This window comes from Schistosoma mansoni, chromosome W, assembly GCF_000237925.1.
Source record: "Schistosoma mansoni strain Puerto Rico chromosome W, complete genome".
Lineage (NCBI taxonomy): Eukaryota > Metazoa > Platyhelminthes > Trematoda > Strigeidida > Schistosomatidae > Schistosoma > Schistosoma mansoni.
Window position 1 is genome coordinate 34514917 of NC_031502.1, and position 72089 is coordinate 34587005.

The following is a 72089-nucleotide window of genomic DNA, read 5'->3' on the forward strand; positions in this document are numbered from 1 at the left end:
GCCGTCACAATATTGAATCAAGTAATTTAGTTTAGCTCTAAATTCAATATTCTCATTTCCGATGCATTCCTCGAAATTTCTAATAAAATTCCAGTAATTTATCGGTGTACCGTTTAATCTTAAGATTTCCCTTTTCGGTAAATACAGACTTTTTGATGATACATCTTCGCTGTTGCTTACTGATCGACCGAAACCCTCACTTCTCTAGAGGCGTAACTTTTCTAGCTCAATTTCTTTTCTAACTGAGCTAAGCGTATTTTAGCTAATTCTAACTTTAACAAGGGATCCATTTGGCAGTTATTTCTTCCAAATTGGTCATCATTATAAGTTTCTGAATAGTGATGAGACAATTCAGGAATCTGATCCGTTTTATGATTCTCCATAGACATTCAACAGTGCACAATGTGTGAATTTTTGATGAGTTACTGGCCGAAACTTTGTAAGATTTAATTTGTCCTACAGATATAATACTAAAACTGTGAACGCGATACTGGCGATCCCAGAGTCTATGTGAAAGCAATAGTCAGAACAAGGACAACTTGGCTTTAAACTTTATCTGTTTCTAAACATAAAAACAGTTAGGTCAGTAACATTCCGACCAGTATTGCGTGTCTTATCAAACTGAATAAAATTTAAAAGTCACATTAATATAATAGGATAATAATGTCTTTCGATTGGTAGGTCACATGCAACAGGAATAGTTTACAGACACATCAGACCAGATTGATGTGGTGGGAGCATAAGCAACGTTTTGAATGGTTAGTTGTGGACATAATTGACACATACCCCAAGAATACCAAGGCCCATCGCTGAAGACGATTTGCAGAATGGGCTGGGATGCCAGATGTTGACCCGAATATTGTGAGCAGAGGCTTGTGATCTGTGAGAAGTGTAAATCTCTGACCGTACAGAAAATTGTGGAAACGGCGAACAGCAAACACAATTGCAATAGCCTGTTTCTCTATCTGGCTATATTTCTTTTCTGCCGGGCTTTATGTGCGGAATGCATGCATAAGAGCTTTCTCTGACACGTCTGGAAACTGATGTGAAATAACAGCACCTAGGCCATACGCTGAAGCGTCTGCAGCTACGATGATCGGTATGCATGGGTCGCAGTGCGTTAGCAACAATTCCGAGCTAATTGTTGACTTGATTTTACAAAACCCCGCATCACCCTCTTTAGTTCAGTTCCAGTCGCTGTTCTTTTTCAGCAGACGATTTAATGGAGCGCAAATATCATGCATCGAAGGAGCGAACGCTGCGTAATAGGTAATAAGTCCTATGAAGGAACGTAGTGTCGAGACATTAGTCGGAGTGGGCATCAGTTCGATAGCTCGAATGTTCTGAGGATCCGGTCTGTGGCCGTCGGCGTCAAACTTCACTGACTGCAATAAAAACTGGCATTTCTCTGGGCGTAACGGAAACCCATTGTCACTAATGCGTTGAAGTACCAATATCGTGCGTTCATGTAGCTGTTCTAATGTCGTCACAACAACTAAAATGTCATCGTGATAAACCGTGATCCCCGAGATACCTGATAGGATAGTATCCATTAGTTGTTGGAAGATAGATGGGGCAGTCTTGACTCCAAAAGGCAGACGGTTATACTGAAACAAACCACAATGAGTATTGATAGTAAGCAGCTCTCTTGATGCTTCATCTACTTCCAGTTGCAAGTAGGCATCAGCTAGATCCAGTTCTGCGAAAAACGTCCCCATTCAGCATGGTAAAGAAATCTGCGGGAACTGGCAGAGGATAATGATGCTGTTTCAGAGCTGCATTAAGACCTGTAGAGAAATCAGCACATATACGTATAGTGCCGTTCGCCTTCTTGATAACAACTATCGCTGCTGCCCAAGCACAGTAAGTAACGGGCGTAATAACTCCTTGTTCCTGAAGGCGATTCAATTCTTCATCTGCTGTTCGTGAGGTTGCATAAGGTACAAATCTTTTGGGACGGAAAACAGGTTTAGCCCCAAATTTAAGTATTGCTTTCATGGAAGAACAACGTCCCAATCCAAGTTGGAGAATAGATGAAAACTGCTTCATTAGCTTCTTTGTATATGATTCAGGGTAATGTTGTTGTGACACCAGGTGGCATATGGTATTTAGTGGGATATCAGCTAACTTTAGCTGGTCGAACCAATCTAAACCAAGTAAATTTAGATCGACTGGCGTTATATGACATGCCCCAGTAAACGACGAATCTCGGAAAGTAACTTTACACTACAATTGTCGTAACAAGTGAAGGTAATTACCACATGCAGTACGAGGCTTTTGTGTTGTTCGCCGCAGGCTTGGGCTGCCCATTTTGATCCAACTTTTACGTGAGAGAATGGTGACGTTTGATGCCGTATCTATCTGCGATCTAAACGAATGTCCATTAATATTAGGGGTAATGAATTTCCTCTCACCTGGTGATGAGCTTTAACAAGAAGATACTAGGCTCAATAAAGTGGTAGAGGATTTAGAAACAGACTTAGTGGTACTTCTGGATCTGTTTAGCTTCCTTTTAAAACAAAACCCCCCCTTTGTGACCGACGACCTTACACTTCCTGCATCGATGTTGCCCAATTGGGCAGTTTCATACATAGTACTATGCACCACAGTGCCAGCAAGGAGTGGAGGAATTTGTTTTAGTCTTTCGGACTGAACTGAAGTGAGATGGACTGGATGTAGCGGGAGCACATTTTCGTAGTTAGTTGTCTGTTGGACTACTAGTACTTCAGATCGACTAGACACACCACTCTGAATCATAGTCGTGTCTCGTTGCAGATTAATGAGGCGTTGGTATTCATTAGCTATGTCACTAAGGGTGAGCTAAAGATCTTGACATAGTAGCCGTGTTCTTATGTCATTGAAATTTTGGGGCTGGAGGCTGCAAATAAGGAGGAGGACTTTAAAGTGGTTTTCAGACAAAGACTCCAACCAGAAGCTTTCCTATTCAAAGTTGACGGTGCCCACATGCTTAAAAAAGCATCTCCGTTCACAATTAGCTTCAAACATAGATAACGAGTATTAAACAATGATGAGTTGTCGCCGAAATGTTGGCCTAATGTCTGGAATGTGTCTGAGAAAGAGCGATCACATGGGGTCAAAAGCAGGATCAAATTACAGTACTCGTTCAGCTCACTTGCACCCAACTTTTGAAGTAGTAGCCGAACCTTCCGAGCATCATCTTGATTAGCAAAATCGAATCCAAATAGTCTTCATAACGCCGGAACCACATATCAAATGTAACGTTGGAATCAGGATCATAATGAAACTCAGCAATGATACTTGCGATGCGATCTTCTGATGGTGCTGTGGTTGCATAAGATGTGCTAATCTGTGTGGGAGGCGAAATCATGATATCTGTCAACATCCGCATTAGTTTCAGTTGCTGCTCAAGTAGTGATTCAAGTTTAGACGGATCTATTTTTCCCGAATCACCGTCCAGATAACAATAGTGAATGGCAACTTTGGGATCTATTTATGATCCAATACTATGAATATATTTTTTATCATATAATTGCTCATAACTAAACTATTCATATTCATGTCCCCCATATTATGAGCTTGATTTTGAGGCTGTGTGTGTTATATATCACCAAACAATTATATAATTCTTTACCATTGATACAGAGAAACAATATATATTGAATATAAATGTGGTTACATATAAAGTGTGATAAATAGGAGAAATATGTGATCATTATTTTGTCGTCACAAAAAAGCACTGAATATACATGTCACAATAGTGGTTCCATACAGGAACTCACTAAGTTATCAAAAAAATAAACGGTGTGCGATGTTAGAATATTTTGATGAGTCTGATTTAAGTTTATTAGCTTTCTATAATGATTAGAAGTATTCCAATTAGTGTACTAACTAGGAATTTTCGAAATAGTACAACTTACAACAAGCAGAACTAGATGAATACATTACCCTAACCAGCGGGTAGTTAAGTTCAAAGGAATCATTAGTTCGTAAAATAGCACAGTGCTCCATCGACTGGATCATACAGTACTGTGGCAGTAAATAAATCCTCAAAAGCAATGGCTCTTTAGGTGTTCGATATTGTATGCTGACCACATTAGTTCTAATGGATTCATCGAGCTGAAGGCGCTCGGTCATGTATCCGCAGCAGATCACGAGTGGGAATTCTGTGCTCAACTTCTCCTGTGATCACTAGACAGTTTAGATCAGTCATTTCTCGATATATTGATGATCTATCAAACCTCCTCGCTTCTGACTTTTGATTTCAGTGGGTGGGCACGGTTCAACTATCTAAGGTGTTGCTGGTAAAGTGTTGTCAAACTACAATACCTGTGGCATCCTCAATACATTGGACGATAGAGTTATGATGGCTGTCAGGAAGTATGATGAGAACACCACATCTCAAACCAAACAAACCAACCGTTCATTAAGATGTTCATCAATCACTGTCCAACATGGCATTTCTCTAGTCAATATGTCAAAGAGATCGTCAGTATGCAGTCGTTGGTCCGGCTGGTAAAGAGGGTATGAGTATTTGACGAGAAATCTATCACCCAGTTAGCTAATGCTATGACTGAGTGGACAAACGGGTGCTCGTTAGGAATGAATTACAAGAACAGTGTTGTACCGATTATTCTCATGACTCATGGCTACACAATTAATGGGGCCTCTTTGTTTGAAGTTACTAGTCATAAAGGTTTAGGAACCATAGTGAGAAATGATGTCATCACAACGGGTAACTAAGAGACAGCTCTTGTTAAAGGCTTCCGCATCTCGTTAGGAAGCCGGAGAATGGATGGATATGTTTTCGGAAAGCCAAGGCCCACATATATGAAGCAACGCTTGACATATAGGGTGATTATATTTCACACTTATTTATTACATCTAAGGCTGAACATTTCAGGTAACATTTCCAGAAAGTTCAAAAACTATACGCAAATCCAGAGTACGTAGCATAAGTTCCTTCCGTTATTCGGGTTGTCAGTACCTTAAAACGTGAGGATTATCGGACACAACTTGAAATTCCAATTATAACACTAAAATCTAACAAATAGCAAGGATTTTCTTCAGTTCCCATTGGTATTTCTAAGGGATGGACGATTCTTTTATAATTCTACTAATAGTGTGGACCGATGTAGTTCGCACACACATACTTAACATTGAGGACTGAACGTCATATGTGAGGGTATTCCAGGTATATACGTCACTGATTGGATGGCGTTGTATTCTGACAGTTACATCAAAAGTAAGCTTTGTTATTCTTAATTTTTCCTTTTGATTTGCAAACAAACACAACTGTTCTCTAATCCCTAGTCATTTTTTTCAGAGGATGCCTTGTCATCTCTTGAAGACTTGTGTGTCAGATGCGTGTGCAAGAATTTGAATGTTTTAACGTATTTAAGTAGTGAAAACTGTGAAGTTAAACGAAAATGGAGGTTCCCTTATCCAGATTTTCGGTTGGTTGCACGTCCTTCGCAAAAGATCTTGCTCCAGCTTTGCAAACGAAATGCCCTAGATGACGACCGAATGAGTCTTTTTAATGCTGAGAGTGTCGACCTTATGTCTCCAGTTATAAAGGAAGCTAATGTCAGCCCATCATCCTTAAAAGTACTCAAGGACTTTCGTCTGTATAGCCTTTCTGCCATGAATCTAACCAAAGTGAATCTAAATACCATCATAAGTTGTCTTGGTGAATGGACTGTTCAGAACCTAATGTGTCTCAATATATCTGGGACCTCTATTCTATGTGAGACTCATTTACCTATACTAGTTGCGCTCGGAAGGTTCAAGAATCTTAGCGTTCTTAATGCAAGTAGAACTGAACTAAGTACACAGTGTTTACAAATTATTGCTGATGACCTTTTAAATCTTCGTTATCTAAACATTTCCCGAACACGAGTAACAGATATTACTCCCCTACTAAATATTCGTGATCGTCTTAATGGTTTGATAATGCATCGCTTGCAGTTGGAAAGGACAGAGGATATCGCAAAGTTGCTGTGTACTGTAGTGGAACTCAACCAACTGCGCATACTTGATGTATCTGACAAACCGCGAAATTCTGTTGGCAGATACGAGGTTGTCGATAAATTTTGTTCATCAGAGGCCTTGCCATTCCTAGAGCATATTGATTTGTCAGGAAACCAATTTGGGCTGAAACTTAGTGATGCAAGGTACACTAATTTGTGACTTAGTTACTACTGTTTTTTAGAGCCTTGCTCGAAAGCCATCCTAGACTTACGTTCGCTGGGTTCGCATCCTGGCTTTCAAGCCATGAACATGAGTTGGAAGGAATATACAGACTTTCTCATCAGTATCCCCACATAACAGTAAGTTGAGTATCTGTCTAGTTCTAACATTTTCTATCCGTCTTTATACCATAACTTTTGGGTTAATTTATTTTTTGTGTGGATCGTTTGAATCTTCTCATTGATATTTAGGACTGCAATTTATCAGTTTCTTATTGGCATATGTGCATCCTGTGCGAATTGCCTCGACATTGCCTAAATCACAAGCATCATAAACATAAACGAATGATCGTTAGCTGTGGAATCCAAATGCCCTGGTACGGCCGAGAGTGGGGAGAGTCTACTCTCCCTCTCGAAATGCTCGCACATGGCCAGCGAATATATAGCCTCTGCCAGGGAAGTCCTACTCACTGCCTTCTCGTGGCGGGGGTGTTGTTTACGAAAGTGAGAGGACGAAAAGCGAATGTCCGGCGCTTTAACCGGGTTGGTGGACACGGAGGGTCCACCTAGGGGAGTTGGAAAACCCTGATTCCAAACCAATGGTGCACATGGGCTCCAGTATCCTGATGGAACGAATGGCGGACGAACCTGTCATTGGTCAACGGCTACCATGGGGCTGCATCTCCTCACGATGCTCCATTGCCTTGTGGATCAGACCTTTTGGTCAAAGACTCGGGGTGTGGCCCCCTAAGAAAACCACCTGCTTCGGCTTGGGCACCCGGGCAGTATCACAGCCCACACACACAAATAGTGTGGCGCATATGTACCTGGTGCCCTTTTGTACCAATATATATGTGTTTAAATAAATAAATAAATATGTGGAATCCAGGACGCGCGTTTCACCCTATTGGAATGAACATCAACTCTGGGACACAGGTACATCAAGCTGACGAGTTCCAGGCGGGACGAAACGAGCGGCCTAGATTCCACTTTTAGCCACCATCCATCTTTGCTTATTTTGGGTTAATGCTCTGGTGTTTATGTAAATTCGAAAAACGGAGATGCACATCTTGCTGACAAATCAATTCTTATCTAGGCAAAACGAGCGAGTAGGTGTACTCCAGGACTATTAATGAAAAATGAACTGCAAACTTTCATCATGAGATCGTTCCTTTTATATATTTTATTACGGATCGGATATCCTGCTGACAAACTACAGTTGGCCAGAAACCAACCAACTAAACACCATTTAATAGTTTATAAATATGTGATAGAGCAATAAAATGTGAATAACTAATCATCACATAGTTTTTGATTTATTTTAAAGCTAGCTTATTATAAGCCGTAAATAATTTTCTGTGAGGGTTGACGAAATAAATGTTTTGTAGTTGTGTATTTGTTGTCCCATATATGTGGATACAATTACGTTGGTAGGTATTAATTATGTCTTAGGCCAGCTAATCAAGATGTCGAGATCAGCTATAAGTGTCCGTTATTTCGTTTAAGGCTAAATTATTATGTTAGAAACCAAGAAATGTATCAATAGAAAGACAGGGAAAATGAGATATTTATTAGAAAAAGTAAATAAGCCGCAAAGACATTTTCATGGACTTACTGACTTATTTCGCTATTCGTGGATAAAACAAGAGGACCAAAATATCATCTCAACTGTCGTGCACTTCGATCCACGTTTTGATATATCTCAAGTTATCACTTTTAGTGAACAAAGACTGTTTAGTGAGCCATGGCTCAGGGATGCGACGTTATCGTTTATTTTATGAGATTGCAAAGAGTAATCAATTTTCCGCTATTGCTGATCACCCTCAGCATCCTAAATGTTTTGGTAAGTGCTAATGTTTGAATTAGCATAACCGAATTTAATTCACTGAACGACGTCGAATACGATTTTAGTTATTGGATGCAGGTACTATGAGAATATAGTCTTATCAGTTGTCAGTCGTACCCTGAATATGTTAACTGTATAGTGTCTTTGACCATAGCGCTAAGTTGTGCTAGGCTAAATCTACTAGAAATCATAGGTTTTCTTAAAGCTTACATCCTGTTCACGTTTTACAGGAAACGTGGGTCTGGGGCTTCTTATTGACTTGCTTAAAATGTGTAAAATACTTTTTAAACCATGGTTGCTTTTTGCAAAGTTGTTTGATTCATCAAACCATACTGTTCAGTAACTCATTGAATGGAATTATGGTTAATTGTAGATGTTGGGAGATAGAGGGGATCAACTCTTGTTAAATACTTTGACGCGTAATAAAGATAGAGCGTTTTATCTTCAACATGCTCTTCATAGTATTTTTGAAGCAACTAACAATCGAGAATCCGTCAAACCAGATCTTCTGCAAGTAAGTATCATATTTGTGTGCTTATTATTTTCTGCCAAGGTAAACTTTTCATTTTTATAAAATGGGAAGTTTGTTAAATATTGTGTCTCGCGGTAGGGGTGTTGTTTACGAAATTGAGAGGACGAAAAGTGAATGTCAGGCGCTTTAACCGGGTTGGTGTATACGGAACATCCACTTAGGGGATTTGGAAAAGTCTGATTCCCAACCACTGGTGCACATGAGCTCCAGAATCCTGAGGGAACAAAAGGTATATGAACCTATTGCTGGTCACCGGCTACCATGGAACTGCATCTCCTTACGTTGTTCCACTGTCTTGCGAGTTAAACCTCTAGGTCAAAGGCTTGGGGTGGGGCTCCTTAAGAAAACCATTTGCCTTGGTCTGGGCACCCGTGCAATATCACAGCCCTTACACAAATCTAATGAGATGACAATTACGTCACGAAATACTATGCTCGCTTCATTTAGAATTCAGACAATTAACATTCACTTGATAACACATTATTACTGGCGTCCCTCTGCATCTCAAGCCTGGACTCAGATTGATCGGATCATGATCAGCTACCGCTGGTGTGGTTGTGTACAAGACTGCCGCTACTTTTGGGGTACCTATCTGGACTCTCATCATGCTCTTGTTTGCGCCAATCTTACTTTACTTTTCAGTGGCCAACAAATTTATCGTCCTAAACGGATTAATGTCAGTACATTGATTGCAGCTTCTATCGGAACTAGATGTCAAACCGAGCTAGGTTTAAGACTAGCTGCCATCCCACCGAAAAGTATAGACGAGCATTGGTTGCAGTTACATGACGCCATGAAAATGGTTAGTAAAGTCGCTTACGGCTACGCAAAACGTCCTACTTATGAGCATTGGGTTTCTTTAGGCTCTTTACAACTCATCGAGACCCGTCGGTCTACTCCGGGTGACCACGAGTTTGACCACAAACGAAGACTGTTACGTAATGGAACTGGACAAGGCTTGCGTAAGGACCGAGAAGCTTGGTGGTCAGAGCGTGCTAATGAGTTGGGAGCAGCAGCTTCATCTGATAACTCCCGAAAGCTTTTTCAATTCATCCGAGTCACTGGCAAGAAAAGGTCTGGTGTGAGTTAAACAATCTGTGAGGATGACGGGATGATAATCAGTAAAAACTGCCGATATCTCGGACGATGGACAGAGTTCTTCGAAGGGCAGTTCAACTGGCCTGCTGCTCCGGCAACATCGATCAGACTGTCCTTCTCCTTTCATGACCTGTAAAGACTGATCCACCAGATGAAGCGGAGTTCCGCGAGAAACTTCAACTCCTGAGGCATGACACATTACCAGGTCCAGATGACTTACCTCCGGCCCGTTTTGAAGATGGTGGTATCTTTTTGGTTAAGGAAATGACTACGTTGTTTACAAAAGTTTGGGAGCTAGAGATTGCGTCCAAAATATTGGCTTCTGTCATACTTCGTAGGTTGTTTAAAACCCAGGAAAGATTGACTTGCGAGGAGCAGGCTGGTTTCCGTTCTGGTCGAGAATGTATTGATCATATCTTCACCTTCCACCAAATGTTAGAACACCGTCATACTTATCACATGCCAACAATCGTAGCGTTTCTTGACATCAGGACTGCCTTCGATCCGTTGGACCGGACTGCTCTCTGAGATTTTCTTTTAAAGAAGGGTGTGCCTGAGAAGTTTATTAACATCTTAAACGCCCTATATACAAACACCTCAGGTAGAGCGAGAGCATACAACCACCTTTCTTCACCGTTCCATTCGAGCAGTGGGGATAAACAGGGTCGCCCAATCTCACCATTCCTCTTCAACTTTGCCATCAATGACATTCTGGAAACGGCTCTGATGGATGTAAGTAATGGCGGTGTGGATCTGTTGCCTGGAGAAAGACTTCTCGACCTTGAGTATGCGGATGATGGTGTCTTACTGTGCGATAATGCCCAACCCATGCAATCCGCACTTCATCAGTTCGGTCAGTCACAACGTAGAACTTCGTACGTACATACATCAGTTCCAGTTGCCATATCACATTAGCACAGAGATGTAGTTGTCGAATCAAATCCCATAGTGGCAGACGTAGTAAAAGTATAAGCAGTAATCCGAAAGATTAGGATTGCAAACTTCAGTCTTTTATTCTTTCCGAGATTCATTAATCTGTGTAAACTAACACTTTATATCATTATAAGTGTGTATTTCAAGTCATAACTTTGTTTCATTAGTTAAATATCTGCTTACTTTCTCAGTCACAGTAATTTCTTCACACATGTCAGGAGGACTAACTAATTATCTGTCTTAGATGTAGAATTTTAGACAAGGGGACCGAATTAGTTGTTGTTATTATTGGGAATTTTTCGATATGTAGTTTTGACTGATTCAAGTAATCGGCAGAAAAACTTCCACTTGGTCAAAACAAGATGTCACATTCGCCATGTATAAGGCTACTGACTTAGCTTAGTTTTTTTTGTTGAATAACATCAGCTTTCTGAGTAAGGTCTGTGACAAGTAGAAATCAGTGACTGAATTCAGTAGTTATAGGTGCAGTCATCTATTTAGCTTTACGTCACATACAGATTATTTTATACTCAAACCAGTAAACTGTGGTCCCAAGTTTTAAATGGTTATATGTCCAACGTGTCAGTTTTTTTGTTGAGACAGTTATTTCAATATGTTTTTCTTTTTGTTGTTAATATTACTTTATGAATGTTTTTATTCACATGTTAGATATCCTTGTATTGTAGTATGGCTTTAGAAGTGGCTAAATATCTTCCTTACTTTTCAGGCTGTTTTGCGCGTAATGAGGTTACATTTACGCAGAATGGAAATGATATTGGCAGGAACTGCTGTGATTTACAACTTAACTCGGGGTGAACAAAGCAATCAGTTACCTATTGATCTACTAAATCGTGCAGTACGTATGACTTTAACGGCGATGGAAAAGTTTCCAGACAATAGACAGTTGCAAAAGAATTGCTTTTTAACGTTGTGCAGTGACACTGTACTTTATCGTGCTGTAAGTAAAAAAATATGTCCATCTGTGCTGCAGCGATTGTAGTTTTGCTGTTTAATGAATTAATATGTAAGCTATTATATGTTGTTTTAGTTGTTCAGTTTTCAACTGAATTTAGCATGTTGACTAATTATTCCATGCATAATAAAGAAAATGTCAGTGATAAAATCTCGTAACTAGTAATTTGAGTTCCATTTTTTGCCTATAGTTCGAGGTGTTATTGATTTTATGTGCATAAAAATTGGTTTGTCTAACAACAAGCTGCTTGTATAATTCTTTATGCTTTTCCAGTATGAATTAGCATTTTTGGAGTCGCCTTTTGATTGGACTTTTATACTGTTTAAATTTGACAATTGAGTAATCACAAGGTAATGATTAGTACGGGCATCTTGAAATTACTCATTAGCTAACAGTAATTTTGTAGTTCGTGTCTTGTAGACTGGTGTTACATAATCTACTATTATATCTTGTAGTAAAGCTTTACAAATGGATTCGAACTTCTGAACATAAATTTGCTAACCGTTCACTAAAAGAAAGTTTGTAGGAACCTTGATCCATATATACGAATACCGAAAATGACGCTTTGAAAACAGTTAGTTTTTAAAAGCATAGATGAATTGTATAACCATGGATAGTGAACTCCAGGTACCGTTAGTGAACAGTTATGCGTTACACGAATATGATTCAAATGCAAAAAATATTGAAGTGCTTCTAACCCGTAGATCCCTCGAAAAAACATTCTAGTACGACTCATTTCTTAATTTATCCATATTTTTTGCAAATACTCCTGTGGTTTAGTTATGGCGGTCACCCATTACCGATAAAAGTTTAGGAGAGACGGTATTAAACCCTAGAGACTAGCGAACTCGCCTTCATTCATCTACTTTGCCAAGTGAAATCTTTAGCTGTTTAGCAAAGTAGCGAGTTCCGTTACCTATAATCTTGTGGACTTTTCAAGACAATCGTATTTTGTTTACAATTATTTCATTTTTACCAATAGCCTTATCGTACATTATTCCATGTGATGTCGGATGTAAATAAATATCCGTCACAATAAACATCTAGTGACATACGATCTAATATATATATGATGTAAATATGTAATATCTGTTAATGTAGGGTGGTCGCAGAATGAAATACTATTAAAAGTTTGGTTTCTTATCGCCATACTAAGAAGCCTTATGCTGGTAACCCACATTTTCTCCTCTTCTTTCAGGCGAACCTGTAGCTACTCTATTTGTTTATAGGTTGCATTTGTATATTTCTGTTTGTTAGGATATTCCTAAAAATACCCCAAAAATTATTCTGTTAAGTCTAATTCTATCTTGAACGTGAAATGGTATGTTTTCAGACTTTTCACATATCGTTTCCTATTGGTCAATATTTATGGTCGTCCTAACTGTATGAATTTGGATTGTCTGTAAATTATATTCATTCTTCTGACCCTATAAACAATGTCCATCTAACGATTTGTGTCCTAATATATTGGAGGTTGGGGAACAGTTTTGCGGTCGTACTGGAATATCTGGGGTTGGTCAGCCGGTAGAATTTCGAGTAACCACGTCGCGGTCCACAATACTTTTTACTACTATACTTAAATAAAAATTACATATATTTGATTGTATTCATTTTAGACCTTCAATTGTATACAATGTTGTGAACTGGTTTTTAACAACTTGCTGTCGTTTGATGATATTCATATGAAGCGTATGGGTGTAGCTATTATTTCTATACTGGCTGCGGAAGTAAGTTGTTTTTTTTATATCAATATTTAAAATTTTTCATTGTTCCACATTTAGCAGTATAATCGACCTAAAAGAATTTTTGTCACATGTAGGCCTATTAATTTACACTTAATACAACCAATATATCAAATGCTTGTCAAAAATGGTTAATTTTGTAACGTTTATCTATTTTGGGTTCGACATTAAAAAATTATTATTCACATATTACGAAAATGTACATACAAATTATAAGTGTTCGTCTAGTGTTTTTAACAAAGAAAACCGATGATTTGAGAAATGATTCCGGACTTTCTAAATAAGTAACGTATCAGATCTTATTTACAAATGACATAAATAAAATTAAGATAATCATTTGTTCAGACGGTATACTAACAAAACATTGACTGTTGACATTACATGAAAAAAGTCTAACACCCACTTAATAAGCACAATAACCGATTTACATGATTGCATACACAGAGAAGTAAATCTTTTCGTCATAATTATAAACTGCTCAACTACATAGAATTTACAATGTACAGGTATAAACAATTAATGCTTGTCATGGATTGGCAAAATAACGCAATTACGATCGTGCGTTTATTTGCGACACCCTTTTTAAACCTATACTAAACAAATCTTTTGTATTAAGAATTACAGTTTGCAAAATAATCAAATTATAAACGTTATTTGCTTCTTTCTCAGAAATTATTGTTAAGATAGCGTAAAAGTTGCTTCATTTACCGATCCTTTACGGTTAACGTAATTTATACATGCCCTATTCGTTATTTTATCATGATGATTTATTGATATGTTTACACGCAAATAACGTTTATCAAAAATAGCAAACTATGTATTAAAATAACTTATGGGGATACTTAGATGAAAATTTGTTTAATAATTGTGTATTAAACATTTGGCTACCTTTCAACTTCAATAATCTCTATTATCAACTATTAAAAACATCTGTCAGTTCTTCACAAATTATCTATCAATTATCTACATATTATTGCTCTTGTCACGATAACTAACAACTTCAGTCCCATTTCTACTTGATTGAAAAAAACACTTATCCCGGTATACATTCACTGACAGGAGTATAGCAGGGGTAATGAAATGGAGTTTGTGTCTTTTTTTTCCGAAGTTAAAATTTTTATCAAAACTCGGATGCAACATTCAGACATAGTTAATTATTGTAAATAAAATTCTAATGTAAAAATGCAAATTCTCACATCTAATCAAAGCACTTTATGCTATTTCGATTTGAACTAATCAGATTATAAAGATGCACAGTTTACGGACAGTTAAAAAAATTATTACAGATGACAAAATGTTTGTTCATTATCACTTGAGCACACACTTTCAAAAACAAGTTCACCAATTCCTAAATTTCTTTATCCCATAACTTGTTTATACTGTGGCCAATTGTTTTTACTGTCAGTGTTTTACATTGATTCGTTTCATTGTTATCAACTCATCGTGCTGAAGAAAACTACTGTTATATCCTCAAACCAATTTTCCAAGTCTGTGTATATATTTACCGTAAATGTCATTTTCATTATGATTTCAGCATAAATTTTGTCATCAGAAATCATGTGAAAAGTGTTTCATAGTTTAGTACTAGAATCGCTATAGATTTTGTTTATGAAGTGATATGAAAAAATTGATAAAATGATCACTATCTGTTCGATAATGGATTTATAACGGCGATCAGGTTGTTTTCAAGGATGTTCATACGTAATATATAAAACCAATTTTTCAATCTCAATATTACAAAAATTAAGCTGATGTACGCAGCACCCACAATTATTCGGGCGCTGTTAGTATGACGTACTTATCGCTTAAGGACCAAGCTGCGAAATAGAGTGCTAGTTTATCTATCACTGGATTAAATGATAATTTTATTTGAAAGTAAATCTGTTTTCGACTAGTCGTTTTCATCTAATATACCTAATTAACTGACTTATACAGTTGAAGTTCAATGAAACGAACTTTTCTGTCTCTACTACTAGCTGGCGTTAAAATACCATATTGACAATGCTGAAACATCTGTACAAATATAAATGTTAACAAAATTTGTCGTCGTTTTTTGGTAAACGAGCACTGTGGTATCAGAAAGGTTACCAACTAATATTCGTTAATCAAAATGTTGATCTCGCTACATAGTTGTTTATCGCTTTCAAATTTAAAGCAATAAGTGCTACCTAGCGGGGATGAGAATATCGACACACTGCACATGTGACCAATAAGTACCAGGTAGGATGAAACGAAGAGATTGTAATCTTGATTACTATCGATCGACAATTTAACGTTTTTTCCTTTCATTAGATTTTACCCCTTCAAATAAAATAGCTAACTAGATGGTAGAATGTTTTTATTGAAACTCACCTTGTAAAATTCACAATAGTAGATGTATTGATCCTACAACCATATTCAGTTTTCTTTATTTAGGCCATTATCTATATGTAGCGTGTAAGAAATATATTGTTGGTTATATCACAATAGGTAAGTTTGGATTTTTGTATTAGTGACTCTTAATCAAGTGTCCAAACTATAGAGTTCCTGTTCAAGTAACCAAGATTGTTGATTTTTTGTTTAATCGAATGGATGCTGCTATGACAGCTAGTTCATACAAAAAGCTAAAATATATTTATTTATAATGCGGAAAACATTTCTAGATTTCAACATCTGGTCTATCAGACTTGGCAAAAGATCCTAGAAGAATTGAATGTTTTCTGAGTTATGTTGCTGAGAAATGCCTCCTAGTGTCAGATGTCCCAGATCTTGGTTCAGCCTTACGAAGTTATATGCCACAGTTACGCCTACGCACTGAAGGAGCACCAATCTTTGATACTACATTAAGATTCACTTTATCCGCTCTATGGAATCTCACTGATGAATGTCCAGAAGCTTGTTTAAGATTTGTTCGTCAGGGTGGTCTAATCATATATGAAAAAGTTCTTAAAGTAAGTTGATATTCTATGCTTATTTTATTTCCTATGGGTTATGATTACATCTCAACAAGTAGTAGTCACCAGTTCGACTAGAGAAGTCGCAGGTTGTTGATGTAGCTTATTTGAATGAAAGTTTCTTGAAATTAAATCCGCTACTCGACGATACTTTCGTGGTGAATTATGATTGTAGTAGTAGTTGTGCTGTATTATTATTATTATTATTATTATTATTATTATTATTAGTAGTAGTAGTAGTAGTAGTATTAGTAGTAGACAATTATTATGAAAGCTTTTGAGTGACATCCGTACCTTACCAATGTGTGATGTTATTTCAAGAACTGGTTACGAACCTCAACCTACCTTGATGTTGATTGTTTTTATATTTTTTATTTGGTTTCTTTCATGTTTAACATTGATTGGATTACAACTGGATCATTTCAATCTATCACATTATACATTTGTCTCTATTATTACACCTCTTTTACTTTTACTCGAATTTCTCCTTTAGGACAGTCAATGTTTGAGTATTGAATGTACGTTCATTATATTTCTGTTTAAAGTCACTTTCATAACACACTATAGACAATGTAATGTTCAAGAGTTGGACATCTAATCGAACACTTTCCCTACTCTACCTTAGATTAATGTTTTTTAGAATGCCACAGAGTTCGTTAACCAGATATATGTTCATTTACTTGATTTTGATGGAGTTTTGTTGTGGAGCTTTCATCGTTATTCTGAACATCATCAGCACATACTTCAGGTAGAAGTGAAGTGTTCGAATTTCTCCACATATGGCACACAGCTTGTCCTGTAGACTTCGATCGTGATTGGTCATTGTTGACCTTTAACCTATCATTGTTTTCTTTATTTTGATTGTATCTCCCATGGATTTGATTTTTGATCCTATATTTGTCCATAATTTTTATGATTGGTTGGTAAATTGGATCGATTTCAATATGTTTGTTGATTGCTGCTTGACCTGAGTGCCAAGCTTCTAAAAATTCTCTGGTGTTTTCAGAGTTGCCTCTATTCAAGATCTAAACACTTTTTCAGTCGAATGTGTGTCCACAGTTGTCCACATACATTGATATATGTGAGGATATGTCATGGCGCTTGACCGCTAATTGATGTTCATGTAGGCGAAGATGAAGAGGGCGTCCGCTTTGTCCGATGTAGTGTTTTTCGCAGTTCGAACAATTCATTTTGTCGATGATGTTCTATCTCGTTTACTTGATCTTGAACTATATTTTCTATCTGAGGCCTAGAGATATTGTTTAACTGATCAAACCAAAGTAAATGAAATATAATCCACACTTCTAATCTATTGGTTGAAATTAATTTTCTTTTAATCACTCAGGCACCTATGAATTACTTAGGGTGTTACATCTATTATCATTATTATTTACTACTTCCATCAATTCTGATCGTTTGTCAAAAAGTACATTGTTCAAACATCAGCAATATATATACAACTGAGCCTATGGTAATCCTGTTTCGGGAGAATTGAAGTCTTATTGTGGCGTGCGCTACTGATGTCAACAGACATAAGTAGTTTGTATCATCAATCGAAGGTGAAATACCTGGCGGTAGAAGGTTAAGAAGATCAAAGAAAAGGAAACGAGAGCAGAGAATGATTGGTATGAAAACGAGAGAACAATGAAGTCTGAGACGACTGATAGACATTTTGCAGAAGGAACAGTCAAGTTTGAGACAATTGATTAACATTTTGCAAATGAAGTATTTACTGTATGGTTCTCAGATTTTACTAAGACGTTCTATAATCTCGTATTCAAATACATTCGATTGTCCCCGCTTTTATTCTCATTCACTACAATTATGCGTTTAATGCTTGTATTCAAATACAACATTCGGTTATAGTTCATCGACCAGTTCATTTCAAGCTTTTTTTTATGAATGTTAACGTTGGGATTTGTATTTATGAATAAGTTACTGCAATATTTATATTTTTTCATTATAAACGTTTCACCTTTTTGCATTATACAATTCATTTGTATCCGTGTTTTTGTATCGTTTTGTTTACCGCAGCGATTTGCTGACCAAAGTGAAGAGACTAAAAATCATGTCTATACAAAGTGTCTGGGTCTACTTGTAAGTTTTAGTTCAGTTGATTATGCTGTTCGTTGTTTATTTCATTTCTAGTCAGTATTGATAATTGTTCATAAATCCCTGTTCTAGTTCAATTAATCAACACTAAATATAGTTCAAGTTATTTGGTCGATTTGTATAACAATATTCACTATTCGGCGGATGATTACTAAACAGTTTTTTCATTTTAATCTAAATGATTTGTTTGGATACCTTTTGGGATTGTAATAAAATGTAAATCTTACTCTTAAATTTATCTATCAGTCTCCAGTACTTCTGGAGGTATGCTGGCGGTTATCACTTTTCGATCGCCCGGACCCTGAGAGAATACTTCATCTTGAGGTATTTGAAGAGGAAACTAGATCAGTATTGATCTTGGGGACTTGGCAGCGTGACCACAGAACTCAAGAAGCAACTACTTGAGCCTTTTCACGTGGTGTCTTTACGAGTGTTTCCGGATGTCTTGTCTCCGTACTTTAAAGGCCTTACTGCCGGCGAAGGAAATTCATAGCTCAAGACAAGTGTTCTATATCCAGGGTCGACTTCACCATCAACCTGAAGTTGGTAATTTGAGTTTTACTGCTCTCCAATAGGCCTGTTTCGGATCAAAGGACTTAAAAGAACAAGTATTCTAGAGAATATAGCTGGATTATATCCTAAATAAATGCAAATCCAACTACCACATCAAGGTAGTTGCCAAAATCATGAAATGTATCTACGTTGCTTTATATCAGGAAAATCAAACTACATGTATCTCAGAAATTCCAGTAAAACCATCAGCTTAAACAAGACTTTACGTGGCGTGTCAGTCCTAAGATTGGTCATGGACTTTATAGTTTTATGTTTTTATCTATTCTGCCAAACTAGGTTGGAGAGTTGATTGACTTTTCAGGAAAGAGAAAAGCTCGAGTGAAGATTTGCGAGACTGCTTCACTCAAGGAAGCAAATATTACATCACTTAAGCTGGCTAATTTGCACTGTGCACAGTATTTTTGCAGTTAGGTTTAATGATACAATAAAAAAAGACATCCAATGGTGTTAATGTCTAACTTAGACCAATCCACCGGCTCAGTGGTCTATCGGTTACGTGCTCGCGCGCGAGACTGGTAGGTCCTGGGTTCGAATCTCACGAGGCGGGATCGTGGATGCACACTGCTGAGGAGTCCCACAATAGGACGTAACGGCCTTCCAGTGCTTCCAGGTTTTCCATGGTGGTCTAGCTTAAATTGACTCATGATTTCAGCCATATATAAAAATACAATTAGTCATTGAAATAACTTCATATTATTAACACGTTGAAAATTTTCATTATCATCAGTGTTACGTCCATGTTCTTGGTGTTTCCAAACAAACGTTTGATAATCCAAATGATATATCTTCAGAATAACCTGCAATTGGATGTCACAAAAAGGTTTCATCTAGTTGTATATAACCTTTATTTGTAGCCTTACATTGTCTTAATTATTTCTACCACTCCATCTGTACCATATTTTGAGGAACACGTATTTTAATCTTTTATGTAAAATACTTTGGTAGTCAGACTTAAAAGTTTCGTGAATCGTTCATCCAACTTGTGATGTCACTGTTATGTCTGGATAAAAAGGATTACGCATTGGGGTTTTTGGTTATCTCATAGTAAGTTTTATTCATAGAATGATTGAGATTCTTCTATTACGGAAATAAACAAATGGTAACTATAGTAGATTGGACGTTTGATATTCAACAATAATTCAGGGTTAGTGATCTACACGTTCATGCGAGACGGTGAAGACGAGACTTTCAAGATAGCTTTATATTCCGAATAGAAGGCGAAAATTGCAAAGAAAAAACACTGTTTATATAATAAACAAGTCATAACCTTGGAACACGCCAAGTTAACGCACTAAAAGAGATAACAGCCAGTCAAATAATAACAATGGCCATTGTGGAAACACGAGTTAGAAAGATGTCATTGAGATTATCCTTTAAAAAAAGGAACTGATATGTAATAAAAAAAGCTAGATAATTTGGGCTCTCCTTGACAGTAATAAAACAATAGAAACTTAAATTTATTATTCCTTAAGTGTAATATGAAATTGAACTGAAGTCCATGGTTCTAACATCCTGATCATTTTACATGGAGTACCAATTTTTATTTTGGGACAATTTTCAAGTACTTGTTAATTTGTAGGGTTTTAATGTTTTTGCACATGAATAGTTTTTATTTTGATTACAGTTAGCACCTAATAGCCTCCAATAAAAGTCCTCGTGCATTTCGTATTGTATTCTTTTCTTGTAGAATAATGTAGCAGAAGTCGAGCAAACACGTGAATCTTTACTAAAAGAAAGTCTGATGAACTTCTTTTTGTAAGTTTTAGCTTGTTTTTCATCAGTATTTTGTGTGGAATAATGCCATTTTCTGAGTTGGAAAATCATCATATATACCTCATCCCTATTTTATATGTGTAAACTTTTGAAATGAACTTTCTTTTCGGGTTTTAGTCTTTTCACAGCTTATACAGCTGGACGAAATCATTATGTGATAATAAATAGTTGTTTTCTAAAAGTTACAGCTACAATAAATATTTCATTTTATACTTAGAGTTATTCGAATTTATAAATGGGAAAATTGTATACAATCTTATTTAATTGATACTACATTATGGTGTGTTCACATGAATTAACAGAATATTTTATTGGGAAATCAGCAAATAATCATCGACTCACAAATTCTGTATTTACGATCTAGAAACTGGCAAATTAAGTTAGAATATATGGTGTAGAAAATGTATGTCGTCAATATTACTTCAATTAAAGTTTATTTGTATTATCAATAGATAATCAAAAGTGAAAAAAAGATAGTCAAGTATATCATAAAATTGCTTTTCGTTTTGAAGGCTACCATTGATTTCATAGCTTGTTAATATTTTGTGCAAATTCCACTGGAAGCTGGTAAGTAAATTAGTTTTACACAGAACTGGTTTGAAATCAGAATTTTCCAACTTCCGTGTGTAAATCTGCTGTTTCTACTGACTTTCGAGTATCCACTTTCAACCTGTCACTTCTATAGAACAAAGACAGTAATTTGGATTTCACTGGAGTTTTCACCCTTATTATCACCATATTTTGAGATTGAGAGTTGACTTATCCCCTCGAACGCATAGGACAATATATGAATTGGTGTTGCAGAAAGGATTGTTAAGTTAACTTAGCATTAATCAACACATGGCTGTTTCAGGAGTGTGAGACACCGTCAAAATAGCTTCATACATAAATCAGTAACAATACTTTTATGTTTTCGTATTGTGTTATTTTGCAACATTAAAAGTGAGATTCATCTCAGTTGTGTTTTAGTCTGAACCATGTCCTTCAAATATGTTGGTCATCATTATAATCATATGGTTTTCTCTCTTATGTATTCACAACACTTATTGTGGTCTGAGATTATGCACAATATTTTCAGTGTTCACTAAATGTGTCGTATTCAGCACTTTTGGCCGTTTTCCGTTTATTTGGTGAAAATCGATAGAGAAAATTACACTACAATGCGGGACTAAACATATTCAAGTGTAATTTTGATTAAAGACTTCATTTCAAACGACTTAATTATACACAACCGTCTGATATGAGCATATCCAATGGACCTCGTTCCGAAATAGTGGACGAAAGACATAAATGCAATAAAAGTTGAGGCTTAGAATTAATTCCTTAGTAAAAAATTAAACTTTAATATCCTGCACTCACCTATTAAATAAACGGGAAAATTACCAAAAGTTATATGTAAAACAACGAATATCTTGTTATTTGTGCTTCACTTCCCGATGTCTGATTATATCAAGCTATCTTGAATTGAAAAGATGATGTTCTTTCATTGTTCATCATATCGCAGTAATTATAATTATATTTGACTTATTAATTCCTGTCAAAGGGAAGACATATGAAACTCTTCAGCTGTCAAATGATTCGAAGTTGTTATTTGATTGATATCAGATATATGAATTCATCTATAGAGTTTATGTATTTTCGAGGACTTCCCACAAGATATAATATCATTTAAAGGAAACTTGTAAACCCTGTTTTTTTTCGAATAAACATTATCACGTTTTACTATCATAGAGATCCCTATCAAGCTATTCTTATTATTACCCATTGTTATTATCATTGAGCTGGTCCCCAGTTAACGATGTTGAAAACCAAAAAGCGTTCATTCCAATTAAATGTCGCATTTTTGATTTGTAATTACGATAATAATTCCATTTGCTATTTCATTTACTAATTAATGTCTTTTTTTAACGATATGTTTCTGTCTTTTCTTAAATGCAGCAAAATGCTTAGACATCCTTGTATCCAGATAAGTTATTTTGCTGCTGGTATTATTGCGCATCTGTCATGTTTAAAAGATGAGATATGGTTGCGTAATATTCAGTCAAGTCGTGAGAGTTATGTAAAATTATTGGTAAGGTTTGTTTTTTTCTTCAATTTTCTGATTGTTTCCTTGTATAGGCGGGATTTATTACTGAAATTTAGAATGTTCTGTTTCCATCTTAATACATGAAATAGAATAGATGTTAAATTATGATAATTCACGCCATTGTAACTTATTTGTGTTTATGGATACAGGTGTATGAATCGATCCAATTTAATGATTCAACCAATAGCGTGTAATTAAAACAATCTTAAAGAATGTTGGTTACTACGGTCTCTTTGGTATATAGACAAAGAGAAACTACCCACAGGTTATTATTAGTTACATTTTTCTGTCCTCAAACAGTTATATTTATTTCCTTAGAAATTCCTCAATCAGTTGAAAAAGCTATAAGAAATCTGAAGCGAGGGAGAGCAGCAGACCCTGACAGGTTTATCCCTAAAATTTTCAAGGATGGAGGTCCAGTACTAGCAGCGAGATTGACTGAGGTCTTAGGTAGAATCTGGGAACTGGACGTAATTCCATCTGACTGGTCTCAATCACTGATTGTGCCAGTCTATAAGAAAGGACAAAATTCCTTTTGTGACAATCACAGAGGAATCAGTTTGACTTATATGGTGTTTAAAATATTAGCTTCAATAATACTTCGACGCTTAACCAAAGCTCATGAAGAGCAGACTAGAGAAAACCAGGCTGGTTTCCGACCTGGACGTGGTTGTATAGATCAGATATTCACTCTACGTCAGGTCCTAGAATATAGACACACATTCAGACGTCCCACAATCGTAGTATTTCTTGACCTTAAGGCGGCATTTGACTCCGTTGATCGTGAGGTTCTGTGTCAGTGTTTGTCACTGAAAGGAGTACCAGAGAAGTACATTAACCGTATAAACGCTCTCTACTCGAAGACAACTGGTTGAGTTAGAGCTTATGGCGAACTGTCATCAAAATTGATTACCTCAAGTGGTGTTCATCAGAAATGTCCACTCTCTCCATTCTTGTTCAACTTTATCGTAGACGTGCATTAGAAATAACACATTCCTCATCCGAATTTAGAGGAGTTGAACTTCTACCAGGAGATTCGATTGTAGACTTAGAAAACGCCGATGACATGGGTCTATTTGACGAAGATGCTGAATAAATGTAGAATCTTCAGACCACTATAAGCAAAAATGCAGGCAAGTTCGGGATGCGATTCTCCCCCTCGAATTGCAAAATGTTACTTCAGGGTTGGGTTGCTGATAAGTCTTGTCGATTGAACGCTATATTCGTTTTCCTAAGCTATTCTGGTAACCCACAGGCTAGAACTACTCAGCGAATTGAACACCAGAGAGAAGACGCAGGTATGAGAGAAAAATACATTACTCCAAGGTTCGTTCTTGTACAGAAAATCATGGGTATTTATAGATGTTAGCGTCTGTTAAATCAACATCATATTTCAGCCAATCCGTTAACGACATATTATGCTATCGACCAATAGTAGCACGCCACGTTGGAATTCTAGAATGTTCCATCATACTCTGATTGGCTAGGGCTCTTCGGCTCCTTTTGGGCCTCTGGAGGCTCCGTTGAAGTTCTCCGGAAGCCGACTCAACACCTCCCCCGAATAAGATTTCTTTCTAGGATCAACTTGTAGTTTGACAACTGGGTTGCGACGTCGTCCCATTATTCTTGTCGTCTTCCTTGTCCAAGGCTTCTTTTCAGTGTTCTTGGGCATTTGTGGCATTGGTGCATCTAGGATTAAATCTAACGGAAAAATCGGCCGGTTACTTCGAGTCTGCATCGTTCTTTTGTCTTTATGGATTTGATTTGTGTGTCGTATACATGTCCCAAAAGTTCCTCGAACTCTGTACAGAACTCTTCAAGATCAAGTATCAGTCTACTACCGCCTTCGGACAAGCTGACGCATTGTCAAGATTAATAGGCTCCCAATCAAAAACCCGAGAAGAGACTCTTGTAGCAAATATAAAAGCCGAGGAAGAAATTCATCGTGTATTGGATGACGCAATCAATGGACTCCCAGTAACCTTTGAAACTATCAAGAAGATCACTGAAAGTGATAAGATACTGAGCACAGTCAAATGCTATCTCTCGACCAAATGGCCAAACAATCGCCTTGACGGAGAACTTTTGCAATATTTTCGTCGATGGGACTCACTAATGGCTGTTGACTCGTGTATTATGTTCGGTGATCGAATTGTTATTCCGAAGTTATTACGTCACAAGGTTCTCAAGCAGTTTCACAGTGGCCATCCTGGAATCAATAAAATGAAATCGTTGGCCCGTAGTTATGCTTATTGGCCGTCAATCGACAGATATCGAGAATAAATGCCGTAACTGTCCATCATGCATTCAAGCCGCTAAAAATCCTTTGAAATGCAAACCTCAGTATTGGCCTACGCCTGTAGGACCCTGGGAAAGAATTCATGCAGATTTTGCTGGTCCAATCCAAGGAAAAATGTTTCTAATTATCGTAGATGCATTTACTAAATGGCCGGAAGTATATACCATGCCGAATTGTACAACCTCAGAAACAATCTACAAGCTGTCTACCCTGTTTAGCTGTTTCGGAGTACCAGAGACCTTAGTAACAGACAACGGCTCGCAATTCGCCGCAGAATCGTTCAAGCATTTCTGTAAAGCGAACGGAATAACTCATCTTCGTTCTCCACCCTATCATCCACAATCAAACGGACAAGCAGAACGCTTCGTGGACACCTTTAAACGAGCATTACTGAAGGGGGGAGGCGAAGGGCCGACTGAGCAGGTGATCACGAAATTTTTAACATCCTACAGATCCACTTCGAATCCGAATGTTTCGGATGGCAAGTCTCCTGCGGAAGCCATGTTCGGAAGACGTGTCCGAACCGTCTTCAATGCCATGTTGCCATCCAAATTAGTTGATGAGCGCAGACACAATCCAAGTATTCGGAACTTCAATGTCGGCGACAAAGTTTACATTAAATCCTACATCGGGAAGAACCGATGGGAGCCGGGAGAAGTCGTACAAAAATTGGGAAGAGTTCTGTACAGAGTTCGAGGAACGTTTGGGATATGTATACGACACACAAATCAAATCCTTAAAGACAAAAGAACGATGCTGAATCGAAGTAATCCGCCGATTTTTCCGTTAGATTTAATCTTAGACGCACAAATGCCAAAGAACACTGAAAGGACACTGAAAAGAAGCCTTGGACAAGGAAGACGACAAGAATAATGGGACGACGTCGCAACCCAGTTGTCAAACTACAAGTTGATCCTAGAAAGAAATCTTATTCGGGGAAGGTGTTGAGTCGGCTTCCGGAGAACTTCAACGGAGCCTCCAGAGGCCCAAAAGGAGCCGAAGAGCCCTAGCCAATCAGAGTACGATGGAACATTCTAGAATTCCAACGTGGCGTGCTACTATTGGTCGATAGCATAATATGTCGTTAACGGATTGGCTGAAATATGATGTTGATTTAACAGACGCTAACATCTATAAATACCCATGATTTTCTGTACAAGAACGAACCTTGGAGTAATGTATTTTTCTCTCATACCTGCGTCTTCTCTCTGGTGTTCAATTCGCTGAGTAGTTCTAGCCTGTGGGTTACCAGAATAGCTTAGGAAAACGAATATAGCGTTCAATCGACAAGACTTGTCACTCCCGATTACCAATCTTCTATATTCTTAATGTCCCTATCTTTTTCCTTTTTTCAAATTTATTTCGCTTGATTATACTTTTTGAATAACATCTTGAAACCCTAATCTTTTGGATTACGTCTTTTACTTTTACTACGTCTGCCACTGTGGGATTTGAGTCGACAACTGTATCTCTGTGCTAATGTGATATGGCAACTCGAACTGATGTACATACTTACGAAGTTGTACGTTGTTACTGTCTGGCTGCCTCTGTCAGTCAAGCGCAATGGAGGGCCAGATATATGTGTACATCGGTTCAAGTTTTCATACCCCAGTAGCTCAGGGAGATGAAATTGCTTGGATACATTCCAGAGTATTAGTGGTGATAGAAAAGACTGGGCATGAAAGGTACGATTTGAAAAAATATAAATCACTAAAATAAGGAAAATTATAAAGGATTCGGAAACTTAAAATCGTAAAGAAAACGAGTGGTTATACCTGCGTCAATTGGAACTATGTCACCCAAGGTCTCCAACCACTGGTTACGACAGCCTCGTGCACCATAACCAGATAAGCTGGACTTGTTAACAGGACTCCTTTCCATTGCTAATGACTTTATGGACTTGTACTATGTTTTGTTTTAGCCTCCCGCTTAGCTACTGATAGTTTACATATCTTTGTATGGTTTTAACTGAATTGTTGTAATTGTCTGATGTTTAGTCTTTTTTTAGATTTACATCTCACATGCTTTTCTCTTCCTCTTTCTAAAGCAGTTGTTTTCCTCTATGAAAAGATTATCGTACTTATTCGTAGTGTACACATTACTTTTTTCTGGAATTTAATTTTGATTTTAATTTATTTATTCCAGGGTCAAGCTGTTTGTAATTGGCAACCGCCACATTCTGAAATGGTCGCCTATCGCTCTTTTGAACCGTTCGGTTTGCTAGTTTTGCATCCAGAAAGTCGTTTAGAGATACATTTATGGGCTGTTTGGGCTATACATCATATATTAACCAGAAAAGGTTTGTTTTATCATCCTTTAATGTCTTTTCATTTTTTTATTCGTAAAATTAAATTTGACTTTTAATTTCTTATGGATCAATATCTTAGTGTTTGTAGCACAATTAGCTTTCAGTCAGTAGGTTTTATGTTTAAAATCGTTTGACACTTTCAATTTGGGCAGCCAGGTGCCAACAATAACCCTCACAAACAAAATGAAAAACGAGTAGATAAACCAGTAATTGGTAAATGACGTAAATGTGGCATCAATTCAAGAAGTTAATGATTTCTGGACTAAACCGTATTAATGGGTACTGACTACTTGGTTGAGGTCTGTGCGATCGGTGTTTGGATATGGGTTACATAAATAAGATTCATTCTCTCTGTCTTGTTTTAGATACTGAGCTCCAAAATTATCTTGTACTTCTTATTCCATATATTCTCTCTTTATTCTAGAATCCTACTTCCCATATCTAATCTTTCCTATTACAAATGATACTGTTAGTACTTCCACTATCCTGGGATTCGCCTTAATAATTTCATCTCACCGTGCTGATGTGTGGAAACTTGAACTGATGAATATTTCAGCCAGCTTCTACGTTGCCTGTGATAAGTTTTCATTCGAGAATGCTGTTAGACCGTTCATATATATATATATATATATATATATATATATATACCACAGGGTTGACCATAAGTTTTCATGACTTATCGTATTTTCGTATCCTTTTTGCTACTCGAATGCTTGTAATGCATTTTTTCATAAATGAAACGGAATGCTTTACTAGATTTCAGTTCAGTCGATTTCGCTGATTTATTGTTAACAAAGGTTGGATAATTTTGTGGTACTACTGTAGTGAACAGAACACGACTGGGGACAATCGAATGTATTTAAGCAAAGATTACAGACTATCTCAATAAATTCTGATTACCAAACAATGAACAGTCAATTTGCAAATTAACAACCAATTGTTTCAATCTTCACTGTTTCTTCTCTTATTCCATTGCTCATGCATTTTCCAGACGTTTGCGTTTCATTTCAGTTCTTTCCTCATCGGTCTTCTGCCAAAATACATTCTATGTCTGACCCACACCATATACTACTTATATAGATATAAGTAGACCACACCACACTACTAACCATGTTTTTTTTGCTTGTGTTTGAAAATTCAAATATCAAATGTCTGTTCCATAGTTTTCTATTTACGTTTGAATCGTTCTTTATATATTTTGTCATCAAATACATCAGTTTTGTTTTTGTTCTCCTTTTTCCCCTAGAAATGCGTTATGTACCGGTCTTGTGTGAATGTCAACCACTGTTATCATTTCTAAGACTAGTTGTTTCTTTTGATGAAGGAGTTCTATGCGCCCATAATTTACAACGACAATTATTTGATCAAGAGACGCGTAGTATAAATAATGATTATCGTGATAATAACAATGATAATGTCGAGAATAATAACAATTATTGTGTGAAAAACAGTGATCCGATAAGATCTTTAACTACTTCGTGTAATGTTATTCGTCCTCAACCTTCCAGTGTATATTCTCCTTCAACAGATTCTGATATTTCCTCAGAAGTACCTGCTTTGTGTGAAGCACCTGCCGGTGATTGTTTCATGTCAGAAAGTGTGCAGATACAATCTTTAAGACAATCGTCAACAGTTACACATGTTGAACCTGTGGGACAAAGTGCAGAAGGTATTGCAGCATTTGTAGGACCTGATGAATCTCAACTTGCTTGTGCTAGACTTATTCGTAAAATGGCTTCAGAAATACTTGCGTCTGTTGATCGAACTTTACCAACATTACAGTCTACTTCTGTTCATAATTATAACAATAACAGACATTGTGATCCGTCTGAATCTCATTCTTAGAAACAAATGTGATATCATTTAGCGTTAGAGATCGGCTAACATTTTAATTTTCCACACTGAGGTTGGTTTGACCATTATCATTGTGTCTTTGATTCTTTTGACAAATCCATTAAATTATGTAACTAATCCATTAATCTATCCTCGTATTTTCCACATGTCTAATCTTCAATATATCAATATCCATCACTGCTCTTGAAGTTCAGTGCACATTGTTGACAATATGAACCAGTATGATTTAATACCCTTAATATTACATATATATATTACGTCTTTAAAGTGATTTCATCATAAGGAAGAAATCATCTATTTCACACCTTGATTGTCTTTCATGTAATTAAATTTCCCCTGCTTATTGTTATTATTCTTATCCATTTTATCATTGTTGTTTCTTTTCCTCTCCTTATAACATTTCCTCATTTCTTCGCACAACATTTATTGTTTATTTTTCTTTAAATGAACTATATTTTTGAACCTTAATCTCATTTTTTGTTTTTTCTTGTAATGATTTAAATTGCATTTAAAGAAAATTTTGTTTTCAATTTCTGTTTATTTTATATCTATACAGATTGGTTGAATGGAATATATAATTAACCTTGGTAGATTAGTTGACCTATACACATATAGGATGATATATGCTAATTTAAATGCGTGTATGTACATTGTTGAATGTACTTTAGATATTCTCTTTCATCGATGTTGGGTTTTTTCTTCTTTGTGTATACATGTTTATCTATTTTCATGTGACTGTGTTTTTTTCAACTTCGTTATGATTTCATTACAAATTTATTATAATTATTTTTGTGTTTAATTACTCCTTAATCAGTTTCTGATTGTATTTTAATCATGAAAAAACAAGGGAATTCCTTTGTTATAAATATTGTGTATGCAATTATTACAAACGTAAACCATTATAGTTAGTCTGTGTGCGTTTGTTCATGATTGGACGTAATTTAGCTAAACAATCTAAAAGATATCTTCATATGGAACCGTTTTGTTGATATTCTGGTATCTCACTATCCATCTTATTCAGTTGTCAATACTCTTATCTCTTGACATGTTATTCTTTTTGTGGTTGGTGTACATGTTTTCAATGAAATAATCATAGTCATATTTTTGAACACGGAACAAGTATAGTCATGCACACAATCGATATATAATATATATGTATATATATATATATATTATATATAATTGGTCGTGACATATTATTTTTTTGACTGCTTAAGCTTCTCTTGTTTCTAGTGTATATTGAATATTGTTCACTGAATGAAGCAAGCCCTTCCATTTTCACAGAAAGCAAGGAACATGATAACTTGTGGTATGTTCATACAGTAGATACAGATCTACCATACATGTGCTAGATTCATCAAACTTGTTATTTGCGAATATGAAAAAGCAATCATTTATGAGTGTGATATCTTTACCATTGAGACAACGAATATAATTGTGAGGAGAATAATATTTTGTTCATGTCCGAAAAGTGGTTTCGTTCTCCATTTCAGCCGATATTATTCTTATGCTTCCAGTGATTATTGATCATATATCATTCAATTAACAGGCTAATACTATTGAGCTTCAATTGTAGTGATGTAGTGAGTTCTAAATGTAATGAATAAATGCAAAATATTCCGTTATCAGAACTAAGAGATCTAGTGTTATATTCATCGAACTGCGTTCAAGTCTTTCTAACTAATGTTTATTTTGAGCATACATATCTTTGAGCTGTTCCTTTGCTCTTTAATAAGCCATTTGACCCTTAAAACTTTAGTTGGTGTTCTTAACAAAAATGTTTGTGAAATGAAAACAAATTTGCTGAGAAGAATTGGCGATTGTTAGATATGACAAGCATCGCTATTGTTTTATATGATGTTATCAGTCCCAGAAATGTATATTTCGCGTCCCTCGTAACATGAATCCAATATGATTTTACATTCTTTGTGGTCGAATTAAGACAATTCATTTTTCTAACTAGATTCCCTTATATCTATCATGTTGCTTTTTTCAAGTTTTGTATATGGTTTGCATGTTGTGAATAAATATAAGTAATATATCCATATAAATTAAAGTGTTTTTCTTATTTCATCATTTGTTGATTTCAAACATGTCTGAAATTTAGTGATATTTGACTTCGAATTATTGTTTTATATTCAAGAGGTCACTCGTATTGGAACTTTAAAATCTACATGATAAAGAGTTTTATGGTAATTTTCCGATTGTTCAAGTAGTGCTTGCTTATGATAGATAACTTATTTTACTCAGAAGATTTCCTGTCTTAGAAAACGGACTGAATATCGTACATTTCAGAATTTAATTCCACTTGAAAACCTGAACTCGATAGTCTGGTTAATATAAATCGATTTGGTTAACTTTAATGTTTTTCCGCCCTATCTGGTTGATGTCTATGGGGTAGCAAATCCATGAGAGTTCTAATCACACTGTTTTGATAGTGTTGAGGGGGTGGATTTTTATATCTCCGGGTTGCTTGGTTTGTAAAATTGACTTTTAATGGTAATTCATTGTGCTTATGTTTTAAGTTACTGATTCTTTCAATACAATGGTTGTGATATGTCAAATTTGTCCGACTTTAGAGATTTTGTAAAAGTACAGAGCTCACCCTTGTCTCATATTGCATCATACATTGGCATATATATATATATATATCCTGACCGTTGATGCTAACTTGACGTGCTGGTCATGATGAACCAGTCAAGCTATAGTACCTGGAACATTCGTTCCCCAAGGTCCTATCATGCCAAACAGGTCTGTTGAAGAGCGGTAAGACGAAAAGCAGCAAACCCAAGGTCCGAGGGCGAAGTTGTACTGTTGATTGTACAGAGGTGTGGCGATAGTAAGGTGTTTCCTTCAGACAACCAGCATAACAGCGACACTGCTTTCCCACAAGGAAGAGTGGTGTTAGGAAAGGTCTACCCTAAAAATGCATACCTCATCTTATCTTATGGATTTCCGTTTCCGGTGGTAAGGTCTCAACAATTACGGAATTAAATCGAAACATACTGACAGAAAGGTTGTGTGTGGTTGGCCTCAAGCAGTTGTCCCTTGGGCACTTCGGTCACACTCTCAGGTCACTAAGACCACCTCTAACCCAGTTTCCTTTTCAGGTTCCACTAAATGAAGCGTTCCACAATGTGGGTAACCGGGAAGTGATGACCGCCCTCATATGTCTAACAGCACTGAAGATCACTGTATTCATAATCAGTTTTCCTCTTCAATTCCTATTATTCCTCCAACCTCGACTTTCAACCCTAAACTTTCTCGTTTGACTTCCTCCTCAAGTGTCACTATGGCCAACGATTCTAGTGCTGTCTCAATTCTACTGAAATCTCGCTGCAAACTACATATTGAAGCCTTCGACGTACATACTTTGTATCGAATCGGCCAGCAGGTAGGTCTCCTTGGCTGAGGCGCTAGAATCTCTTACCATTGGCGTGTGCTGTGTGTCTCACTGACTACCGTTCGGATGAAGTGAAGGAAGACTTTTAGAGAAAGCATTCTGAACTTCTTCGAAAATCTAAACACCCAAACGTGGTACTCGTGGTAGGTGACTGTTCGGCTAAACGGGTCCGTAAGAACTTGGAAGGATAGTTACACACGTCGTTGCCTTTTTGTCGTTCCTGTCTTCGCTCCCACTGATTGCATCCCGGATAAAGTGAAAGATGACTTTTACAGAAAGCATTCTGAACTTTTGCGAAAATACATACACTCAGACATAGTACTTGTGGCAGGTGACTTTAATTCCCAAGTAGGTAGATTAAACCAAAGAGAAAGACATTTAGGTGGATATTTTAGTAGTCCGGCCCAGTGAACAGGCAATAGTGGTCGTCTGCTGTTGCCCAAACTGTCGTTTGTTTCTGATAAGCACTAACTTTAAGCATAAGGAGAGATATCGTCTAACATGACGACTCACTGCACCAAACCAACTGTGGGCTGAGGTCGACCATATTGCCATCAGTCATCGTTGGAGAGGCTCAATAGAAGACTGCTGCTCGTTCTGGAATACATGTTTAGACTGTGATCATACTCTAATACGAGTACGTATTTGCTTGCCCCTCACTGGACACAGAAAAGCCACATTAAGGAAAGCTATTAGAGTTGAACTCAGTGAAGAAAAAGCCGATGGTAAATTTCAGGAACAACTGAAGTCACACTTAGGTAATTTCGAAGACGAGGCTGGTCGAGCTGTTGCTTGGAAAGATATATGATTAGCTGTGGAAACAACAGCGACATTTATTAGTGATTTGGACCAAAGAGTTATGAAAAATCAGTGGATTTGAGACATCTAATGTGCTGACAGACTCTCGTAAGCTCATCCTATCAGGCTTTGAACACGCTGAAGAGCGAAAACAAATCAGATTTCTGTTGACCAGTAGTCTACGGAACGATCGTCAGTGGTGGTGGACAACGAATAGAAAAGGCAGTGATTGTAAGTAACACAAGACAGCTTTTCGGACTAATAAAAGAAACGTGAGTTAAGAAGTCAAGTGTGAAACAATTTCGTAGAGGGATGATACTCTTATCCAGCTTGCTTCAGACCTGGTCGTGGCTGTATCGACCACATACCATTCGTCAGATCTTAGAACACAGGTATGTTTATCGACGTCGGACAATGGTGGTCTTTGTTGATTTAAAAGCAGCATTTGGCTCTGTAGACTGAGTGGTTCTGTGGTAGTGTCTGTCATTAAAAGGTGTACCTGAGAAGTACATAAACCTTGTGAAGGCTCTTTACTGGAACACTCAGTCGAGTAAGAGCTTATGGCGAACTGTCATCTGATTTTGCAACCTCAAGTGGTGTCCGATAAGATTGTCTTCTATCTCCATCTCTGTTTAATTCCATCACAGACCTACTACTGGAAATAATGTTCTCATCGTTTGAAATTTCTGGTATTGATCTCTTACCAAGAGGTTCATTTGTTGACCTAGAATATGTAGATGACATAGTTCTTTTTGGTAAAGATGCTGGTATATATAATTAGCTTCGATTCTTATCCATCAGATGTATTTAATCCAGTTTGTTAATATTTTGGACTGAATTTTGATCAGTCTTAGTTGATATATGTCGATTCTCTTGAGATTGCCTCGATGTCATTATCACACGTTTTTTTTGTAAGAGATAGAATGTGGTTTGCAGTGAGATATAGGATCCACTTTTCGTTCTATTTGGGACTTGTTTACTGGATATACCTAGGTCTCAGTTAAATCGGGGGAATCCGTACAGGATGTATAAATTCTAACTTGGATTGATCTATTCCAGCTTAAATGTTTGAAGTATAGTTGTAGGATTTTTTTTGCTCATATGTGGTTTATGGGGTTTTAGTATACAAATCTAAACTAACGACGACTTAAAATTTTTTTAGACAGTATCGGATAACATTAATAACCATGGTATTAAGTGTAACTTATAGCTTATTATATGAACTTATACGTGATCAGTTCGTTGCACTTCTGTGGTGTTATAATAATAAGATGCTATGAATCGAGGTTGCTCAATAAAATTATTTACTACTATTTCTTATGTTTTGGAATATAAATATATATATGTTTAACATCATTTTAATTCCGTTATAAAACAAAATAAATTTCAACTAAGTTCGGATATTTCTGAACAATATACAAAGATATTACTATTTAGTTAGTATTGTTTGTTTGGATCTTCTCATTGATGTTTTTAGGACTGCAACTGGTCAGTCTCTAATTGGCATACTGTGCGTATTGCCTCGATATAGCCTAAATTCACAAGCATGGTAAGCATGGACTCAGTGGCCGAGTGGATAACGCAATGGCGTTTGAAGCGAAAGGTACTGGGTACGAGTCCCAGAGGGAACATCAACTCTGAGATGCAGGTACATCCAGCTGACGAGTCCCAAATAGGACGAAACGCGCGTCCTGGATTCCATTGCTAGCCACTATCCATATTTGCTTACCATTACTATTTAGGTTTTGGTGTGATATCAAATAAAAAGTTATTGATTTTTGAATTTTGTGCCAAAATCGAAGGTTTTGTATTGTTCCTTTTATTATACTTTTCTCGATATTTAGAAAATGTGTAGTATGAATCATTATTCAAACTACTAGAATGATTTAAATTTCTAATTAATCTAAGTAAGATACCTTACTAGAAACAAATAATCATTCAGCCAACATTCATATGGAAAAAATATCCTTAGCAGATAGATATTTTAAAATATATAGTGGAAGTTTTTATTGAGTGAATACTTGTTTTAACGATTAAAAAAAATTCAGTCTTTATTTATAATTATTCTTAGTTCACTAGTTTGCCCTAGTTTATTATTACTATTATTTTTATTACTGCTATCACTATTGATTGTATCACGAAATTAACAGTTATTAAGTGTTTCTAAGAGTTAATACGTTAAACCTGACTTTTTTTTGTGAAAATTAGTAAAATAATTAACAGTTGATATAACACTGGTTGTTGTAGGAGAAGAAAGCTAGAAGCGATCAAATAACAAAATAACACTAACCTATAAAGTATTCTTCCAGGATGTTCAGACTAACAGATTTATTCATGTTGATGTCTGTATTATAATCTTTATCTTTGGTTGAAAACATTGTGTGAAATTATCTATAATCAGTTACAATAGCTTTGTTGCATTCATTCTAACCTTCCTCTAAATGTTGAGCTTATATTTATCCCATACTTCTCAACTTTCATTCGTGTTTGTTCTTTTAAGCTATGCTTCTTACATTGAGTTTGGTACTGTAATTGATATAACTTTCCTGTCATCTTGCCTACATCCTTCGTTTCTGTTGTTTCAACGTTAGGTTTGACTTGGATCGATACATATTTGTATTAGACCCTTCATTCTCTATAACTGACTACGTGATATGTAATATATCTGTCATTTATATTTGGTAAAGGTGTAATTATTCTAATTGGCGTGAATTTGTTTGTCTAAGTGTTTTTGTGGAAATCTTTAGTATAGTTTAAAGAAAGATAATTCTCATTGTAAATCGACTTTAACTGAAGAGTTATTAATATCATAACTGGACAACGACTGATATAGTTCGATGCAAGAAAGAAGACAAAGACTATAAATATGGGCTTGTTAGGCCCCCGGAACAGATCAAAACCGATGTTTGAATACACTGGGCTTTACTCATATCGATCAATATTCTACATTTCTATAGATTGAACTGGGGTAGTTGTTAGCGCGATATAGGCTGGATTAAAGTACTTGCATGATTGTGCTGGGGCACGCTGATTGATCATTTCTTAACCAATCAACGCTTAGAGAAGACTCCAGAATCTTCTTATGTAAAAATCACAAAAATACTAACGAATTTCTTATTGTGATTCCTACTTCCATTCAACTTTATTATTTGGAATATAATTACATTCCTGTTTAACAATGCTCTGATTTGGGTACTTGTCGAGTGAATTAATGTCCAAGAATGTTAAGCAACAAGATTAGCCTGGTCGTAATCAGAGAAATTATTGCAGTAGTATTATACATCACTTGATCAATGACCTGTTGTATGAACACAATTCACTATATTATAAAATTAAACTACAGTAACTAACAAATGTAACTAAATCATTGATTTCTTCTTTATAACAATTAAAGTTTATGGAACAATACATAGTTTATAATGGATGGATTATGCCTAGCAGTGAAATTCAGGACTCACGTTTCGTCCTATTTTGGGACACGTCAGCTGTAAGATAATTCGAATAATATATACCTGTTTCAGATTGCTTTTTATTCAGAATAATTTAATGTTCTGTATAAAGTTCTTAATGTATGGCATTTTGAATGACTGTTTAGAATTTGTCATTTTTTAAATTATGCTTTTACACTAATGTTGTACTATTATTCTTTTGAAATTCAACATAACAATAATTTTAGGCAACCAAAATTTTCAACTCTATCCGTAATGGACAAATGAAAAATGTACAGAAATTTGCCTACTTTATGGTTTTGGATTTCGAAGCGACTTGTGAACAAGATAGAAAACTTCCAGTTGCTGTATGACAATAATTCATTTTTCTGCCATTGTTAATTTTTGTATTTTTCTGTATATTTTACATTGATTGAGTTGTATATTTAAGAAATCATGTATGTTTACCTAATAGGATGTCAGTCAGTTGAGCTTAGATACATTACATTGTGGAATCGATTTTAGCTTTTTTCAACTCATTAGTATCATCTGTTGTCATATCAGTTTTGCAACAGATTCACGTAGTATATATATATATATATATATATATATATATTATTATTATTATTATTATTATTATTATTATTAGCTTTATTCAATATTATATTATTTGGTACAAAATCGAATTCTCAACATAAAGTATTTCAACATGTTTACGTTTCTTATTTCTTCGTTGCTCCTGATGATAAACATTCAGTGATCGCCAGTTGGATGTCAGCAGTTCAGTCAATCGACATATGAATAATGTATATTCTTTTTGCTGCATGTTCCCAGCAAACACGACATCTCTGATTAGGCCTTTTGTAACCTTTACAGAGAAAGGTTGTACAGTTTTCAGAAACGCACCGGAATAGGTTGTGTGCTTAATAGCCATAATGATGTATTAAAACAAACAATATTAGATAACTTGTTGAAATATATAGATGACAGGAACAGGTAGCCCTGATGTTTAAGCAGGCCGCCCGTAGGCGGCCTCATATATATATATATATATATATATATATATATATATATATATACTTGTTCATTTTCATTTTCGATGTTTTCCTCAACAAATGAACAAGATTAATGCAAATTTAATCTAAATTAATTTCGCATTTGTTTGACAGTTCAATCATTGTCTCTTTTCATCATATTTATTGTAATTAACTGTAATAGCTAATGTTTAACAGATAGTTACGTGTTTAAATCGTGAAGTATTAATACTTCCTATTGAACATCTGAAGAGATATCTTGAAGAGGTTTCGCTTATTTTCTAAAACTGTACTTTCTGATAACTTTCTGCTAGATTTACTTTACTCCTATATATCTGACTAGATATTTTTAGTAAATACAGGCAACTGAATCCTTTTTAAAAATCTCATGCACTCACTTTGTTCAATATTATATACGCAAAATTGCTTGAAAAGAAAGCGGAGTTTTTGTTATTAGTTGGCATCGGTTAAACTGTGTGTTAACAGTAAGAGGTTACTGGAAGGTTGTTTCACATTAAAGTCATTCATCGTGTCTGTCGATTGCGTACTATTTTGACCGTCATGTTTCAAGCTCTTGCATACAGTATTGAAACAACTTGTACACAGTAACTCCTTTATTTTAAAAAAAGTGTAACAGCAAGCGAATAACTTCTCCAAAGCGTTTGGTCAAATGAATTTATTTGGTCTTTTTCAGCTTAAAGACAGCAGTGTATTTTACATGATTGCTATTGCATATCCTACTTGTGTATGCCGCGCTCCAGGAGCGTATGTTGATACGCTACCTCCGACATCTTCATTACAAGACAATTCAACTCAGAATGTCTTCATATATTCTTTATACATTAGTTGATAAGTTTTATTACATAATATTAGAAATGACCAAAATCTTATCAATTTTTATGTAGTCACTACCCTCTTCCTCAGATTATAGACAAAAACTGGGTCTTATAGCCAAACCACTTAATCTACAAGTTAGTGGGTGACTTAAAATACCAATTCTCTTAAATCTACACTTTGGAATCATGTTCGTTTTTCTGTCAATAATTTGTGTATGGGCGTATTATCTTACTGAGTGAGGCCTATTCTTCCTGATTAGTATTCTTATCTTGATGTAGGTTCATTCAGGTGTTTAAGCTAACAATTCGGCCCCCTGGACGATTATCAATCAGCTACATGATATCAATCCATTCGATCTATCGATCAGCTCATTTTATTCATTCATTTCAGCACTTTTGAACTCATATTTCTCCATAATACTTTCTAGACAGTCTATGTCTCTTTTTAATCTTAATGTGTGATGTCTTTCATACTCCGTATAGTGTCAAGTTTGTGTTCAAACAAATAATCATTTTTTTAGCCAAATAAATTTCACGAACCATACAAATTTTATTAATCCAGATGCTTTTAAGTAGATGATCAAAACAACGGTTGAACTTCGTTTGGACTTATGATTCTACAATTCATATTCCAACTTTTCAACTATAGATTAACACTTTTATGAATATGACTAGTTTGTAATTAAATCAATGTTTTCGGTATTATCGTTTCTCAACTCTGGTCTATCAATATAAGTGCTATGTGTAGCATGAAATATTCACAGATTCTGGCAAAATATTTCAATTATAATTTTTTGACGTTGGAATTATTTGGATTTTGTCTTCACTCTCATATTTGAAAAATATCTTTTTTCTTCATGCTTTTAGGAAATTATCGAATTCCCCGTTCTCATGATAAATGCTTCTACATTGCAAACTGAAGCTGTTTTCCATCGCTATGTTCGTCCTACTATTAATCCAGTATTAAGTGATTTTTGTACAGAAGTAAGTAGACTTTGAAAAACTTGCTTTTTTTCCTTGATAAACTGATAAGTGTATACACCTCGATAAATTGAAGAAAGTGTAGTGTAGGAATGTATATCTCATATGAAATACTGACTGATGAGTCACTCATAATGACCTCTGTTACTTTAGTTAGTTAACTAATTAAGACATTCAGTCAATACAGTTTCTTACAACGCTCCAAGCTGGCCTCAGCCTTCTTTTTTTTATCTCATACATTGGATTAATAACGACTCGGTTAAAGGTATTGCAATATTGAAAGATTGGTAATAAATAATTTATTCATTATTTAACAATAAGCAGTTTGATATAGTCAGCACTTCATTTAAAGATAACTGGATATCTAAAGAATTGTTATAAATTGAAAGAAATTTCACCACTTTCAGACGAATTTCTTCCTTTTCTTATTTTCAAATCCAAGTTAGATACTTATACTGGCCTAAAACATTGCATACTATCATCTTATTATACAGGTTGTATAATTTATTAAGTTGTTGTTCATGTGTTTTTCATCAAACGTCTAAAAATTATTTTATACACCATAAGTCAATGTGTATTTTGTGACAATCTTTTGCATTTTTACTATGAGACTGTTATTACAATCATATATAATATAATTTGTCTATAAATTTAATTAATGTAAAAATTCGTTTCCAAGGTGATCATTTTCTCCATCTATATAACTTTCCGAAAATATCTATTAGATTACAGATAATTCGTTATCTATTTATTTATTTATTTAATCACATATATATTGGTACAAAGGGCACCGGATACATATGCGCCACACAAAATAATGAGAATGGGAGAAGGAAGAAGATGCGTATATATAAAAAAAGGAAAAAAAGAAAAGGAGAAGAGTGATGATGGGGGGAACTGAAATGTACAACCAGAAGAGCTCTCTCAGTTAGGAAAGTTATAGCCACTCTTTATGAAGAAAGTAGAAGAAGGTTACAGCAGAATCGCCACTGGCTTCTATTCTGAGCCATATCTGATAACGTCTCTAGCCACTGTGTTGCACCATCTCTCGGACCCCAGCCAGGGAGTCGTGAAGGACCAACAGAAACTAGCCCTTTGCAGCTTTCTTTCATACCACGACACCATGTCATACACTGACCTCCTCTCCGCTTTTTCCAACCAGTCCCAGAGTCGGCAAATAATGCACGACGTGGAATTCTCTGGGATGACATTCGTAAAACATATCCAAGCCACCGAAGTCGGTGTTTCAAGATGGTGACACCAATTGAATTATCGTCTCTGCGCCCGAACACACGATGCCGAACCTCTGCATTACTAACATGGTGTTGCCACTGAATGTCAGCAATCCTTCGGAGACAACGATGATCGGACTTAGAGTCGTCTAACATCCTCAACTCGGAGAGGCCAGATTTCACAAACATAAAACAAAACTGCTCTCACCGACGCGTTGTAGATCCGACCTTTTACAGCCAGACTAACATCACGAAGGCGCCAAAGATGGCCCAGATTGGCATAAGCCGCTCTGGCTTTCATTATAGGCTAATTGATATCATCACTCACACCACCACCAGCACTTATGTAGCTACCTAGATACACGAACTTCTCAACTACTTCAATCTGCTCACCATCTAGGGTGAGTACAGGATGAGAATCCTGCCAGTCTTGTAGGAGTACCTTGCACTTGGAGGGTGCAAAGCACATGCCGTACCTGCGGACACTGATTGCCAACTGATTAAGTGCGGATTGCATGCCTTGGGCATTATCGCACAGTAAGACAATATCATCCGCATACTCAAGGTCGAGAAGTCGTTCTCCAGGCAGCAGATCCACACCGCCATTACTTACATCCATCAGAGCTGTTTCTGGGATGTCGTCGATGGCAAAGTTGAAGAGGAATGGTGAGATTGGGCAACCCTGCCTAACCCCACTGCTCGAATGGAACAATGGAGAAAGGTGATTGTATGCCCTCACTCTGCCTGAGGTGTTCGTATACAGGGCCTTTAATATGGTAATGAACTTCCCAGGCACACCCTTCTTCAATAGACAATCCCAGAGAACAGTCCTGTCCAACGAATCGAAGGCCGCCCTGATATCAAGAAACACTACGATTGTTGACCTGCGATAAGTATGATGGTGTTCTAACATTTGGCGGAGGGTGAAGATGTGATCAATGCATCCTCGACCAGAACGAAAACCAGCCTGCTCCTCGCGAGTCAATCGTTCTCGGGTTTTAAACAACCTACGAAGAATGATAGAAGCCAATAGTTTGGACGTAATCGGAAGTAGACTTATCCCCCGATAGTTGTTACAGGAACAACGTGAACCCTTTTTAAAGATAGGGACGACTATCGACTCATTCCATGATGTTGGAACACTTTCTTCCTCCCAAACCTTTGCAAACAATGCAGTCAGTTCCTTAGCCAGAAAGTCACCACCATCTTTAAAAAGAGCCGGAGGTAAGTCATCTGGGCCCCGTGATTTGTAGCGCTTCAAGAGTTGGAGTTCCTTGCGGACTTCCGCCTCGTTTGGTGGATCAGTCGTCACCGGCCATGAGGGGCAGGACAAACTGGTTGATGTTGCCGGAGCAGCAGGCTAGTTGAACTGCCCTTCGAAAAATTCCGCCCATCGTCCAAGACGTCGAGAGATGTTAGTGATTGGCATCCCGTCATCCTCGTAGATTGTTTCACTCACACCAGACTTCTTGCTGCCAGTGGCTCGGATGAGTTGGAAGAGCTTCCGGCAGTTACCAGATGCAGCTGCTGCTTCCATCTCATTAGCACGCTCCGACCACCAGGCTTCTCGGTCCTTACGCAAGCTTTGCCCAATTTCATTACGTAACAGCCTTCGTTTGTGGTCAAACTCACGGTCACCCGGAGTAGACCGACGGGCTTCGATCAGTTGTAAGGAGCCAGAAGAAACCCAATGCTTGTAAGCGGGATGTTTCACGAAGCCGCAAGCGGCTTTACTCGCCATTTTCATGGCGTCGTGAAGATGCAACCAATGCTCATCTATACTTTTCGGTGGGATGGTAGCTAGCCTAGAAGCTAGCTCCGCTCGATACTTACTTGCAACAGAAGTTGCAGCCAGTTTACTAACGTCGATCCGTTGATGGCGGTCAATCCTTCGGCCACTGAAAAGTAAGGTGAGATTGGCGCAGACCAGGGCATGATCAGACTCCAGATAGGTACTCCAAAAAGAGCGGCAGTCTTGTACACAACCACGCCAGTGGTAGCTGATCGCGATGTGATCGATCTGAGTCCAGGCTTGGGATGCAGAGGGAGGACGCCAGGTGGCACACCGGCGATGACTGTGCCGGAAGTTAGTGCTGGCCAGAAACAGGTTGTGGTCTGTGCAAAGTTGCAGCAAACGGTCCCCGTTATCTGTCCTGCGATCAATAAGTCCCCATCGGCCACCTAAACGACTCTCTTCTGTGCCTAGACGCCCGACCTGTGCATTCGAGTCTCCGGCTAGTACTACAATATCTGTCGAACGCGCTTTCTGGAGAAGGACTGTTAACTGATGGTAAAACTCATCCTTGATTGCATCCGGGCTGCAATCTGTCGGGGCATAGGCGGAGATGACGAAAAGACACTGTTTCTCACGCCGGTTTCTTCTCACTTTGATGGAACTTTCTAATCTAACAGCACATAACCGACTGTTAATGGGGATCCAATCAATTAGTGCTGCCTCAGCCCTAGCGCTTAGTGCAACACCAACGCCAGCAAGACCAGACGAAGATGCCACAGAGTCCCCGGATAAGCGCACGTGAAACAAGCTTTTCGAAGCGACAGATGGAGAGCGAATTTGTAGTACCTCATTAGAGTCTTGAATACGGGTCTCGGATAGACAGCAAACATCAACATTAAGACTTTCTAAAGACATAGCCAGCCCCATCTGTTGTCCGATCTGCATTAGTGTGCGAACGTTGAAGGAAGCCAGCTTGAACGGCGTACGTGGTTTCAGAAAGACTACTTCAGTATTCATAATCGGTGGAAGCATTCACTTTCAACCAGACAGTGACTGGAGATCGTTTAGATAGGACAGATTTTCCACCAAGAGCGAGCTGCTGCATAAGTTGAAAAGTAAGGTTACACAAATTGGGGATAAAAGGGGGTGAATTAGCGATATGGTAAATAATAATAATAATAGCGATAATAATAATAATAGTAATAGTGCAAATTGTTTTGTTTCTAGTATGAACGAGAATATAATTATCAGTTGAATGTTCCATTTCATTTATTTGCGAGAGGGCTGTGATACTTCCCGGGTGCCCAAACCGAAGCAGGTGGTTTTTTTAGGGGGCCACACCCCGAGCCTTTGACCTAGAGGTCTAACCCACAAGTCAATGGAACATCGTGAGGAGATGCAGTCCTATGGTAGCTGGTGACCAATAACTGGTTCATTTGCCATTTGTTCCTTCAGGATACGGGAGCCCATGTGCACCATTGGTTTGGAATCAGGGTTTTCCAACTCCCCTAGGTGGACTTTCCGTGTCCACCAACCCGGTTATAGCGCCGGACATTCGCTTTTCGTCCTCTCACTTTCGCAAACAACACCCCCGCCACGAGAAGGCAGTGAGTAGGACTTCCCTGGCAGGGGCTATATACGCGTGGCGATGTGAGAGCATTTCGAGAGGGAGAGCGAACTCTCCCCACTCTCGGCCGTACCAGGGCATTTGGGGGCAGATAATTCGTTAGGAGCTCTATACTTGAACACCTAATCGACTGTAATCATTCTGCGGATCCACAGTCTGATTTTAAGGTTGTTTACATAATTCATTCAAATCTACCTAGATATCTTCGTATCCAACTCCTAAAAATAGCCGAAGCTCTTACCATCCATGAGCTTAAACTAGAACTATGCGTACAAAAGTAGTACGTCTTATTGTCATCGTTACCATTACCTTAATATTATTATTATCATTCTGTTATTATTATTATTATTATTATTATTATTATTATTATTATTACTCCATTTCCCCTTTACTTATAGCTTATATTCTCATTATGTTATTCATGAATACTCATTTATTTTTACACCTCTATGACATTTTATGACTTTTAATTATTGTAACAAAAATATTTTATTTATTTTAATCATCTTATTATATTCACTAAATCTATTGTATTGCTCGTATTACGTAATCTAGTATTATAATCTTTCTATTGCGTCATCTTGGTTATTAGTGATCATATTTCCTCACGGAATTAGTACTTTAAGAAAACATTTTCATATATATATATACGATTGTACAGTTTGATAATAAATTCGTTGAAAAGAGATCCCTTCGCTGAACTTCGTGTTTTTTTAATTTTAATGTTTAAATGGGAATTATATGCCAATTCGTTTTTTAATGTTAAGTAATTTATATTCTTGATTGCTACATTTAATTATTAATTTAAAGATTTACAATATTCAATTATAATGTAATTATTTTAAATTATCAATTCAATGTACATTTTTGACAAAGTCATACTTCTACATAATTTTACATTAGCAAATATATGTCGTACATTATTGATCGTATTATAATAAAAATCATTCAAGTAATATATCAATCAAATTTATTGATTATTTAAATTCTTATCATTTTTTTAACATTTATTTTCAAAAAACAAAATTTTTTTTGAATCAATACTATCACTAAATAAATAGAATTTTCAGAAGGGGGTTTTGTGGAGATGTTTTAGTAATTTTATATAGTTGAGATCATGAGTCAATTGAAGCTAGACCACCATGGAAAACCTGGAAGCACTTGACCGCCGTTTTGTCCTATTTTGGGACTCCTCAGCAGTGCGCATCCACGATCTCGCGAGACTCGAACCCATGACCTACCAGTCTCGCGCGCGAGCACTTAACCCATAGACCACTGAGCCGGTATCTGATGGTGTTAATGTCTAACTTCAGCCAATCCACGAAATTTAGCAACCATTCACCAATGTCTTCAGTGAGTTACTATCTCACAACAGACCTTATTTATTTATTTAAACACATAAATATTGGTACAAGGAAGCACCAGATACATATATGCCTCACAAATCTCATTTGATTTGTGTTAGGGCTTTGATACTGCCCGGGTGCCTAAGCCGAAGCATGTGGTTTTCTTAGGGGGCCACACCCCGAGCCTTTGACATAAAGGTCTAGTCCACAAGTCAGTGGAGCATCGTGAGGAGATGCAACACAACAGACCTGGTTGAACTCCACTGGTCACTGCTTCTCACTAGAATTCCAGGAAATACCTCATGGATCCAGTCACTAGTGAGCATATGATCATTATGAGAAAAGGGTTTTGTGGAGATTTTGGAAATTCCTATAGATGAGATCATTAGTCAATTGGAGCTAGACCACCGTAGAAAACCTGGAAGCACTGGACCGCCGTTTCGTCCTATTGTGGGACTCCTCAGCAGTTCTAATGAGAATCAGTGGAGTTCAACCAGGTGTGTTGGGAGATATCAACTCACTGAAGACATTAGTGAATAGTTGCTCAAATAGAATTTTCATTATTTTTCATTGCAATAGATAATTTTTTTAAACAATAATTCAACTTATTTTATCAAAATTTAGTTTAACAAAATAACAATACAGATGAGAAACTTGCATACTGATTAAATAAAGATAAATAATTAATTATAAATTGACTTTATTTAAAGTGTTATAAGTAACATGTTTCAAAGTTCATTGTGATGATACGTGTATACTCATTCTTTATTGTTTTGTGACAATGATTATATATTTTTTAAGTTTTGGATTTAACTTATTAGGTTAGATTTTTTTCTCTATGTCAAACACTAATTATAATTATTTAAAAATAATTCCTCTTTCATGTCTCATATCAACTCAGCACCCAAATTCCTCCTTCCAGCCATAGGAATATGGTAAAGCCTAGAAGGCCCTTCTGGAGAAGAGTGCTACACCGAAGCACGGCACAACTACTGGGGCGGGATAACTGTTTTTGCACTGCTTACGCACAACCATTACATAACACTCTCATTCTTTTTTGTTTTTGAGCAGACTCATTTTTTTTTACCAACCTTTTGAACCCTCAATAGTTATGCAATGACTCTTTGTAGCATTCGTAATCGTTTGCGGGTATAGGTATAATGGTTGATTAGGCCGATCTCCCCCACCCACATTACCGCTCACCTTAGTACATGGGATGGTTTCCATGATCCAGGAGGCACGACAAAAACGTGTGAGTCAGATTTCGCCTCCCAAATACTGTGAAACTATTCGATCAAATTTAGACGAAAGTTCTTATATACTAATTGTAATCAGTTGTCAGGATTTATTTTCATATTTTTCCATAAATTATAAATATAGTTATTCAAAGTAGAAATATAATTATTTTTTTTTAAATTTCACTTCACAGCTTACTGGTATAATACAATCCATGGTAGACGATCAACCGGATTTACCGACTGTACTCAAAGTAAGCAGATGTAAATATTAATCTATTTTATATATAAATATATTTCTATCTTTAAGACATAATTAGTCAGTAGGTTATATTTTTATCTTGTCAAAAAATAAAGTGATCTAATGTTTGGTCATATCATAATGATTTTTGTAATTTACCAATATTTTACTATTATTCATATACCTGTGATTAATTTCAAAGTCTGCATCGTAGTTGAAAAAACTACTAGTTGCTAGGATACACTGAGAACTGTTTTCCTGTAGTTTTGAATTCCTGAGTAGTATGCACGCACGACTTCACTGTTAATCGAAACCTTGACCTTCAAATCACTGACTTGGCATCCAATGATTTATATGTTAGTTGCAATCAATTCGCAATACTCCTTAATGGTATTGATGATATTTGTGGTTGTATTACTCAGATCAGTTCGTAATGTAAACTATGAGATTCAACAATTTCTTCAACACCTTATAATATGAATAATCAATTAATCATTTCTTTTTTTTTCAGATTTTTAATTCATTTTTAGATGCGAATAATTTAAATACTATTCCTTATCAATTTGCTTTTGTGACGTGTGGTGATTGCGATTTAAAAACAATGTAAGCGTCATAACGTCCTTTTGGTAAATTGTCATAAGACATTTCATATAATATTAAAATGTAATATTTTAAATCTAAAAATTTCTATACTGATAAATCAAACAACTAGAAACAGTAAAGACGGAATTTATTTATGTTGTTAATTCAATAAATACACTAAGTCACATGAAAGTTTCAATGGAACTTGGGAAATACTTTCAGGGAATTTGTAAAATCTTAACGGCTGTTATAGAAATAGTACACTTAGAAATACAGTTCTTTCAAAGTGGATCATGTTCTCCAGGGGGGTCTTTGAAGACTGCAAGAATAGTACAAAGTTTTGAACTGATTAAATGAATTTAAAAAAAATTGAGCTCACTATTTCAGCTAAACGTTTGGTGTTCAGAAAAATTTCTTAAAACTTCAAGTGATATCACGAAAAGAGTAAACGGAAGATATATACATCTGTAGCTACAAATAAGAAGTAGTTTAAAGGACCTAACATTGATTAACTTCAAGTTTCTTAATACAAATTTTTTATTATCTCAGTTTGTGTATTTATCTGACTATCTTTGTACATATCACCTAGAATTTTATTTACCTTTTTATATGATGTTTAATACCTGTAAATCAATGTGTAGTTTTACTAAATAGGTAGGTTTTTTCAAACTGCATATTCGATGGGTTGATTTATTTTTCACTAACAAGTTATGTATTCCTAATTTGTATGCCTCTTCTATATCTCTTCACTACTTCATTTTTTTTATTCTTGTTACCCATACTTATTTTGGTGCCCGAGTTGTACCAATACAGTTAGGCTTTCGTGGAATTTCAGATAATACACCAGGTAGTCTGCAATTGATTACCGAAACTTGTGATCGTTCATTTGTTACTACAAATGGTATTTAATATTATTTTCTCCATATGTACCTTTATCCTCTACGTGGTCATTGGTCGTATTCTGTTATCACTCCCATAGCTAATAGACAGATCGACCGACTGAATCAACAACCTTGTGGGGATGTCTTCTGTAAAATAAAAGGAAACAACATAACATATTCACATTGGCAATTAATAATAGAAGAATATGATCAAATAAAATTTTCAGTGTATGAAAAACAGATTTTTATTGATTTACAAACGGATAATTCTTGACGTCAATACAATTGCCGCTTCATTTCTATGTTCAGTTATAGCTAGTAAAATCACTTAAACTGATGGTTAAACTCCTATCACCAATTGCCAAAACTTGGTAAATATTATGTCATTTTTATCTGTTATCTACTCCCTAACTTTTAAATTAAGAATCAATCTACTATGTTTCCTAAATTCTGTCAGGTGTTGCGTTCAAAAGTATAGTTTTGTAGTGAACGAATGCTCAGGGCAGGAGAGACCAATTTATTATTATTTAATGCAAAATTACGGAGTTATTTCACAAAATATGAAAACCATGCATTAAATACATAATTTGCACATCTTCCATTAGTTGTTCTTTACATGCTTCATGATTCTTTCAATTCTGTTGTTATTTTAATTACTTTCTTTTCCCTTTCTATTCTCTTCAACTGGATCTTCTATAGACATGCATTCTACTTCTGATTGGTGTTACGTACTACTTATATCTGTCAGCATACGTAGCATACATCAAAGTTCTATCTACTTGTGCTCGTCAGGGCTGTCCACTCTCTCTATTCTTGTTTAACTTTGTCGTTGACATGCTTTTAGAAATAACACTTTCATCTAAATTTCCAGGAGTTGAACGTTTATCGTGAGACTCAATTGTTGACTTAGAATACACCGATGACATGGTTCTATTTGATGAAGACGCTGACAAAATGCAGTCTCCCGACCACCATAAGCAACAATGCAGGCATGTTCGGGATGCGATTCTCTCCCTCGAAATGCAAAATGTTGCTTCAGGATTGGGTTGCATCGACACCTGAACTAATGATAGGGAGTGAACTAGTTGAGCGTGTTGAGCGCTTGACTTATCTTGGGAGTCTCAACAGCCCTTGTGGTCTGGTGTGTGACGAAATCTCAGCGCGGATACAGAAGGCTGGTCTAGCTTTCGCCAACTCGCGTCATTTATGGCGTAGGCGAGATATCCGTCTGGCAACCAAAGGACTGGTTTACTGCGCAACAGTTCGTTCACTCCTCCTTTATGGCAGTGAAACATGGCCGATAAAAGTAGAGGATATTCGTAGGCTACTAGTATTCAATCATAGGTGTCTTCGAATCATTGCTCGTATATCCTGGGACCACTGAGTAAGTAATGCAGTTGTTAGGAAACGGGTACTAGGTTAGGATGGCAAATCGATTAATGAAGTAGTGAAACTTCAGTTGAGATGACCTGGAACATGTGTTACGTATGTCCAAACCACCTACTGCCCCGACGTGCAATGTTTTATGGTGTAGGAGTAAGTTGGAAGAAATCTAGGAGCGGCCAGACCAAAACGTGGCACAAATCCATGAAGTCACTGATAAGTGAACTGAGCCATGTTGGTAGGTGTAGACTACATGGTTGGGATTCGCGAAATGATAGCGTTTGATGGTTAGAGACCTTGAATGACATGGCTCAGAATCGTTTGCTGCTCATATGTCATCCAAACTCTAGTACCTAAATATGCGATTAATAAATGAAATAAATAATTATTTATTCTGTATAACTGTCTATTAATTTTTTTACCTACTATCAGTCAATATTTAATGTATCAACAATTAGCTACTATAAATTTCTAATGAAAATAGTTATTCATTAATTTGATTTCCGTGATTATAGATTATGTTATTGTTTACAAATCTGACAGGATTGTTACTTACATTATTCTTTTTCCTTTTTAATTTTTATTGCTTGCCTAGGCCTGTTATCTCTTGTGGAGCGTAAGCCTCTGACCAGGAATTTCTAACTAACTCTGTCCTATTCTTTCTATACATTCGTAAAACTAATGTCTGTAATAAGATATCTTAGAAAATCCACATCATAATGTATAATCCGTTGACTTTTCATAGTAATTAGCACTCCGTTATATCATTCAAATGTTAAATAATTTAAACACTATCTTTCATTGTAAGCAAAGATGGATAATGGCTAGCAGTGGAATCTAGGACGCGCGTTTCGTCCTATTTGGGACTCATCAGCTGGATGTACGTGCATCTCAGAGTTGATTTTCACTCTAGGACTCGAACATCTAATTAGCCTAATATTTTAATTTATTCTTGTATATTAGTGTAAAGACTGATGAAGATCTAAATTGGAACAATATTGTTCTTATTTGTGTTGTCCCAAATCACTTTAATTTGTCACGGTAAAATCCTTAATTAGTTCATGGTTTTGTAATGTGATATTCATATATCTTTGATGAAGGTTATTCAACCTTGAATGTGTGTGTATTAACTGTCCGCTGATAAAATGACATTTAGTCAGAATCTGAGACATTTCGATTTACTGGTCTTACATAACACCGGTTAATGTTATTCGTAGTCAAACTAGTAAATCTAATGGTCACGATCAGTTTGTGGTGTTTAAAAATTAGAATTAACCCATTTGCCAGTGATTTCAGTATGAGAGGTAATGATGGAGTTTGAACCAAGAACCTAGATGGATGTTTCGATTGTTGATAATTACCAATCTGTAGGTGTAATCGGTTCTAACCTAAATTATTCTGGTTATGATTTCATTTCATAAGGCAATGAATCACATAAGTACTTTTTATGTAATTCTATTGTATACTAATAATTTTGAGCTATTGAGTCCCAGTAAAATATTTTTATCTTAATATTAAAATCCATACAAAAAGCTTTCTTAATTGATACTTGCTGAACCGAAACCAAATCGTATATATTACGTGCTCTGCTTGAATACGGCTAATATGGTTAACGGCTTCGTTATTCAAACGTATGGAACTCACAGTCGCAAAAAAAGAGACAGAAGAAGTGTATATTGAGCAAGTGTACGAAATGTAAAGGAACATAGGTGTATTGATAGTTTTTGGATATAGATTATAACTTTATTATAATCCAGCCAATCCAGAAGTAAGATGTTTGTACAACTGATCAGTCACAACATGTCATGTTGATATTCTAGGAATATCTATCTGGTTGTGATCGGAATCTCTTCGACTCCTTTAGAGTCTCTGAAGGCTATGTTGCGCTTTCTGGGAGCCATCTCAACGGTCTATTTGTTTTCTTTCAAAATTAACAAATTCGTGCAAACTTTGATGTTTATCTAGGTTCGTTTTCTAATAGAAATAATCATTTCTGTTTTTAAAACTTGTGACTTTGTGATAGAATCTTTTTGCGATGCCAATTTGAGGTCATTCAAGTACACTAGAACACTTTTATTGAATGGCGAACTAGACCAATGCCAACTGTCACCTTGCTTACCAATTAACTAACATACTATATATATCGACTCATTAAATTACCACCCTAGTTCATTGATTATTAAACACTTTCTATCGGTTGATGGTTCAAATAAATTTGTATAGTTTTACTATTGATTTATTGTTAAAAAGATATCTAGAACACCATAGATACGAAATTCTAGTCAGAAAATATGACGACGATGATGATAATCATAGTGATGACAAAATTCAGTTGAAAAAAGCCAATCAATAGCACTAATGCAATATTTCCGTATATGGGGATATGGATTCATGCATTCATTGTATTTTATTTATTAAATAATTGATAATTATGCAAAATGTGTTTTAGATTTAGTAACCTTAATTATTTAATCAGCTCATAAATATATGTTTATTATCAGTATAGGGTTGTGGAGATCGCTGAGTTTTAATTGAGATCATGAATCGATCAATATTAAACCACTATTGAAAACCTGGAATCACTAGACGGGCGTTTCGTCTTAGTATGGAACTCATTAGCAGTTCTCATTTAATAAATGATCGCTGCTTAGAAGAGTACAATTTTCATTTGAAATTCTATTCTAAACATCTAAAGTTTTCCACGTCTGTTTGTTATGAATAAGTTAGTGTTGCATATCTCATGATGCTGGATGAAGAAAGCAAACATAATGAAAGATTTAGCTTAAAATTAAATCTCAAGTGTTAATTACAGTTATTTGCCGCACTCACTCACTGAATGAGCGAAAATATGGGACACTTCACATTTACTTGACTCTAAAAGGAGACAAGATGACCTCAGTCATAGAGAAATTTGAGTTACTGGTATATCGTTATTAATACGGGATTTTGATATTAAACTGTTATAATATGCTTGAGTAATATAATGCTGATTGAGTAATGTATACTATATTTATTGTATTATGCTATAGAAATTTTAATACGTTCTTGTTCTTTCTAATTATGAAACAATCTAAAATTATCTTGATTAGTATTCTTGTATTACTGATATTTATTGATGACGGTCATTAAAAGAAAAGCTTAGCTGAAGAGGAATTCATACTGGTAACTTCTTAGCAGTCATCAGCGTGACAGTTTATTATTAACCAGCTCTTAGCCACTGGTTGTTGAGTTTAATCGACGTGTAAAAGAAGGAATACACAACTGTAATAAATACTGAATCAGTAAAAAATGTTTTAGTGAATTCATCAATTTTACTTCTTATTAGTGGTACGGTTTTTGACTATCTCATCATTCTTATTACAAACTTTATGAATGACTGAATAAAAATTGAACATTCAAATCAAACAATACCAGTTTGACACATTTTCGAAATTGCATACTTTATGTTTAACCTCATTCATACTATAGGATATTGATATTTAGGATAGTTGGTTGATAAGATATTCACTTATTTTTAACCTAACTCAGCAAATTTAAATACACACTTTTCTGTCTTATCCTTAATTGTTCTCGATTGAGTGACATTTGTTTATTTCGTAAACTTATTTAAGCCTAAGCACTTTACTGTAAAGTATTAAGATATGATTATTAAAACCCATATTATATTAAATCAATAGCAATGGAAGAAAAGTATTTCAAGTTAAAAATTATGTTCTTGTATTTCGGTATTTAACTGCATTTTTAGTTTTTTCTCTCATTCAATGAATATCAAGGTTAATAAACCTAAACACACATTGGATAAAAGATTAGTTTACGACATCTGACATATTAGATTTATGTATTAGTTCACGCTCTTTTAAAGACAGGTATTTAATTTCGATATTGTAATAAGAAGACGAAGATTATCAGAACTATGTGATGATGTATTAGCGCAATACATTTCGAACAATCTGACCACATATATACTTGTTAAGAACATTTAAATATAAAAAATAAAAGGTCAACTAGACCTTTAATTTTTATATATAAATGTTCTTAACAAGTATATATGTGAACAGGTATTTAAGTTATTTACAGAAGTTTATATCTTGTTTGATTGTAAAGTGTCTGATATCACTGATCAGTCTCAAGTATTTTTAATCTCATGGTTTAAGTAAAGACAAAGAGTGTATACACCTACGCCATTGTGATCGATTCTGAGCCATGCCACCCAGAGCCTACAACCATTTGTTACGATAGTCACACGGACTCCAATCAAGTAGTTTGCATTTACCAACATGGCTCAGACTAGAAGTTAGTGACTTCAAGCACTGGTGCCACATTTTGGTTTGGCCGCCCCTAACTCTCTTCCAAACATCGTGGTAATCAGTGTTCAGGTATACGTGAAAAAATCAAACTGGGAATAGTATATTTCAATTCCTTATAAACGTTTATGAAAGTTAGATCTTAATACATAAATAACCTTGTATTTCGTATGTTGTGTTTCTATGATAAAAATAAACTTTCCCGAACATGTATTTAAAAAACAGTTGACGTGACATTATGTCTGCTACTCCGTTACTAATTCAACCATTCAGGTTGAACTTGGAATATATTTCATAAAAACTACAAACTGAGCGAAAAAAATTTTCCCCATTCAGCTCATCAATTGTCCTTTAAATTAATATATAAGCTTTATCATTGAATATGGATTCAATACTGGACTTTTTGCTGAGGCATACCCTTTCGGTCGTGGAGGTGGGAAAAGTTTATAACGTGTACTAATTGTACTAGATCAATTAGATTAATGATGAGACAACCTGATTGTTGACTGATGTGGACAAAGTGGTCGAATGAATCTCTTTTGAATACATAATTCTGCTTTCATTGAATTGATTCTGGTTACTTATGGTGTCTGGTGAAGGTGTCATCGTGTGCCTTTCAATAATTCATTCTTAGGTTAGCATATAGCCGATAAAGCTTCTTCTATCATGGTACTATGTCAATTGTCTGTCAGATGGGAAAGAATGGCGCAGTTTATAGACTTATTGACACCTTAGTCTAATTACCTCTGCACATGTTCTCTAACACGTAAGGATAACGCTCTCTGAGTGCAGCCTATGTTACCAGCTCCTCTAGAGCAGTTTAACTGATAAACTTATATTGACAAACCCATTATTGCTACCTTATATTTGATTTGCTGCATCATCATTGGGCCAGGTGGGGAATTGATATGCAATTTATTGAAAATGAAATTCGCGTTAATGGATGTGTGAGAATATTCTTCAATACATCACCTTTGAAACGAAGTCTTAGTTAGAGTGTTTTCTTCTCAACCATAACAGTCTGTAGCTTGTTTTCCAGTTCAGTCATTTATTTATTTGCTCAATTTATAAATTATTCTTTTTGTAGTAGAGTTTCCTTTGATTCAAAGTATATTCGTTAGGACATATTGTAAACTTCATCCACTTTTCCTTTCATAGAGATCTATACTAACTCTCCCCTATGACACATTCTGAATTATACATTGATCTTTTTTTATTACAAATTACCCTATCGCCAAAATAACCACGACACTATATTCCAATTGATACTATTTTACTTAAGATTTTTTTTATTTATTATTGCCACCCATCATCTTTAGACATTAACTATTGTTTTATTCCTTGTTGCGTGATCTTTTCAATTTAACTAGTGATCTATATTGTTAGTATTAAAATTTATTCGTGTCATCCACTGTTTTCACTTTATATTACTGATTATGTTAACCATATCATTCATAAAACGTAGCACAATATTCATGCGTTTATAACCATAAAGGCTAAAAAAAGATATCAAATATGATTGTTCGTTGGTAAATTAAAGGTCTTTATAATTTTCCGTGAGAATTTTTTTCAAATAACCACAATATTCAGTTTGTAAATGATTACACTTTAAATGGTGATAAAGAGAGCATGTAGGCTGATATCTTGAATATTCATAGAAATTTGTATTATCTCTTTGTAGATATTCATTTCCTAACTTTCAGCAGTCTTAGTTGAGATTTATACATTTTTAGAGGATTTCCCTGGTTTGGCTTTCTTTTTGTTACAAATTCTTATGTGTCCGGCTAGTAGCTTAAAGTGAAATCGTATATGAGCGCTTCATCTCATTTGGAACTAGTTAGCTGAATACATCATTATCCCATTCGTAGTGTCAGCACTGCGATTCAAACCTACTACCTTCCTATTTTCGATGTTCTGTCAATGTTACTATTTGTACTCCCACACTTTATGTGCTTTACTTATTTATTAAAACGCAACAAAACGGTGAATCGAATACCTTTTTATCGGTTCTACTTAGGTTACCAAGGCAATGCAAGGCTCTAGGTATAGATGTTCCTGACTACTTCAAACAATGGATAAATTTAAAACAGGTTAGTTTATTCCAGTAACAATGCACAATTATTCTTTATTCTATTAAATCTTTAAACCGATAAACCATAGTGATTATGATCTCTTTATTCAATATTATATCCTTGATTACAGTTCAGTATGTAATGTTACGTTAACTTCCTATTTTATATACGTTATGGGAATTTAAAATACATTAAGATATTTTTCAACCGTGATTATTAGCCAGTGATCTCCATCCACGAATGTTTGTGACCAGTTTTGCTGTCATTACATCCTTTTTGATTCCCTAAAATGTTTTAGTCTCTATTTGTTTTCCCAAAAGAAGAAAATAAACCAACTGTTGTGGTAGTTTTAATTAAATTTTACATCAGTCAACTTTGAGATAGGTTGTTAACGTAAAAACTCACATATACACTAGATTATCATAAAAGAATACATACATTTGTTACTTTTTCTGTTCTGGTTAACAAAACACAAATCTCTACTTATTTGGTATTATTTCCAGAAGTTCTCATAACTCTAAGGTCCCATGCAACAATATCGAGCATTACTACTAAATTGTAATATTCTTCTTTTCGCATTTTACGGAATAAAAGTAATTTCAAAATTACCTGATTTTATCTGTATAAGATGTGATAAAATCTCGTAGACTTAGAAAAGTGGGTAGTATTTTTTTCAAAAAACACGTGGATCAAACTTGTCAATATGATCACTTCGTATTCTTTACATACGAAATAGTGCCATGTAAAATATAAAAATTTACTGATTACTTTACATATTATAAAGCACTTTGTCTGCAGGTGTATTTTTTTGAGCACATTTTCAACTAACCTATCAAACTGGAGTCTTGGAGTAGTTATGATCAAATAAAGTTAAACTCAGTCATTAAGAATTTTTACGTTTCTCGGAGATAAGTTAATACCATTAGTACAAAAGCAGAGATAAGATAGTACTTTAGTTAAGTAGATAATATGGAAAATTACATTATGCATAACAAAATCAACAGTAACGTAAGGTTCAATAAGATAAAAGTAATGGAAGATAGTCATGGTTATATAAGAGTACAACTTTATTATTGATAATTAAGTACAGACGAATCGGACCAAGTCTGATTGGCAGTTGTTTATATTAATATTTTTGACTATGAATAACATGTAATCAATAAGTGCGTCCTTGCATTATTTCGATTCTGAAGATAGATTATCCAAATACACCTCATTAATCAGTAAGAGTACACTTTAGTCGTCCCTAAATCATACTTATTCTGTGATGACTACGAACGTAACTATGCAAGAGAAATTGTAATGATATAGCTAGCTTAAAATTTCATTAGTTAGCCACAGTTTCAGATGTTTTAATGTCTATGACTTTAATCCAGTTGACCGTTGTAGTTGTAAATAGATTAGTACCGAAAATGTAAACCCGTCTCATGGGTGGGTTTATCAGTAAATAAATATTAAATGCTATTTACATTTGTAGAGCTGGAAAGTCGGATCGAGTTTTGTTTTGTTTTTTATCATTTTATTTGCAACATCTTTTCACATAATGTATGGAAATATGATAGTTTATGAACTGCTTGATGACTTTTTGGTTTTACAGGTATATTGCAATGTTATGGGTCAATTTCCATTCGGTATGATGTCCATGCTGTCGGGACTAAATATAAAGCACACTGGTCGTCATCACAGTGGTATTGGTAATGCATAGTATTGTCATTATTATGCTTATTTTTACCCACTTCGTAGTCTTAGGAACTATTTTAATCTATAGAAACTTCTTTTCAGGAAATATCTGTTGACGAACTGGTTGGATTAGCAATCCCTGATCGTATGTTACGTCCTTATTCAAGATTCGCTGTCAGATCCGAATTATATTGACTTTAACAGTATAGGGTTGTGGAGATTATTGAGTTTCATTGAGATCATGAATTTTAGACCACCAATGAAAACCCGGAAGCACTGGAAAGCCGTCTCATCCTAGTATGAAACTCTTCATCGGTGCGCACGCGGGACTCGAACGCTTAACTTTTAGACCACTGAGCCAGCATTTAACGGTGTTTACTTCTAATTTCAATCAAGCCGCGATATTTTGCGACAGTTTATGTTGACTTTATTTTGAAGTGGATTTGTTGAAAATAATTCTTTATTCATAATATGTGTACATATAAGCGATGTCATCCGTATTGTTGGCTCGTACTAAACTTTTATCTTAAAAATCAATTCATAGCAGTTATTTGGTATTGTTGAATTCTCAGCAGCTCTTTAAAAAAGCCTATTCATGAAACTTAGATTATTATTATTAAATTCACCGCGATCTTTATCTTGATTCGGCTGTTGTTCTCATACTATTTTACTGTCACATGATTAAAAAAAGTCATGCAACTTTGCGAATCATTGTTTCTATTAGTGGATTAGTAGTTGATAGACGTAAACCCCATAATATTTCTCAGAATTTCCTTTAAATAAAGGCTAAAGAATGTCATTCAATCAAACTCAATAAAGGATTTTGCAGATCTCATCCAGTAGGTTTATACCTACTGATTCGGTTCAACATAACCGTTAATGAATTCGCAAATTGATAATACATCTTTATTCGGCCGCTCTTAGGCTTCTGACTGTCACTCATTTGATGACTGCATAATAGATCAACAATGATATCTGCAATTAAATATATGCAAACCGCGTTTGTGTTGCACTACCATAGTCCATCTCTCCTAGCTATAGGCTAATTCAAAGTAGACTTTTAAGTATTATATCTTAGTAGGTATTTATTCACAGTCCAAATATTTATTTCAATATCTTTGTTCACAGGAGTTAAACTAAAAAGAATTCTGAAAATTAGTGCTCGTTTTATCAAGCTATTACGAAGTGCTTAAATTATCCGTTGCTGATATTAAGGATTAAATTTGAATCAGCCTTCGTTGACATCACCATATTCTGTATATATTGCTTCGATATAGCCATTTTGTTACAAGTCATTTCGATCAAGTGGATCGTGGCTAGAAGTTATTGGCTATCTAGGCTCAATAGCTTAGTAGGTATAGAACTGGTCATTTAAAGCGAAAGATACTGTGTTCGAGCCCCAATATTAACATCCGTACTGAGATACAGGCACATCCAACTAAATAGTCAAAGGCAAGACGAAAGTAATGTCCTGGATTCGATTGCTAGCCATAGTTTATTTATTCTACATAACTCGATGCTTATTTAGCTATATTTGATATTATTTACTTGTTCGCATTTTATTGTTAATCTTTTCGTGATTTCATCCTTAGATGATTGTCATAATATCGCAAATATTTTACGTGAATTAATTCGATGTGGTGCTACTCTAGATGTTACTGGAAACATAAAATAATATATTTTGTTTAAACATATGTTGATTGGTAAGCAGTTCATTTTTTTCTATCAGAGAATGTATATATTCCGTCTTACATGAATTATTCCATATTAAAACCTCTGATAAGACAACTTACCATAATCAGTCCAAAAATTTGAGTTCAATCAATAACAATATTTTGATTTGAAACCAAAATATAAACTTAAAATGCAAATAAAAATACTAAAAGTAATAAATTTACATTTAAGTATAGGACAAAGTATTATTGTTACACAAAAGGTATACGTGGAGGAATTCCCATACATTCATATAAAGACATACAAGAGACTCTTACAGTATTAGAATCGAAAATATGTGTTGCAAGTAATAAGAGGTGATTACAGTATTAACTAAATTGAATATTATCGCCTTATGTACTTACTCAAGAATATGACTGTAGGTTTGTAGTACCGCGATTCGTTAATCGTTTACTTCGATAACCGTTATAATTCTAATCTTAACGGTGCGTAAAATCAGAAGACGAAGGATAGCAGCAACTACAGTTTATTGTCGAATAACTCAGGTTAGAAAGCGAACAACACCTGAGCGAATATGAACGAGCGAGTGAGCGAGAGAGCGAATGAACAGGCGAACAAGCGAAGGAAACGAACGAGGCGAATAGCAAGCAATTACATAGGCAATTTATAGTCAGATTTAGTAAGGGCACAGCAAAGCAAAACAAAGGCTGATAATAATATTTGCGTGCATACATATAACGGTGAGGAGTATGAGTCATCGAGTGATATTTAAGTAGTCAACATTTTGGATAGAGCGTCATGTGCTCTAGTGTTATAACAGTGCAAAGATATATGCAAATTGTTACTATACAAATAACGATGTCTGTTAAGTAAGTTATAAAAAGGGCTTAACCAAAATTGACTATAATCGGAATTGATTGCAGGATGGTTGCTATAGCTTTACGTCACATGGAATGCCACAAGTTGTCAGAAATTAAGTCAGTTACTGAATCTTATTGTTACGTCCTTGATCTGTCTACCCAGTTTCGTGCCGAGGATAACTTGTCTAATGTAGATTAAGACCTTGACGCGATAGGCTGACTGGCTTAACCTTGAGGCTAGTATGCGTGAGTTCGAAGTGGGGTAGAGAGAAGAAAATTATTCTATCACCTGATTGTCTGACATGCACCCGCGAGAGAGAAAGCAAGGCAACTGAAACACTACTAGCTTTATTCCAAAATCCGATCTGGTGCCCGAATTCAGATAAGTGTAAAAAAACACATGAATAAATAGATGACTAACCTGACTACAGCATACAATAATTAGGAAAATACAATTATGTCCAAAACTGGGGGATTAGAGTAGAAAATAGAGTACAAAAGGTTACGTCTAAATTACAATAGCTTTGGAACAGAAAAGGCTATGGCAGTGAATCATACATCAAACGAAAGCTTATGATCTGTAGAATAGACTATGAGTGAAATTAAATGTTATTTCTATACAAGCTTTGAATTAAATGAAATAACGTCACCAAAAATAGCTTCCGTAGTTTGTCAAGGCTTCTTGTTTCTCTGCTCACATCATTTATTATTTAGTGTGGAATAGTAACGGAAAGGAATTAGGATAGGAAAAAAATCAAGACACATAATGCACACAGATTTGACACTGCCCCCACCCCACCCACCAGAAAAAACGACGTATATTTCCTTACTTTCACTGAGAAAATAAAACAAAATTGTAGCACTACCATCACTGGGTCCTGTTCTGAGCCAAGTTTGGTGACGTCTCAATTTACTGCGTCGCACCGCCTCTAGGACCTCGACCAGGGAGTCGTAAATGGCCGACAAAAGTCAATCCTACGCAGCGTTTCTTCATACCTCAACACCATGTTATACACTGGCTACCTCTTCATCTTTTTGATAGTCTGCAGGCCCTCTGCATTACTAACATAATATTGCCAGTAAATGTCAGCGATTTCTCGTAGACAGCGATGATGAAATACAGAAAGTCTTCTAACATCCTCAATTCAGAGAGGTCAGATTTCACAAATTTACAGTAAAACTGCCTTCATCGACGCGTCGTAGATCCGATCTTTTAGAGCCAGACTAACATCACGAAGACACCAAAGATGGCCCAGATTGGCATAAGCTGCTCTGACTTTCCCTATACGTGAATTGATCTCATCACTCACGCCACCATCAGCACTAATGCAGCTACCTAGATACACTAACTTCTCGACTGCATCAATCTGCTCGCCACCCAGGGTGAGTACAGGATCAGGGTCCCGCCAATCTTGTAAAGGAACTTTGCACTTAGAAGGTGCGAAGCACATACCATACCTACGGACACTGATTGCCAACTGATTTAATGAGGATTGCATGGCTTCGGCATTATCGCACAATAAGACACCATCATCCGCATACTCAAGTTCGAAAAGTCTCTCTCCAGGCAACAGATCCACACCACCATTACTTACATCCATCAGAGACGTTTCCAGAATGTCATTGATGGCAAAGTTGAAGAGGAATGGTGAGATTGGGCGACCCTGTTTATCCCCACTGCTCGAATGAAACAAGGGAGAAAGGTGGTTGTATGCCCTCACTCTGCCTGAGGTGTTTGTATATAGGGCGTTTAAGATGTTAATAAACTTCCCAGGCACACCCTTCTTCAAAAGAAAGTCTCAGAGAGCAGTCCGGTCCAACGGATCGAAGGCAGTCCTGATGTCAAGAAACGCTACGATTGTTGGCCTGTGATAAGTATGACGGTGTTCTAACATTTGGTGGAAGGTGAAGATATGATCAATACATTTTCGACCAGAACGGAAACCAGCCTGCTCCTCGCAAGTCAATCTTTCCTGGGTTTTAAACAACCTACGAAGTATGACAGAAGCCAAGATTTTGGACGCAATCAGAGTAGACTTATCCCCCGATAGTTGTTACAAAAACGACGTGAACCCTTTCTAAAGATAGGGACAACTATCGACTCTTTCCACGATTTGGGAACAGTCTCTAGCTCCCAAACCTTTGTAAACAACGTAGTCTTTTCCTTAACCAGTTGCAGTAGATGGTCCCCGTTATCTAACCTGCCGACAACAAGTCCCCATCGGCCACTTAAACGACTCTCTTCTGTGTCTAGACACCCAAACTGAGCACTCAAGTTTCCGGCTAGTGCTACAATTTCTATCGGAAGCAATTTCTGAGGAAGAACAGTTAACGGGTGGTAAAATTCATCCTTGATCGCATCCGGGCTGCAATCTATCACGGCATTGGAGGAGAGGACAGATGAAAGTGAGTTCGTAATTCTTCACTAGCTACCTAAATACGCGCATGCGACAGGAATCGATGTTGGGACTTTCGAAAGACATAGCCAACCCTATATTTTATCGCATATGCGACAGTGCTCGAACGTTGATAGAGGCCAGTTTCGCTGGTTGAAAATTTGTATTTGATGATGGCATTTAACTTTTGACTGGTCAGTGACTTCAAATTGTTTAGAAAGCAAATTGTCTCCACCATGGGTGATCGGCTGTAGAAGTGGAAGATTAAAAGATAAATAACAAGTGGAAATAAAGGGATACACAAGTGGCTCGATGTAAAATAACAACGAGTTTTAACAAATATGTCTGAGTATAGTTCTCACGAATGGTTATGAAAACATGAATAGTAACTACTTGAGCCTTTGACTTAGAGGTAAGATCCGTTACTCAGTGCAGAAATGTTGACAGCGGTAGTACCATGGTACACGGTGGGCAACAATAAGTTCATAAATCATTCGTTCCCTCAAGATTCTGGAGCCCATGCGCACCGATGCTTTTTAATCAGGGTTTTTCAATTCTTCTAGGTGGATTCTCAGTACCCTTCAACCCGGTTGAGGTGTGAACATTCACTTCTCATTCCCTCAAATGCGTGAACAGCAGCACCGCTGAGAGAAGTCAGAGAAGAATTTCTTTGACTGTGACTGTACAAAAATGGCCATATCGGAGCATTTCGAGGGAGGAAAAAATTATCTATACTCTCGTTCGTACCAGGACACCTGGCGTTATGTATCCAGGGGTATCGTATAACGACGTGGTACTTGATAAGATATCGGTTTTTCTGCCGAAATATCCAGTAAAGTCATGTCGAACGAAAAACGAAGTAACTGAGTTCGTTTGCAAGGCCCCTGACTGTTTAGTATTTATTCTTTCAGCCTAAAACCAGCTGAACCTTCTATTCTGTCGCCAAGAGAAACACTGACTTAAGCTTTGTTATTGGTGTTAACTTATTTGTGAAGTCGGTTAACTCTCAAACCTACCAATAAATACAGTTCTTTGATCTTTCGGTTGTTTTAGGGAGGTTTTCACTTTAACTGGGTAGTCACTAACGTGGAAGTGTTCTCGCACTAAGGTTTCTCTTCTTGTGCTATATATATCTCAGTGCCTGAGAGCTGTGGGCTTTAATGAATTAGGTGTTTAGAGTGAAGATGCAGCTAAAAGGAATATACCTCCAGTTCGCTTGCTTCTAGAGGGTAACTATGTTTACCGCTGATGTGCCACAAAGACCAAATGTCTTTCTGTACTCCCCATGAGGAAGTACACATCTGATTACAATGTTGATGAACGTAAAGGAAGTCTAAAATAAAGTTTGCTAATTTAATAAGATACTATAAAACACTTGAGATAAACTTTTAAAAATACACCCGAATAGAAACGTGGTAAACATTCAGCAAATTGGTGTGATACAAAGTCTGACTCCCGCTTATTGTTTAAGATGATACCCACCCTTCAGCGATCTTTTTTTCAGTGGTACAAGCTGTTTTCCTACATCTCGTTTGGGTTTTGTAGAACATCTCTTCCAGAGCACGTGCAGTTGATGACACGCGCTGCATAATGTCAGGCTTTGTTTGGTAATTTCTGTCTCGAAATCAAAAAATTTGATGCATAATGATGAGTTCCATTCAGTTGATTTTTCCAAAATGGTCCGCAGTGTCGCGATTTGGTCGGTATGCGATCTATCCTTATGAGTTGAAGTCTGTTGACCTCGAAGTTGAGCGTCCGAACGGTCCAACAACTCTCTCCTGAAGACTTTTCCTGTTACACAAAGTAGTGTAACTGCTCTGTAGTTTTCCCGTTTATTTAAATCTTTTTTATTTGAAACCTGAACGTTGTACCTTTCTTTTAAGTGTGTTGTTTCTTGTTCTTCGCCCCAAATCTTTCTGAAGAGAATATGAGGCATTTCTTCAATTACTTCTTTGTTTGATTTCAGCGCTTCTGATGGTATGCTGTCTCGTCTTTCTGCTTCCTCACTCTTGCGTAACCCTACTGTCATGCTTATTCCTCAGGCAGTTGGTCGTACAACATGTGTAGCAATGTACATAGGTGTCTTCACGGTGTCTTCGGGGTTCAGTGTAGCTGGTTAACCCAAGAGTGCATCTGAGTTTACTAATCTCTTTTGCTATTCTCGAGTTTCAGTGGTCGGTTTACGTTTTTTGTTCTAGTTTGCAACATTTTACATCTAGTTACTTCGTTTTATGATATAGTGCCCTCTTATGTCCTCTCCCAAGTCTTCTACGTATTTCTATTTGTCAGCTCCATTGCTCCTCTAGATCCGTTTGCTTGCCTCTGCACGCTTAACCTATGACCTTGCTTTTTCTGCTCTCGTTCGACTGTTGTTCACTGCTTCTTTGATCCCTTTACAGTTATACTCCATAGTAGTTTCTTCTTTCAGTACATGTTATTGGGAGTCACTTTAAATTATTTGGGTTTGCCAGCATCTCGAAGGAAGGTTGAATCAGATCAGTCTCATGCTAATTTGCCAGACTTTCAGTGCTTTCTTAGTCCCGGTTTCATCTTGACCACAACCAGGTGGTGAACTGAAGGCATGCCAGCTCCTCTCCAGGATCTCGTGTCTTCTACTGACCTTCTGAATCTTCTAGTCATACAAATATGTTGCGTTTGGTTCTCAGTAGTATGGTGAGGCGAGACCCATAAAACTTAGTGTACTGTGTCTTCAACACCTATTTTGTTGAAGACACATAAAACTGCAAGTCTCCTACCCTTCTTGTTGATTCTCCTCATGTAATTCCGTCTCAGGATATCTTCGAAGTCGATGTTGTCCATTTTGATTGTGGTGTCTATTTCTCACATTAGCATGAGCAGTTCCTCTGCTGGGGACTTCTATGCTGTTAACTTCAGTCTCTCAAAGTCAATCTTTAGCATGTTCGTGGCCATCGTTGATAGGTGCGTAACAGTGGATGATATTCAGGGTCAGTGCATTTCCTTTTGCATGCGAAGTACTTTCTTATTCATGACCAGAGTACAACAACACTTCCAATGAAGCTATATTTTCTTTTACCAAGCATGCGTCCAATGAATTTTTATTTCCTGATTCGTCCCCTCTTTATTATCCCAGACTACTTAATAAGATTCAGAAACCGAATACTTCTAATAACTTCTAACACCCAGCATGATATAAGTATGACATAATATAATATTCTGAGTATGTGAAAAAAGTGATTGTAGTCAGTTTACTTGTTATTACTATCACTTCGTGATATAAATTTGGAAAGTCACAATTCAATCTTGATAATCCATTGAGCGCTCGTTTTATTCAGTCATATTCTATTTTCACTACTCGTTCCCAATTTAATACAAATCGATTAGATGAAATCGTCTCGAAGGATCTACAGAAATATTTCCTTCCATGCAAGGATGGTTGTGCACAGTTTTAATGACGGTGACCTTTAGCTCAATTCTTGCTGCACGGACCTAAAATCCAGAATGGCAGTGGCAATATTTAGATCTTAAGAGTAAGTTCCTTTGACATGAAGCATACGTAGCTGACCGACGTCACCTACGTTGTCTAGGTTGTGGTGGTGAGTTGAAAGGTAGTCGTTTTTCGGAAGAATGTTTGTTACTAATACAATCTACATCTTGAAAAAACAAGTTTCTGATTCCAATGCACTGCATTTACACACCATTTTTTCCAGTTTTTAAAGAAAATTTCGGAAGTATCCACAAATTCACATGAAAATTCATAGGTTTCCCCAAAGTTTGGGGAGATTTTAGGGAAATTCCCCAAACCATTCGGTATTTTGATAATTTCCCCAAATTCATAAGAAATTCTGAGGCTTAACTCCAAAATCCATGTGCCGCAGTTCTGCGTACGGCAGATGCAGCTAGCTCATCTACGGCGTTGTTTTGAAACGAGACGTGTACTGCTTTCATCTGTTGCCGAAGTTTAGATAAGAAAAGTTGTTTGAATAGGCCTTCATCGAAAGTTCTTTGACCTATAACTTCTCTCATTCTTAGCAATATGTCAATCGCAGAGCCATATTGCATGTCGATGTTGTTGAAAAGATGGTCTGACCGTTGTCGATTGGTTAGCTCTCTGCGTCTCAGAATCGATCATTTTAGCATTTCCTAAGGTTCAGAAACATCACTAGTAGACATACTAGGTGTTACGTACCTGTAGAATTCTCGCGGTAGTGCCTGTACAACTGCAAAGAACTGTGAGCGCGAATCAGTAATGCCATGCTCGTAGAAGTCGGCTTCTGCGTAGCAGAACCAGACTCCGATATTGTTCGGCCAAAAGGGCATTAGTTAAGACGATGGTGGTGTAAGAGTCTTGATCTTAATGAGCTTGGGAGTCTGATCTGTCATGGGGAGTTTAAAGTATAGAAATGAACGAGGAAAAAAATCATCCCAAAATACGAAAAATATATCACAATATTTTTAAAAAAAAGCAATGATTTGTGAAGTTCCAAGAAGGAACAGACTTACAGTTTATCGTTTGTTGTACCACATCACGACGGTCTCAACACTGAAGATACCACAGGTATTGTAGTTTGACGACATTTCATCAGTAACACATATAATTGAATCGCGCCCACCCAGTTAAATCAAAAATTAGAAGCGAGGAGTTTGGAGGATATATTTGATGGGCTATCAATATATCGAGAAGTGACTGATCTAATCTGGCCAATGATCGTAGGAGATGTTTCCCACGCCGTTCTGAAACGTGATCTGGTACGGATGCATGACCGAGCGCCTTCAGCTAAATGAGTTCACAAAAACTAATGTGGTTAGCATCCAATGTCTAACACCTACAGAGCTATTGAGTTTGAGGATTCGTTTACAGCTTCGGGACAAAAGGTTGTAAGTCACAGTATTGTGCGAGCTTTCTACGACGTAATTACAATGAATTATAATATTTTTTGTTACAGAATTACCTAGTTTACTGCACATTCCAGCACCGCTGTTTTGTCTTTTCCTTGGTATTTCAAATAGATATGAGGCGAAGAAGGGTCTTTTCCATGACACTTAATCAAAAACCATTCTCTATGGACGCGTCCGTATGCGCAAAAATATCTGGCAACAAAATACTTTCGAGTAGGGTCAACTTTATTCTTTTTATATACTGATGTTATATATTTAGTGTGCGTATACCATACAAAGAATTATCACTCAATCAAATCCTATCACTTTATTTATTTCTTCAATAAAAATCTAAAATTTGTTTCGACTGATACATCTTCGCGATAACGTAATATCATTGGAGATTCGTTCTATGTTATGCATTATTATGACGGCGCACGAATCGTGAGAAAAGGCTTATTATGACGTAAGGATTTGCTCTTATCTGCATTTCTTTTTATAAGTTTCATAATTTGTACAATTTACATTATTGAGCGTAAAACTGCTGTTTGAAAAAAGTGATGACCTTCAAACTTTCGTTCCCTTTTTGAAGACCTCGTCATGATTACGCTCCCGCATGAGTATGTTTCTTGCTCTCAATTATTCGCTGTTACTGTAGCAGAACTTTAATGTATTTGCCGTCTGTGTTTATAGATCACAGTGTTATCATTGTGTTTGCACACGATTTGATAATAACAGTGGTGTCTTTCTTTTAGTTAAACTTGTCGTTTTAACTGTAAATTATGCATCAAAACTAATTTTCCACTTTAATTGGACATATTCCAGTTAGTGGTATATTTTTCTTGTGTTTATTAACATCGCATCTTCGTAATACTATCAAATCACTCTTGGTTGTCTTCTACTCGAATAAAATCAAGTACCGAATAATTAGTTTCAGTTTGGAAAGGACAGGAGGCTTGGTGGCCTGTGTTAGTCCTGGCAATGATGGTCTCTCAGCTGATCCAACTTTCTTTTGAAGGAATCGACGGATGGAGCCTCAACCACGTGCTGAGGTAATGAATTCCACTCGTTGATTATTCGATGGGAAAGTCGGTAGTCAGCTGACAAGTAATTCGTTCTGGGCTTGTGAACTTTTTTGGAGTGTCCTCATAGATTTTCTGTTTTGGAAGACAAGAAAAATGAAGGCATATCAGGTGCAAATTTGTCATTAAGCAATTTGAAAACTGTAATCAAGTCGCCTCTGATTCTTCTATATGACAGCGGGAATAGGTTTAGCTTGGTCAGTCTAGTACCATACGGGAGCTTCGCTATTCCGGGAATCAGCCTAGTTGCTGTTCTCTGAACCCCTTCCAAGAGTTCACTGCCTTTTTTTAGGCAGGGCCTAGCTGCTTGTATGCAGTACTCAAGTTTAGGGCGTACGAACACTGTATACAAAGTCAGAAACGTTTTAGCGTCGAGATGCCTAAAAGCCCTGCGTATGGACCATAAAGTCCTAAAACCTTTGGCGGCTATTGCACGGTAGTGTGCAGTAGTCTTTAAGTCTTGACTAACGATGACGCATAAGTCATTGTGTGCCTGGACAATAACGCAGTGTTATTCATCATGTATGTATCTGTACCCTGGTGGCCAATATGCATCACAATACACTTGGAAGTGTTTATCGGCAATTGCCAGGTTTGGGACCATTCAGATAATCTCTCCAGGTCATTTTGAAGTTCTAAGCTATCGCCCTTGCTTTGTATCGCTCTCCATATTTTGACATCATCAGCATAGAGTAAGACCGATGATGATAGTAGATGAGGGAGGTCATTTACGTACAGGAGGAATAACACTGGCCCCAAAACTGTACCCTGGGGGATTCCACTAAGCACAGTTTCCCAGCTAGACGACTTGGAGTTCACCCTTACTCTTTGTTGACGCCCAACTAGGAAGTCTTTTATCCACATCAATAGATTGCCTCCAATCCCGACATTCCTTAGCTTATATAATAGCCGGTTATGCGGAACTTTGTCAAAAGCTTTGCTGAAATCGATGTAAACTACGTCTATAGGTAACTTTTGGTCCTTAAGAGCGCACCAGCTTTCACGAGTGACTAATGAGTTTGTGAGACAAGAGTAACCTGTTCTAAAACCATGCTGTTTTTCGGAGAGGATCCGGTTTTCATCGAGATACTTTAACAGCTCCTTCCGAATAATCTTTTCTAAAATTTTAACAACCACACTAGTTAGGCTAATTGGTCGGTAATTCTCAGGCTTATGTTTTGTACCTGTTTTGAAGACTGGACTTACTATGGCGTTCTTCCAGTCTTTTGGTAGACGACCCTGGGTTACGGATAGATTAAAACATACACTTAAAGGGTTCGCAACAAAGTTAGCTAATTCCTTTAGTAACCTAGGATGCAGTTCATCGGGTCCAGTGGATTTACCTATGTCAAGCTTAACTAGCAGACCAAAGACATCGAGTTCTTTAATGGTCACGCTGTCCAGTGCTTGTGTGGGGGGATTTTCATGAACTGGTGAGAAGGGTGTTTCTATGGTGTATACATCGCTAAAGTATTTAGAGAATACTTGAGCTTTGCCAAAGTCGTCCTCCACTAGTGATGAGGCAGTACTGTCTCCCCATAGTGAAGGAACATTTTTTCTTCTTTTTGTCCTTTGGTTTATATACGAATACAAGCGTTTAGGGCATTCTATGGATTCCCTAACGATTTTCTCTTCGTACAGCTTTCTAGCCTTACGGAGGGTCGAGGCACAGGTATTTCGAGCCTTTTGATACTGAGATTTTGCCTCGTCAGTCCCCAGTAACCTAAATCTGTCCCACATTTTCCTTCTTTTTCGGAGAAGGATGCGAACCTCCCTACTGAACCACGGTGGTGAGTTTCTCGACCCCTTAGGTGTAGTCCAAGGGATGTGGGGGGCGGTGACTTTTAAGTATAAATTCCGCAATACGTCCCAAGCCGTTTCGATTGATGACTCTGGGTCTATTTTCCAATCTACTGATGATGCTGATTTCATGATGTCTGGTATGTTGGCTTTCCAGACGTTAGGTCTGGATTGAGCTGAGGTGTGCTCGTGATCGACAGTTATATGGAAGTCAAAGGTTAAAACTGCATGATCACTTTTGCCTAGGGGTAGCATGTAATCCAGGTTTGCAACGTCATCCTCATAATGAGTCAATATAAGATCTAGTAAGGATGATGCAGAACCCGGGTCGTACCTAGTTGCTTCCTTCACGTGTTGCACTAGGGCACATGTGATTACCGCATCAACTAGTTCCTGTTCGAAGGAATTTGCTGACGATTCAATCCACAGATTTCCCCAGTCCACCATGGGTGCATTAAAGTCCCCTAGGATTAGACATCGATCACTTCGTGATAAAGTGTTGAGACTGCTTAGCAGGACCTCGTTTACCTCACAGCTTGGACTGCGATAGATCAAACTAAGCAGCAACTCTTGTCCCCTGCATTTCAGGCGGCAGCTAACTAATTCATACGTCCCACTCTCATGGGATACGCTGTCGATAATGGTGAATGGAATAGCATTCCTAATGAATAGAGCTACTCCCCCTCCTTTACGCGTTTGTATTCTATCGGCCCTTACTAAAGTAAAACCCTCGAAATCAAGTTCCTTACTATCTATAGACGGCGTCAGCCATGTTTCTGTGACTGCGATTATGTCTGGCCTAGTTGAGTCAATCTGTACACCTAGTTCCGGTAGCTTATTGAGTAAGCTCCGGGCATTGGTATAACAGATCCGAAGCCTATTTAGGTGGCCTCGTGCTTCACCCAGAGTGGCCTCGGCATCATCCTCTGTCGAAGCCTCACAACCCGAAAATTTACAATTTTCAGGTGATTTAGCATGCTGTACAATTAAGTCCAGACACGGGTTATTGACTATAAGGGAGTATACAGTAGTCCGTGTTGTCTTGCTGGCGACTTCATCTTAGGACACATCTGTTCTTGGAGTGAGGCTGAATGTTGTCTCATCATTGGAGATTTCAAAGCACTGCATATCAATTGGATATAGCTTACAGCTTCAAGTGGAGGTTTCGATAACGACCTATCAACCGTTACTCAGTGTGCACCTGTACAGTGTGTCGCACAACTGACACATATTGACTCAGAACATGGCCCATCACTGTTAGACCTTGTTCTCGTACACCACTGTGATGATTTCATCGACATTCAGCACCTTCTTCCACTAGCGAATATTGGTCACGTAATTTGCTTTAGTTTTCAGACACGATATACAATATGTATCTGCTCGACCCTGTCCC

The 72089-nt window shown here is 36.6% G+C and overlaps 3 protein-coding genes and 1 non-coding gene across 4 annotated transcripts in view; 3 read left to right on the plus strand and 1 right to left on the minus strand.

The window, feature by feature from the left end:
• Positions 1–383, minus strand: part of Smp_157780 (putative chaperone protein DNAj) — a gene marked incomplete at both ends in the record, with an annotated part of 13067 nt that extends 12684 nt beyond the window's left edge. The window contains 2 exons of the mRNA XM_018789470.1: positions 1–79; positions 244–383. The exon at positions 1–79 is cut by the window's left edge and continues 99 nt beyond it. Coding sequence (XP_018654910.1) covers positions 1–79; positions 244–383 — 219 coding nt within the window. The remainder of the gene's footprint in view (positions 80–243) is intronic.
• Positions 384–5155: 4772 nt separating this feature from the next.
• Smp_157770 (hypothetical protein) lies at positions 5156–29220 on the plus strand (the record flags this gene model as incomplete). The annotated part of the gene is made up of 11 exons (XM_018789471.1): positions 5156–5224; positions 5306–6059; positions 6191–6308; positions 8387–8527; positions 11304–11534; positions 13166–13283; positions 16037–16221; positions 20597–20664; positions 22621–22753; positions 27213–27366; positions 28904–29220. Exons 1-11 carry the CDS (start codon positions 5194–5196, stop codon positions 29218–29220), a joined length of 2250 nt encoding a protein of 749 aa, XP_018654911.1. The 5' UTR covers positions 5156–5193.
• A 5768-nt stretch (positions 29221–34988) lies between these two features.
• Smp_tRNA_01873_Pseudo_TTG.1.1 lies at positions 34989–35060 on the plus strand. The gene has a single exon. It is a non-coding gene (tRNA).
• A 2112-nt stretch (positions 35061–37172) lies between these two features.
• Positions 37173–59702, plus strand: Smp_157760 (putative prion interactor pint1; the record flags this gene model as incomplete). Its single annotated transcript, XM_018789472.1, has 7 exons — positions 37173–37226; positions 39596–39712; positions 47079–47138; positions 47637–47728; positions 56293–56365; positions 57945–58041; positions 59620–59702. The coding sequence occupies 7 exons, from the start codon at positions 37173–37175 to the stop codon at positions 59700–59702; spliced, it is 576 nt and encodes a 191-aa protein (XP_018654912.1).
• Between the last annotated feature and the right edge of the window lie 12387 nt (positions 59703–72089).